Consider the following 72,089-nt stretch of genomic DNA (forward strand, 5'->3'; position numbering starts at 1 on the left):
CTGGGCATGGTGCTTTCCTGAAAATACAATTTACCATTTGTGAAGCACTTGTGAAGGTTAACCCCTCAGACTGCGAGGCGAGGCACACGCTGTATGGCAATCTCAGTGTGTGCGACGGAAAAAATGGAGAGACATCTGATCCCGAAGGAAAACGCTGCAGGCACTGACAGATAGTCGTAAATAAATGCAATGAAGTCAAAGCAACGTTGTAGAAAAGATGTACTTCCTGCCACCATGTGTGGAGAAAACAGATGATAATGCACAAATTTGGTTTTTAACTTCTTTGTTTAGGCTTTGGCATGAGCTGCACCCTGTGTCTCCAGCTTTCCTAATTTCTAAACAACAATGCAGTTTTAGTTTAATTTTCTGGGCTTGAGCGTGCCGGCTTTGCCGTAGCACTTGGATATGCACATAAAAATGCACCCAACTTGTAATCTCCCTCAGGACCTCTGTAGTGATGTGACCCTAACAATGCAATATCTTTGACTTTGAAAATCAAATTACATATGCCTTTCACATGAATATACATTCACATCAGTGGCAGTTTGAGAGGAAAAGAAATGGGTCGTTTACATTTTCTCTATTGATTCTCCCAAAAGTGCCCTGGCAGCAAATCAACTTCCAGTGCTCTTAGTTGTTTCTGCGCTGTGTCAAGAAAGAAGTGGACTGTTTTTCACTCCTGCTTTTATTTCATTTTGAATGCATCAGTTTTATCCAGTTGGGAAAAGAAATTTCAATAGTTCAGAAGTCATTCTGGGAAGTCAGCCATCTCCCAATCCTCCTTCCTTCCTTCTTCTCTCTTTCTCTCTGACTCCTTCCTGGCAGTAATTGTGTCCATGGCTAATAGGTGCTTACATTACCACGTTTATGCATTATTCATGCATCTTTTTACAATGCACTGTACACAGTCCTATTAACTTAACATAACATATACCTCTCGCTTGCACCTGTGTTTGATTAACAGATTGCTAGCTCCAGGTATGGCTTTAAAGAACATATCCTTCTTGTGGCTGGCAAGAAATAAATAATCAACTAATTAAATAGAAAATAATTTAGTTGGTACACAGCTGATGTAAGATCGCCAACGAAGCCACCCACTAGACCTGCTCGACAGTCTGAGCTCCAAGCACAGGTCCGTGAGTGTATTTACATTAGCACATTCATCTGTACTCCAACCATTTGTGCAGGATCCCTGTTCAGGCCTGTTCATTTGGTATGACACGTCTGACCTTGGTGTCCTCTCCACTTGGCACTGAGATGAGAACCCTGTCTAATCACACTGAGCCATGCTTCAGCTCCTGCAGGATTTGGCTCGCCACCACCCTGACAATTTTTGACTCCACATGGCCCTTCTGTGGCCCGACAGCTAAATACCAACACATGCTGCTATCAATAGCATTAAATGCCAATTACATGCTCTCCCCCAGACTTTACTGGCAATTAATGGCATTGGAGCAAAGCTGTCCTGTTACAAGTTTAATTGATGTATGCTCTGTCCTGTTGTTGGTGTTGTTTGTAACCTTGTGGCAGTTGAGTGCAGTCAAAATTAAAGATTCAACTAACAAAGTAAGGTACTGGGCAAAAATGACATGATTTAGACATCTTCATTTACGAAGTTCAACTTTGATGAGTGTAAAAAGGTTTACAGAATATCGTACTACAGAAATACAACTGTACAAAAGTCATAGTTGTTGCAACACTTTTTTACACCCCAGTACATCACATAGGAAAGATGGAAAAGATGTGGCATGAGCAAAAGGTTAAAAACCTTCAGCTGCTCTCGCTGAAAGGAAAAGAAGAAAATTGTATTCCACCCGTAATCATTTTTACATACCCCCTAAATAATGCCTGTTATCATTTAGAGAATAGTACTGACATCTAGTTTCCAGTGTAAAACTCATTCAGGGCTCCATATTATTCTAAACTAATAGGCCTGTTGGTATTCAAATGAAATTAAAAACATTTCCCTGATACAGCGTGTCCTCAGAACCAACCCCTCTAGTGCACCCAAGAGGGATAAAATGCAAGGGGATGCTTTTGTTTCACTCCAAAACCAAACAATCATTCAGAGATTGATCTCATGCTAGAATAAGTGCTGGCACAGCAAACGGATGACGGCTTATTTCCCCACTTCATCACTCTCCATGGTCAGTAAAGATTGCATCAGACCAACACTGTCCTACTGAGGATATGTTAGTCTAACCGGTGATTGGTTGTCTCAATTGAATTCTACTGAAGATGCTTCCTTAGGTTAAGATCAGACTAATGTGAGTACGTAGGAAGGCAGTGGGTGGAATAGAGCTGACCCAGCTCTTGGAGCTAATACAGTGGTAAGAAAAGTGCAGGTAAGACAACATTGCTGGATTACAAATACAGTACGTGAAGCGGTGCATTTTAACTATGCTTCACTGGCCAATAGAGTAGAGCATGATGGTAAATTAAACAAAGCTGAAAGGCACCGACAAATTCACCTGGAAGTGTTTTCTCAGCACTCACAGAGTCATAAATGTATTACAAAATATATTTTACCCATGCATGATTCAACAATGCATTGATTCGTATGCACCTACCTTTCAACTGTGTAATCTGGCAAAGTGACCAAAGCTGAGCGGAGCCTTGATTCAACCCGTACAGCCTGTTATTCAGTCGGAACTGGCTTGATCCACACATTCACATAACAATGCCTAACGCAGTATGGTGAGGGAAAAGAGAGAGAGACGGAGACAGCTTGGAGAGAGCTGATGAAAAATATGGAAAGTAATAAGGAACAATAACAAATGCTGGAAGGTGGTGCAGACTACACCGTCAGCCAACCTCCACTATTTGCTCTGGGGCCAGACTGGTCTTCATGCCAATATCTTTTTCTGTCTGTGTTTGGGAGAGAATATCGTGTCAAACTATCTGCCAGGATTTGATGCTTTAATGCGTCCTCAGTTAGCAGAAAATACGGTTACTTTGTTAAAAAAGCACCGTTGTTTGACCTTTGATCTCATACAAAAAGGGGGAGAGGAGAACAGCATGTGTTGTCAGAGATAATTCATTAAATTTTTTTATCTTCAGTTGCCCACAACAAAGAAACAAGACTGAATCTGTGGTCGCGCTAGCAGCTCTGTGAGGCTGCACAGCAGTGCCTTGAGCTAAAAGCAAGCACGAGCGTGCTAACACGCTCACACGTTGATGTTTAGCAAGGTCTGTTTAAGATGTTCACCATCTAAGTCTAAACATATCTAAAAAAATAATCACTGTGTTCAGATCTAGATCCAGCCTGCAGTCTCCTCTAGTTTGCGGTACTGCCACGCGGTTGGACCGTAATGTGGACTCAGCAGAGCCGTTGTAAAACTGGGAGTAACTTTTTTCTTTTTGTGACACGGTGTTATTGTCCTCCAGACAAAGTGTTAGTAATAGCTGGAACGATGTGGAGCTCAGCATTTACAGAAAGTACAGTGTTTTTCTGCACGGCACTTTCTGCAGGAGGTTGTTTGTGATTGTCTGGAATTGCAGTTCCATTTTCATCACACGAGTCTCCCCAAAACAGCGGTGTCATTTGTCTTATTAACACGTGTGTGAGATGGGTCTGGACGGAGAACCCACTCAGCAAGAAAATAATAGGGATTGCTGGCTGTCCTGTGTGATGTTAGACAGGCGTTGCAAATGCAAATGCTGTACAGTTGCAGTGTGTCGTTCCTAAAAAAACGAGTGCACAAAAAAGATTATATAAAAGAAAAAAAACTAACAAACTGCATGCTATTAGAGCATCACCCACATCCCTAATTCATGAATTTGACCTACAATGCAAATTTGCCAATCAAAACTAACCCATTTACAGCTACACACTCACAGACACAAGTCATATTTGTTCTTAGGACAACAATGACGTGAGGGGAACAAGATAAGGAGAGGGAGTTAGGAAGGCGAATCCGGATTGTGCTTTTCCACTTGGTGAGGGTAAATTATGGAAAATCAGCTTACAGTAATCCCGGCACTCGATGAAGGGGGGGATCATCCCAGGCGACTTGACACCATTGTGCACTTCTGAAAATGATGTGCTTGTTAGCGAGGAGGCATGAAACCCACTCGGGTTCACATTTGCAGTATCACAACCATTCGTGGAGCCTTTTTATTGCCTTTTCTGCATCAGCGATGTTCATTGTGAACTTGCACTCGTGTGATGCGGCTTTGTCACGTGAGTGCGTTTGGCACTCAGTGTGGATGAAAAACAAGTTACTGTTAACAGCAGTGATTGTTTGCGCTAGCTGACATCATGCCTGAATCCAGCAAACATCTGAATTCATTAGCGTTTGTTGCAATAAATGGACGATCTGAGTAAAGATGGCTGCCTACTGTGCTACCAGTGTTTCCCAGAGCCCCTAACATCTTCCACCAGATGTTGCGACTTGCTTTGCTACGGGAGGCATGTCACAATGTCACTTTAGAGCGCCACCATATGTCTACACCTAGGGCAGATACTCGCCTATTGTGTTTATGCCATTCGAAGCATCTGAGTCGATTGTGGTTTCCTTCATTTACAGCAGCTCAAACTATGCTTTTCAAGATAGCAATTGCAGAAAATGACTTGAAAAGCCTGGAAATTGGAGCCTCTTTCAAACAAAGTGCAATGCAGTTTATTTGGAATGAGAGCATCATTTTACCAACAACAAAAACCAAGCAAACTAGGGTTTAGTTGCATGCTGTGGCTAGTTGTTAAGCTTTTGATGTGGTAGCAAAGGGGACTAAACACAAACATGAGTTCAAATTGTTACTGATGTATGTGTTAGCAAAGCAAGTGTTCAACATTTGGGAAACACACTTTCTTTCCTTTCTGACTGAAGCAGTGTTGGAAAGTAACTACATTCACTCAAATACTTTACTTAAGAAAAATATAAGGTAGGTAAACTTAACTGGGTATTTCTATTATTTAGATTTTTTTACTATTTATTTTATTATATGTTTGAAAGCTTTAAAATAAACTAATGATTGGTGGTGTATCATTATGGATTACCTATTTCACAGTACATAAAGTAGGTGCTCCACCTACCAAAAAGCAAATTATTGGTACAATGCAAGAAAACAAAGTTATAATATGCTATTTTGTGACCTTTGAAAGGAGATAATATTGTATTTTGTTACTTTTGGATAACCAGGCTAGCCGTTCCCCCTGTTTCCAGTCTTTCTGCTAAGCTAAGCTAATCAGCTACTGTTTGTCTTACAGCATCTAACTCATAAAATCAAATAAATGTACAGTATTTCCTAAAATGTTATGCAGCAGTGCAGACAAAATGTGTATCCTAAGCAGTGTTATACAGGCTGATTGTATAGAAAGGCAAGAAAAAACTTTCCATTTAAATTAGGGGCAAATTACACTGATTATTCTAATGTGGAAAAACAGAGAAGTTGGTGCATAAGTAGTGCTGAGTCTGTCTGTTGTTACTTACCATGTATCACCTTTAAAGTTTTACACTGTGATTTACACTTATTAGATTTACTTTCATTGTAATCAAGAAACCTAATGTTGTGGTTAACAGCATGATAGTAAAAAGACAGTATAAGAACAAATCATTAAAACAATGTATATATTACCTATTAAAAGGCACTGTGGCATTTACTGAATTAAATATGCTATAACAGCAGTATGCTATTGCTGTCACTGTTCATTCTCAGCATTTTGACTTATTTAATGGGTGATTAGGTGGGTATTATATTTATGTTGCACTAATTCTTGTGCTTCGATATACAGATATCTACATGCAAGTGTAATCTATCTGGAAATCAGCCTCTTAATCGTTTAAGTGCATGCTTGATTTCTCCTGCACCTGTCTAATGCATGCTCACGCTGCACATTTCTGCAAGCTCTGGTCTCACTTTCCTTATGTGATAAAAGCCGTACAGCATCAGCATTAGCACACAGGCAGCCTTTTCCTCCAGGCTGTTTAATCTACCTGCAGAGTTTGTAGATAAGGGAAGCCATTTCAAACCACTACATTCATGCCAAGAAATGCTCTTAAACAAATTGCTGTTGTTGTTAATTTAGGCTTTGTAACTACCTACTGTATGTTCATAATATTCCACATCTGTATTCTCGTGATACATCTTTTTTATCAGTGGCAGTGCAGACTTCAATTTAAAAACAGGAACAGATTCCCATTGATTTCAGAGGCAAAATGAGCTATTAAACACTTATCCTTAAAAAAAAAGTTAACTAAGCTGTTAGTAATTTTCTTTTTGCCTCTTTTGCTTCCAAGACAGGGTTTTAATCAAGAAAATGTCTCTAAGTAATTATGGCCAAAAACACAACCAAAGAAAAACAAGAGGACTATATGAGTGGGTTAATAAGCCACTTTCTGCTGAAAGGTGGCAAGTGTCGCCTGTCCAATTACAAGAGAGAAATGGCTCAGTAAAACCACTTCCATGCACTTAAAACAAGATATTATTTTAAAAAAACAAGACAAAAGTAAAGACAAGACTTCAATCAACCAAAACAGACACACTGGATTACATCCTGCCATGTGGGGCCATTTCAATCAACTCCAGGAATTACAGGAACTTACTGTAACAGCATACTGTAAAGAGAGGTAATTACAGAATGTAAATACATTTAAAGACTCTACTGGAAAGTAATCTTAACCATAAAAACTATCAAAGAGTGTGAACAACTCCAAAATCATTCATCATTTTTGCTTCACTCTTTGAATCACGAGGAAGCTTCTGTTTGTCTTTCTGCCTCTCCCCAACAGGGTGTTTGTTGCCGCTCACTGAAAACTGTAGATTTAGATTTTTTTTTTCCTTCTTTTTTTAATTAAGCTAATTAAAAATGGAACAGATTCCTAGAATGCTTCTTGGGAATAGGGGACCAGCGAGTGAGGGCTTTGGCTGGTTGGGAATAGGAAGAGGGATTTCCAGCGGGTGTGCAGTCTGTTCTCCTGTAGCCCCAAAATGCACAATTGACATTGAGGTTTTGACCTTCGTCGAGATGTTGTGGAGTTATTGCCGATGAACTGCTAGTACTATGAATTGTGGTGGAGTTTTGATGATGATGGTTCATGCTAATCATGAATATCCAAGTGTTAATGATAATTAAAGATAATAATGTGTGTGATGATGATAATTGTAATTATGACATACCTTTTAATAATGGAGTCTGTTGAGCTGAAGATACAAACACAGAGGATATTTGTTTAAAAGAATAGTTAGCTGTTACAATTGTTATCATCTCATTAAATGGCAGTTAGTAGGTGTTATCACCTATATAATTACAGTTCACAAAAAGCAAACTGAACCCAGAAGGTGCATTCGATCGATATATGTTACCATTAGGTGACCTCTAGAGTGTGTAAGTAAGTTAACTTAACATAACCACAGTTAGTTGGGTAAACAAGTAATTCAGGAGTATTTCAGAGGTACTGGTCAGCACTCTTTTGGCTGTTGCCCTTGTTTACTGGTCCTGTGCTAAGCTAAACAATATTCTGATATTATGTAAACAAAATATTCAATATCTGAGTGCCATTTTGATGTGATATCATGCACTGTATTGACCATCAAGTACATCGACGAGCAAATTTAGATCTGGACCCATGCCATTAATCACTATGTGTGGTGACACCATGGGAATAACGTTTCAGCCAGCATTTGCGTAACAGCCACCCAGACAGCAGAGGATTTGACATTTAGATGCTACTGCATCTTAGATAGAGTACTATAACTGGCAGAGTTACAGAGCCATTTGTTTTCCCTTGGTGCGATTGGCTCACTGTCAGATAGATTATACAGTAGCCAGCAGGGATAAACAACAAGCAAAAGCCAAAGTATAGGCTAACTGAGGTAGTGAAATGTTAATACCTCAAAAAGTTACAGGTATGGTTACTTTGATGTATGTCAACCACCAAAGACACGCTTTATCAGTATCTGGCACCTGACAGGTGGTAATGTCAGCCTGGCTTGTTGGTGGCAGATGGGTGGGCTTCTACTTTGTCATATGTCCACATCCTGTGCCTCTGTATGGCTTAGCGAGGCGCTTTGTGTTATCCCCTCACTTTCCTTCCTCTCCCTGTCTGATCTCCTCTCTCCTCTTTATCCTCCCGCTGTACTTTTCTCTCTCTCTCTCTCTCTCTCTTCAGCTCCTATTTCCAGGCCCAGATCTGCGTGTGCACGGGTCAAGCCAGTCAGTATGGAAAGCAAAATCTGACAAATAGCTTGAGTGAAGTTAGTGAGGAGGGATTAGCTCCTAGATGCCTGTCAAACACGCTGTTTTGGAGACAATTATGCAATGTGCATCACTTCCACTAGGGGCTGCCAGAGCAGGTGTGTGGATAGATGTGCAGGAAGTGTGTGAGTCTTACTCAGCCACTCAAGGTTTCCTTAGAAAGTCAAACGAAGAAAGTCAGTAAGCTTCAGTTTCCTTGTTTCCTTCTTTGTGTTCTATTCCCTTTAACCCTTAACTCTTTCCATATTATTTCCACATCACACAGGGATTTGTGATTGTGCAACTTCTCAGCCCATTAACACCCAAGCGTGTAAAAACGTATTTCTGTATTTATCAATACAATTTACAGCATCTGTTCAGCACAAACAATTTAGCATCACGCCTTTTGTTTTTGATGGGAACATGTGGGAGAAGGATTTCTGTTTCATGCAAGACACAGTGCTCCTTTTTCAAGTCACACTGAAAACCATTTCTTTAGCCGTGTCCGGTGCAGTTTGATTTTCCAAAACAGTAAAATAATTTCCACGAGAAAGTTACATAAAGGTATTTGATGCACATGGCTTATTCCCACACAGGGGCCTCCTAATGCCTCACGAATTGCTGATGCATTGCAGGTTTAACAGACCAGCTCCAGTTCTTCCAGTTATAATGCCTCTCAAATGCTGATCCAGGATGCCCTTGCCACAATAGAACCGGCAAAGTCGAGAAAGCCTCGGGACAGAGTGGGCTGCATAAGACACTAACAGAGAGCAGAGAGGAGAGCAAAGCTCTATTGGATAACTGCCTGGCTTTTTCCACAGCACTTGACCCTGGCACATACGCCTCCCCCCTCCTTCCCCTCCACCTCCTTCTCCTCCTCAGCACCGACAAATGAAGTGTCCCCGCTCTCGGCTCTGATCCTGAGAACCTATGACAGCCAAAGCCTTCCTGCTCTCTGAAGTAAGTCCTGGCAGCGATAGGCTAGTTTACTATTCCCCACTCCAGCCCATGCTGCAAGGCATGAACACGGGCGAGACAAAGCCTGTGTGACTGAAGTGAATAAAAAGACTGAGGGAAATAAGAGGAAAGGAAAAACGGTGCTTGACCTTACCTGTCAGAGTGTAACTTTAAGTGTACTTTAGGTGAGAAATGCTGCTCTGTCATGCTGGGATTCAAAAAAGGAAGGGCAGAAAAAGTCCAAGTAACTTTTAGTTTGCTGTTTTCACAATTCAGGGATTTTATTTTCTATCACTATCTGATAAGTCATACTTTATGAGGGGTTTATACTATGTGACTACTGGTAATAATGTGGGCAGTGAATATAGATGGCAATGTATAATTAAATTTATGGATAGCAGTGTGTAATTTCTAAGTGATATACATGATCATATGTTACGTGTCACATACACATTGTAAAAAATCTGTTATTAATCTTGATGTCTTACTATAAATAAATCGACATTTAATTAATTTAATTTATATTAATTTAATGTTTAATGCCAATTAGAATATATTGCCAGAGAAAAAAAATCATATTAATAAATAATAGATAAATGCCGGGCTACTGCTGTTACTTAACACTTTTTGGATCTGTTGGGTTTTCCTGCAACTTGGCAAAATAAGAACAGTCTTTCTATAGGATTATTATTGAACTATATTCAATTAATTCAATTAATGATAAGGTACCATTGTACCCCTTGGTACCTTATTACGAAGTAGTATCAAATACTTAGCTATATTTTTAAATGTGCTACACTCCATCCACTGGCTTGCTTTGGTCCAGACCAGAGCTCGGAGCCTCCGCCCATTACAGCCTGTACAAGGCCTCTTACAAACAGATTATCATCAATCCACAGCGGTAAGGCAATCATGTCTCCCTAAGACAGACTGCTCTGTTAAGGTGCTCCATAATTTAATATCCTTGTCATTCTTTATCTCCCTCCTTTTTCTCCGTCCCTCTCTCCATCAGCCTGGCAAAGTCATGCTGAGTTTCTTAAAATGTATTAAATTATGACGTGTCATGAAAGTAATTCTCTCCTCGGCGTATGAATCACATGACGGATCCCTCTCCGACCTTACCTTTGACACAGTGTATGCACATAGCAGGGTAATAGATTAAAATTAGCATCAAGTTCCTTAAATTATTGACCCTGGCCCCGTTTTTTTTGCCTCCTGTCAGCAATCAGTTTACAGGACAGTGTGTGTGCTAATGCTAAATGGAGGGAGGACAGAGGTGGGGGAGCTTTACTTCACCTTGCTGTCAAAGTTCCCGATAGTCTTCCGCCAAGACTTTTAGGAAATTAATGCATGAGGGGTACGTGGGACTTAAGTTTCAGCATTTCAACACTACATCATGAAATGGCTTGTTGGTGCACTCTTAATAATGTATCTTTAAAAATTCATGGATGAAATTTGAATTAATTCAATTTTTAATACCCACCATTTATTATTAAGCCGTTTCCAATGAATATTTCACATTCTAATCTTATTAACAGAATAGAGTGTTAAGACTTTCTTTGCCACACAACAGATTTCCCTTAACTTGTGTTTACTCATCATAAATCCATGCTGCAGCAGTCTCCAGTGTAATTCAGTTGGATAAAATGAAGAGATTGGCATGCACGGTACTCATTTATTTAAAGAGAAAGAAGGACATTCGTGCAATTGCTCATTTGTTTGCTTTATTAGGTCTGAATATACAGGCCCAGTTGGAATTTCAAGTCAGCGTGCGCTATGCAATAGCAAGTTATTATCACATCCTTGACCTTCAATGCAGCATGCATTTGTATGCCAGAAGATATATTTGTAGCCTGAGAGTTATTTGGCTTCCATCTATTTGGATCTGAATGTCTTTTCAGCCACATATACTGTACTCATGGCATTCCAATACTTGTGGGCTACACTCAATTTATTATTATTATTTATAAGTGCAACTTTTTTATTAAACAACCTGGAGCAGAAAGATTAAAGCAGTGTTTTCTCATTTTAATTTTCTACTATTTACTTAGACACCCAGCCTCTTATGTTTTTTTAGATCTCTGATCTTTTTCTCACAATGTCTTTGTTTACGTGGTGACAGAGGGTCAGATCACCTGTGTTTGTGTACACAGGTCAGATCCATGGGGAGCTGTCACCGGCTCTCAGCGTCTCTAATGAACTCCAGCTGGATGACTGACAGACAGGTTATAGGCTGGGAGTAAACTGCTGAGCGACGTGCCGAGCTGCTCAGTGTGTGTGTGTGTGTGTGTGACTGATTGGATTCACGCTTAATGAACAGTTTACAGCTATTTATGCATCTGTCAGCTCCTTGTGTTGTCTGTAAAGGGTTTTTGCAGCGTGTGTCCTAAACATTACTGTCACAGCTATTTGGCCTTAATGTTGTATAAAAATCATCGGGACCCTAGATCTTCACAGTGTACATGTTTTACAGCCTGAACTTTGTCCTCCCTTTTAAATGCGTCGCGGATGGAGCGTTTCGACACAGAGGACTGCCCTTGAAAAACCATCACTCATATTCTTCATCAAAACAAGTCTTTTGGCAGCCGACTCAGGGGAATCCAAGGCAATATAAGAGAAAATAGTCAACATCTCATACTGTCGCTGTCCTTCTGCGATGCCTTTTTTGGTTTGTTTTTCATTTTTCTTCCTTAATGACGAATACTTGAACCTCAGGTGTGTAGTACCTCGATCTGCTTGGCTTTGTTGTCTTGTCAGTGTCACGACTTTGAAGTCATATTTTACATTGCACAAAGCTCATTTCCTTTCTTTCTTTCTTTCTTTTTTTTTCTTTTTACATTTATTTATTTATTTGCCCATGGCAGTCCAATATCATTATTTTTCCCCCTGAAAGAAAAAGAATGAAATGAAGATGATAAAAGAAGAAAAAGAAAGACAGAAATCCTGCCAACTTTTTCACCACTTCTTGACTCGTCTCAAAAACTCAGTTACTCTTTCAATTATTCTAAACTAGAAAGATCTCTCCAAAGAGGTGACAACACTGACAAAGCTAGTGTAACATCTATCAGCTTGGAAATAATTTGATGTCAGTCACTTTTTATTTGTTGCATATCGGGGATAGTGGTGCTGGAATTGATTTACAATGACAGGTTTTTCGAGGAGGGGGGGGACAAAGAGCGGAAATGAGAAAGGGTTGTGATTTACCATGCAGCGATCCCTTTATTCTGTCCCTCAACTTAATTGGAATAGCCCAGACATTGCCTTACACAGACCATCAGACTCTAGCAATGATAATAGATTGTCCATGTTGTTGTTTCATGAGGAAATTTATATGTATTCATGCGTTGTCCCTCAAATCAATATCACTAAAAGGCAGCAGGTGTGCACAGCCACTCAAGGTTTTGGGTACAACTGACAGCGATCCAGAGTATGCGACATCGCAGCAGATTTGTTAACAGCGAGCTCCCAGTTTGATTTGATGTAATCCTCTCCCAGTTCATTGTGGGGATGTGAAGCTAGAGCGGAGACGGAGCCGGAGAGCTTATCTTTGTGTCTGTGTGATGCAGGCTGACTAGGCACTAAAAATCTGGGGAGTGATATTCAGCGCTAGCCACTGAACTAGAGATCACTTCTGCCCCTCCACAAAGCAAACTACAAAGGCGCACATGCACGCTAACACTGCAGGTTTTCCAGCTGTGGCCTTGTGTGCACACGCTGCCCATCCAACGCAGAATATTCCTCGCCCTAATGACTGTTCGCCTGTGCCACTCTGACTGCGGCTAATGCTGCTACCGCTGTGTTAACAGCAGATAAATGGCACCGCACTGTCTACATTACATTACATTATATCTCCAATCAAGAGGTAATGGGAGTTGCCATGGCAACCACATCCAACAGGAAGGGGAGAATGAGGGAGGGTGGGGTAAGGTTGATCTGTCAGGAAATATACTTTAAATAGGGCACAAGCACAATAAGCACAAACGCATGGTGAGCTGTATTACTGTCTCCACCGTCCAGGTGAGGTTTGGCTGAAACTATTAACTCTTAACAGACTCACATTTAATTTATTAGATCCACAGAGCACAATGTAAAACATCGTTCCTTTGTGGCTAAAGTTGCAGATCAAGAGAAATAAACTAAATATCGTGAACGGAGATCTCCAAAATATTAAACCATGTCTGTAAAATCTTATTTACATTTCTACATTTTGCGAATTGGGAATGTATAGCGCACAAGCACACAGATTCCTGTGTCCGGAGCAGGGCGTTGTGATTCTGATTTCATGCTTTTTAATACCTTTGACAAACTTTACCACCCCTCTGGATGCACTTCACTGACAAATAAAACCCCTCTGAATACCTCCTTTCAGGAGGAGCTTGCACTAACCCTCACAAAGTGACTCCAGGACAAAGATCCAACACACATGAAAAGGCTCGATAATGTTCGCCTAAGAAGACACTGATACGTGTTATTGCATTGCTTGGTTTCACATGACCTGATGTAGTGTGACAGGATGTAAGAAACAAGACGTGTTTGTAATGCAAATGAGACGTCTTTCTGTACCAAGCCAAGTTAGATTTGAAAAATGCATCATAAATACAAATAAACAGATAGTTCATGATTATAGTCCATTCGACTGATGCGACACTTGTGCTTCGTTCCTGCTGTAATTATGGTCTGTCTGCATATTTTATGTGTTACTTTATTTGCTGTTCGCTAGCAGTAAATGTATTACTGACACATTTAAAGACATTTCGTTCTTCCTCTTGTTCATACGTACACTATCAGTGGGATAAATCTGCTAACTCTAGAGTCATTTTGGAAAACTAGAGTCGAAGCCATGTTAAGTTAGTTGACTATTAGCAAGAGTCAGCTAGGTTAGTTAGCTTGTTTTGTTTTAGCGAGCTTGTTCTTCTCAGCTTAACTGCATTTAGCTGCTACAAAAATCAATACGCAAACTTAGCTTTGGCTCTAGCTAAGGTTAGCTCGTCTCACACCTTATCTTACTCATACTTTTACTGTTATCAAGCAAGAAACCTTGCTAGCATTAGTGCTCCCTGTGTCTACAAATTACTGAGTATGATTAAAGGAAAACATCCATTTGATCCACCTGTATAACCTTTAACCCATCATGTTATTAAAATGTACCTCATATAAACTGCATCCGCTTCACTGGTGAGTCCTAACACTGACACATTTTCTTGCTGTCTGATGAAATCAGAAACGGTATATATTGATCGTCCCCATCTGAAGCTTTTACGCCTCCAGAGCTTTTCGTCTCCTTATGTATGATCAAGATGGCAAATGAGGTAGACTCAGACACCTTCATCTGTGCGTTTGCATTATTTCAAAAGGTGTTTTTACTTTTTGCTTTGAGGATTGAAGGGTTGGTTTCTTCGCTGAACGCCATTTTCAGACCGTCGGAAACCTTGACGTTCTTCGACTTTCACCCAACAAAAACCTGGAAACCTCGAGGCTGCGATTTGCAGGGCTGCCACTGACATCTGACTTGTCAAACTGAACTCCGCTGCAGCGCTGAATTTTTCATAATTTCGTTTGCTGGCAAGCGACAACAATGTGCTTACATCTTCTGCCTTTCTTCGTAACCCCTCCCACACCGTTTCACTTCCCTTGTTGTCTTCTTCCAGCACAGTTGTGAGGAAAATATCTCCTCGGGTCTCACCTTTCAAATGTTGAGAAATGCTCACAGCCTTGACAGAAACTCTAAACGTTTTGCCCCCCTGTAAATATTAGGCTTTGTTTGAGAGAGAAATTTTTTGAGGCAGCCGGCACAGAGCCGGAGGGCAAACATGCAAACCTTGATTAACTTGTGTAGTGTTTAGTTTCTCCCAAGGAATAGAACGAGCTCTGCTGGCTCATACTGTAGATTTCTATACATGGCATCTTGCTTGATCTGCTTTATTTGTTTTTGCAGTCTAAGAACTGCGAGACACTTGCAAAAGAACTGGGAGAAGAGCCTGCAAAATGAAAAAGGGGGGAGGTAAGAATAAATATGGCAACATTCCTATAAGCATGATTGAAACCTTATCTGGCTCAATGTCATGGGGAAGTTTATAGTGTTCCTAATATACTGTCAGATAGATAATGGAATATGATTTCAAAGGGTTTCAAATGCACTCCAACATACCACAGTCATTCACAGTCACCAGACGAGAATGTTATTGGTAAAAATATACTTTATCCAATATCTTCACTCAGGCAGCAGAGAGCATAAAATAAACCTTTAATCACTGAAGAGTGAACACAATGTCCACAGAGCTGCTAAGCTGTCCAGATAAAGAGGCATGGCGTGTGTGTGTGTGTGTGCTTTTGCCAGTGGTAGCTTTCATGCATTCTTTTGATTGTGTTTCTTAGTGTATTATGTGTTATACTGGATGTGATTTCACAATAGTAAACTGCGTATGTATTCTGAAATACTGATTGAATATTGGTCGCTGGATCTATGGGACCAAAACGGCAGCAGAGTGAGGATCATGCAGGTCAGTTTTAAGGCTGAAATCTGGAAGAATGAGGATTATTCTCAGCGTACATACGTGTAACTGAGCAATATATATATATAGAAATGAATGGGCACAGTGGTTTTTCATTATCCATTTTAGCTTCAAGTAAATAGCCCTGATGCTGCCATCATGTGAAAACTGAGCTGGTCAGATTAGTTCTCATTTTAATGCTGAAGATAAAAATGTAGTTTGGATTGACACAACTGTCTCCTGTTACAGTAATACACAGGGATCAGATGTTTCTGCGCCACTTGTTCAGGTCACAAGTGGAAATAGGATCTTGTATTGCAGCCGTACCACTACACTACATACATCTGCTCTTTGGAGAAACAGAGAAAACTGGGGTCACTGACACTGTGACAGGCCGATGCTGCCTAGTTAACCCCAGTGCACCACCTCTGGGCTTTAATTTTCTGCCACTGTCCACGGTGCAAACACACAATCGCACAATAGTACGTCAGGGGAAGCTATAATTGCACAATTACAAGCGCACACCTCCCCACAACACACATGTTCACTTGCCACCCAGCTTATCTATTGTGACATGAACAGAGAGTTCATAATGAAATACCTGCCCAACTATTCCTACGGAAATATGCTTTCATAATGAGAAAGTTTCACAATTGATGCCCAGCCTCTTTGTCCCCATGGGAGGGAATAATACCTACCTTCATTAATTATGACTTAATGAAATACAAAATTGTCCCAGGTGCTGCTTGACTGACAGGTAGTCTTACAACAGAGGAAAGGCCCCATAAATGTATATAGGCCTCACGGTACAATGTTAGCCTCTAATTGGCAATTTACCACCTGCTCAATAGTCACGATTGCATTTCCAGTGTCTGTGGAGGTATAAGCAATAGTTTTTTCAGCATACAGATTAATTTCTTAAAAGCCTGCCTCTAAAAAAAAAAGTGTCAGGCCTGCAAATAGAGGGATGTGATTTAACGGGGGAAAGTGCTCGTCTTGAAAGTATTGTGAAAGGGCTCCAAGGAAATGACAGAAAGACAGAGAGAGGGGAAGATAGCAAAACAGAAAGAGAGAGACCAGGAGTATTAAATTTGAGTGAAATAAATTTGCTTAGCAGGTACTTCTGTCAGAGTCGCCTCCGCCGAAAGAGGGGATCTGTCTTGCCGCTTTCTTCGCTGCCGTTTCATCTAATCCATCTCTCTGTTTTTTCATGAGCTTGGGAATCTGTCATTCACAGGCCACTCATTTTTAACACACCTACTATTAATAGACTCCGGTAGTCTTATGTATATGGTTCGTATGTGACTATACGGCATGGGGTCAAATAAATTAGCAACAATTTTGTATTATATGTGGTAAATCTTTTAAAGTAGGTTTTTAAACAATAATGCCAATAATATATTGGCTGCTGCCTCACTCAGTCTACCTGACAGCTCGTCTTCTGCTCATTTGGATCACTTTCCAGTAGGAGGAAGAAATACAAGTCATGACTTCACTTAGGTGTGAACGACAAATTATTGGTGACTCACCTATAAGAATATAATTCTTTGAGGATTTCAAAAGCCCCACACCCACTATTAACTAGAAATATCAATCATGTGAAGAATCCCTCTCAGATAATAAGTATATTTTGTTCTCATTAATAGTGGTCTTTTTAGAGAACCCAAAATCAAACATCACTTTTTTTTTAAAATCTGAGTCTACTTACTCAGGTTTAAATACTAAATAGCATTTTACCTTTCTCAAATACTTCATCATCTTTAGAAGACCATTTAGTAAACTAAGACAAATAGAAAGTTCCCATATGCCAGAAGTTATATATGTAGTTGCCTTTATGTTATTGTCTATCTGTTAAATGTATGTCTTTTATGTCCGGTGCAATTTTTTTCGTGTTATTTTATGAATATTAAATGGGCGAGGTTGTTTGTTTTCAGTGCTTTGCTGTTATCTACTGTGATGGAGGACTGATCTATAGTCTTGTCCTTTGGAGTCAATAAAGGTAGGACCGGATTTGATTTTAATCCCTGAGTAATAGTACTTTAAATGTGGGAAGCCGGTGAGGGATCATTCCTTCAAAAACGTATGAGTAAAAAGAGTTAAAAATGAATTGAGCATGGCACGGCACGGAGAAAGTGGACCATCCAGTGGTTAGCTTAGTAGAACAACTCCGAATAGCAGATTTACATTTTATTGTTTGCTGAATATTAAGGAATTTGCTTAATTAATGATTATGTCTTTAGTTCTTCAAAGTTTGGATTCACATGGAAAACCAAAATCCTAATTCCTCATTATATTATTATTACTTTTGCTTTTTATTCAGCCTGTGGACATATACAGCACATGATGTGCTGGAGCTGGTTATTGATAGAAGACAGCATCATGCCTGTGGCAAGGGCTGTTTTATTTGAGTATGCAAGAAACTATTTATTTAAATAGTATTAAAAATTATTATATTATACAAATGGAATTAAAAAAATAATGATGTCCTGATTGTTTTTTTGAAAATGGGCCACACATTTGTGTATATCTGTACATACAGGTGTTAAAAGTTTAAAAATCACATGGCCCTGCAGTAAAAATGTGATCCGAAATGACTCCAGCCATTTCTCCTTCTTTGTTCGTTGTTAGTTAGTGGTGGCAAAACTTTTTAAATGTGTGATAATTAAAGGGATGGGGGAAGATGTTGAACTGGCAGTGGAAGTACACTGCAATATCCCCACTAAAGTCTCCGTAATGGTGAGGTGAGTCAGTTGCCTTAATTAGTTTAGTCTTTCTTCTACCTCTCTCTGGTGGAGTCATTAATGTCGACATGAACATTTTTCTCTCATTTGAATGGGTAAATAATGAAAGCAGAGTGACAGTTGGAGGGTGAGCTAGTCACAACTTCCTAAAGCAGCAGGAAGGCAGCAATTAACAGGATCTGACAACCCAGAGGGACACACAAACATGTACATCAAGCCTCACACACAACACATACACATATATATTCAGTATATACTAACATACAGGCCTGGCAAAACATTAAACTAGCATATTATTTCAGTGGTTGTAGAAATGAATGTGTAGTATGTCATATCTGATTCATCTTTGTCAGGCAAGTGTATATTAAAAAATCCAAATCACACTTGCACAAAATCCTTCTGATGTTCCTCAGCATGTCATTGAAACCTTGTGTGGACTTTTTGTCAAGGTGAGAAACCTCGCCACAAAACAGTGTCCATCCCATCAGAGAGATAGATGGACTATTGTTCAATTAGCAAGTGAAAGCTGTAATTGTTTGGATGCTGCTCTCCTCCGTAAATTTAGCGGTGATAATTAATTGTAGCGAGTAAACCAGTCATCAGGGAGATGAACCATTGGAGAGTTAGGTAAACAAACCCTTATCTAATGGGTGAGTGGCTGATAAGGATTGATGAGAAAAGTTCTTTAAACTTTAAGATTTTCACACACAAAAAAAGCAAATATACAATGGCTAAAACTTTTTTCACACTTGATTCAACTGAGACACAACGGTCCCTGGGTTGAAATATGAAGGAGTCATCATAATCCAGATTTAATAAAACAGTTTGCAGACAATGGGAAAGAAAGTACTGGTTCTATTACCTTAAAGAACCAGATAAGTGCAATTTTCAGGCACTAAATTAAAGCTGCAATCTATTTATGGCTGACCACTCAGTGTATTTGAAGTGAATTTATGTTCAAATGTAATCACCTCTTCCTTTTTGGGGATGTGGTTGTTTTGTTCGACTCACATGAAACGGCATGTGCCACTTGTGCCAACCACATACAACAAAACATGAAACATCGCACGAATCCTGGGACTTGCAAACAGAGAAAGGTAAACAGCCGTTTTCCTGTTGATGTCGGCCTTGAACAACTCTGTAATTCTAACATGTTCTCTCACAATAATGAAATAATAATGAAATACTTCAGTCCCAGCCACTCTGAATTAGCCCCTAGCTGAAAGCCGGCCGGCTGGCAGCCCATTCCCAGGCAGAGCCCAGCCAGCTTCCAGACGTCCTGTCTACTCTTTCCTAATAAGACATGTCTAAATTTCACACTCAAACACACCCATTCAATTTCAGGATGCTACCATTAGATGGATCTTCACAAAAAAACATTTCACATGCAGTGATTCAACAGTACTGTAAGCAGAGTTGCGTGTCTTTGTTGGGGCTGTGGTTTACACAGTATGCTTCCCAGACTTACAGTAATTGCTGGAACTAACTAAGTCATAATTATGAGAAGCTGTACAGCTTTCGAAAGGTAGTAGTGTTGACTTCAGCAGGTTCTCTGGAATTATGGCTGTGTAACTATAAAATGACGGTGGCAAAATTTAGCTTTTCTGCTCAGCGGTCCAGCCATGATGAGCAATTAGCACATGCAGTGTTATTCTTGTTTTCATTGTCTACCGTGCATTTAAATCTGAGTAAAGTTTACTTTACTTTAACACTGAGTTGATATATAGGTAGAAACTTTAGCAGCAAAGCAACACTTGCCATTCTCCTCCCACTCCCTTAAGCTAATTTTATGTCAAGGTATGAAATGAACTCGAGCTCATTAGTCTCAACATAATATATGATGGTGAAACTTAAATAGTCGAGCCGCTCAGAGTGACGCACCTCAGCAAAGTATGTCACACTACTGGGAAAGAAAGTTGAGTGAGCGAGTGATGGGTGGCGGAGCCAGAGGGAGGACAAAACAGAGCAGCGAGGGAGGAAAAATGGAGGAGTAGATGGAGACTGCCTGATTGGAAAATGGATCGGTGACAAAAAGCCACAGCTTGGAGCTAAGATTAGGAATCCATCTGTCTTGAATGAAAAATTCAAATATACGCTGGCGAGGAGAAGCATATTACTAAAAGGATGGATGTGGAGAATATGTAAAACAATGACAGGCTCTTTACATCCAGAAGGGTCAGCGCTCACCCAGAATGTTATTTAGCTTGGAGTAGGAGAGCTTCTATGATCCTGAAGCATATGTGCTGTTGCATTTGTGAAGAGACCGATAGGAACAAATTAATATGTTCAAAGCAGTGTTTCTACAAACAGAATGACACAGTGAACAGTTGATTATACATAGATCACTTAGAGTGAGTCCTGTACTTTGTATCTGGCAATTACCGGGCGTTCTGACCGAAAACAGCGGTGCGTTTTTTAAAATATGCAAGAGGTGTGTTGTTTCAAAATCCTAGTGAGACAATTAAAAATCATCCAGGAGAAACAAAACAAAAAGAAAGAATCACTATTCAAAAAGCTATAAAAAAAAATGTAAAGGGATTCTAATGCCACAAGGGGTGTTTATTACTACAATATAAAGAAGGATTTTATAACTCTGCAACGTTAATATGATCTATTTTACCTTGGAAAGTAGTTTTAAGTTTTGAAATAATAGAAAGTTACCACGTTTTTCCACAGCTGTCTTTCTGCAACCCGATCAATTGATGAGGATCTAAATAAAAAGATAAAAGTTAATTTAACCTAAAGAGTTACTTTGACTTCTCAATTAAATGGACATTACATTTACATCAATAGACACACATATGCTCTCATTTTACTTTTTTCTCGTATAAAAATAAAAATCAGTTTAGTTCCAGCTCCAACCGTTTCTATAAAAAGTTCATTGAATGAGTTGAGTGACCTCTCAGCAGTCAACTTATCCTTTCACATAAAAGTTAAATAAAAAAATACTTCCCGTTGTTTTACTTTCTGTAATATTATGGCAGCTAAGCTCAGGGAAAGATCATAGTTATGACAGGTAAGTTTAACTACAGGTAGTTGTGATTAGGTTTGGTAGGCAACATAAAATACTTGGTTAAAGCTGCACCATGTAACTTTTTTGCAATATTTCTTTAGTAGAAATAAGCACCAAAACATATCTGTTGTGATTTGATTTATTGTATTTTCATAGCAACACATACCTGAAGGATGGGCCTGGGTGTTAAAAAAGACTGGCAGGCTTCATCATAGCTTTTAGTCAGATGTCGTAGTACAGTAGCTTCAGAAATCTGGAATAAGGCATCACTTTCTTCAAACATTTCTATGAGTGCCTGAAACCTGTAATGAAACATTCAAACACACACTGTGTGGTGATTGGCCTGCTGAACAGAGGTGAGACAGATAGCAGTGTTTGAATTCTGTAGCTGCCTTGATTGATGATTTTAAAGTAAAAACAGGAACTCCGGGTTCTTTTGGATCCTAATTTGCTTGGTGAAGCTAGATAAGTCTGTTGAATGTGTAAATTCTCACTAATAAAAAAGCACTAGAGGCTTTATAATCCCTGATATGAAGCAGGAGTAAAAAAAGAAAGACATACAGTGGCAAGAAAAGGTATGTGAACCTTCTGGAATTTCATAGTTTTCTGCATGAATTTGTCATAAAATAATGTGATCTGATCTTCATCTAAGTCTAGAGTATTAACAAATATAATGTGCCTAAAACAATTCTGACATTTCAGGTCTTTATTGAGAAAAAACATAAAAACCTCATAGTGCTAGTGAAAAAAGTATGTGAATCCTTGACAACCCCAAATCTGTAAAAAGCTGATGAACACAAGTCTAAAATTATTAAATGACTGCTGCTTAGTAATCAGTGGCCTGTCGCATCACCCATGACCTCTGTGGTTTGTAGAAATGACGGAAAGAGCCAAAGTAATAAAAGTCTTTTCAAGACATGTATTAGTGCCATCAAGTGTCACTCTACACATCACTACCACCATCTAAGAAGCCGTTCAGTAGCATGTGGAGAGGGAGAGAGGAGGGTTAGTTGCGTGGCTGCTCAACACGAAAATATCCTGTAACGTTCACTCCAGTTGTACTTGTACATGTCTGGCTGCTTCTTCTGCTCCGTCCCACTCGTCAAGCGTTAAAGGTGGACGGCGGTCATTCTGATTTTCATGCTTTAAAGTAATTTAGGAGTGACCTTCAAAGAGAAAGCAAAGAGTGCAACACAAATAAGGCAACCAAAATGTCAGGACTGTTACGGGAGATGGGATGTCATTAGGAAATGCACCATAGCAGATCCCCCTTAATTCCAGAGAATGGGAATCTATCAAAGCGACGATGAGCTTCATTACAAAGCAATCATATGAGATGCATCCACATATTTCCAAAAAGATGACACTGTATGCAGAAAAAAAGCTTTGCTGATATTTTAAATGTCATAACATTACTATTGCCCAGATAAGGAGTTTGTATGAGGTTGACAACTGAGTATTATTGAGGAAGATTATCTTTTGAAATTACATTTATTTTGTGCTGTATGTACCCTGGAAAGAACAGACCACTCTGGAAGAATGAGCTGGAAAAAGTTCAACTTGGATTCCTCTGAAATTAATTTTGTCACTGAAATCACGACTTTCACAAACTTAAAAATGTGGTCATTTTGAAAATGGAAAAGATAAATGTGCAGTTATCAGTGTTTTAGTTATAGCACCAGTGGCTCAAATCAGCCCGTGTAGTGTGAACCAACAGAGAATCATCAATTATCTGACAGGAGTGTGTCACGGCAGCTGTTTCCTGTGAAAAAGCTCTAATAAACCCACTTTACACCACCTTTCCAGCCTTAAACAGCATGTAGTCAAACAACCAGAAACACAGACAGCTATCAACTACTTGTTGAACACAGTGGAGCATTTAGCATCTAGACTCAGATGGTATTTGGTCATAAACCAAGGAGTCAGACTGACAGAAACGTCATTAGGGCACATGACACCTCAGTGTCTGTCATATTTAACGTGCCCAGTGCCATAACATTATGCTGTTCACACTGTTTCACAGATCGGGCACGAATGTCTTTCCATAAAGAAGACACTGGATGGATATAGAAGAATAATTAATGCAGAGAAGACAGATGTAAGAACACAGACAGGTCCGAGCCTCACCCTGACCTCTTCATGACAATCGACAACTGCTTCAAAGAAAACAACATACAAACAAATATAATGATACGAATTAATCAAAATCTGGTAAATATGTCTGACTGAGTTTCAGAGTGTCGGCTAATGTACCAGAAGGGAAAATAAATGGGTCATCTAATTGCAATCTCATTAGGAGTAGGAGTTCGGCCTGTTCTGTTACCACGATAGAGTCTCCTGAGTAGCAATGGCCGCGCCACAGGAAAGGAGGACATTTACACCCTAATGCAGCCTGCGACACACCCAATATGGCGGCCTGGAGTCTCACGTGACCCAGTGATATGGGTGAGAAACTGACTGTTATACTATTTTTTGATAGAAATGTCTGTTGACTGCTCTGGAAAACCAATTAACTAACACTTCTAAATGGTTCATTTAAATTGTTTCACTTCAGTCCAGTAGCTTGAAAAGTTCCAGCCTTCTGTTATTGTCCTTGTTTTCTTTCTGTTTGAAAGTGAGCTTTTTTTTCCTCCTCCCGTTCTACTTGGTAGAACCGATTAGACCAATCTGCAGTAATAGATCACACATAGTTGAATTATGTCAAGAAGAACAATTATCATTTTGAGATGAATAAATTAGAAGAATGTAATTAACAGCCCATATTGAGTAGATGCCAGCCCAAACTCTGGCATTTCAGAGATGGAGATTTAATCATGGCTTGGGTGGTTTGAGAGACCATCGCTTGCATTGGTTGTGACAACTGTGGGAGCCGGCAGGGGAAGGAGGGTGGAGCTAGGGGCGAAGCGGAGCGGAGCGACAATAGAAGTCGCGGAGCCGAGTCTCGGTGTCAATCTGCAGGTTCCTGAAATAGCCCAGACAGCAATCACTCACATTTGTCCTGACCAAGGTGAGATAAAGCCGGGCTGGAGCCAGCACCAGGGAGGAGTGTACGGCGGGAAGGGGAACTTCCATTACAGCTTGTATCACCTGTGAGATAGAAGATTCAGATAAGAGAGCTACATTTTCTTTTGTAATTGTTTTGGTTTCCTTGTACTTCCGCGCTGGCATTTAAACATTTCTTATGCTGACAAATTTGATCTTTTCTTCACAACCTTCTTTCTACTGCACACCTTGCTCTGGGCGTTTGTACCTGTAATGTCTGACAACAGCAAGTAAACAATCCCAGTTCTTTTCATTAATGTCTCTTTAAAGTTTCTTCTATTTCTAATGGGATGCTTTCTTCGCACTCCTCAGAACGTGGCTCTCTAATGTGAAAAGATGCTGATGTCGGTGCCACAAAACAAACAAGCTGATGCTTAATTTGAGCAAACTTTTTTTTTGAGGGGGGGCTGAATCTGTCTAATTAACGTAGCTTTTCAACACTATTTTGGTTCAAATGGAGGAATCTGTGTCATTCAGCAGCTCTATAGTTCTTTTTCTTTGCATAATGCAAAATTTAGCAAACGGAGAATTGAACATAGTACTTGGGATAAGACATCTTGTTCAAACGAATGTCTCTTGATTGCCTCCGTAATGTTTTCTCTGAAGCAAACAGACACTAAATTGTAAGTGCAGGGTGTTAACAAAGCATTAAATGAAGCAAATATGATTCTTTCTGCTGAGTTTATTTAAATATTTACATATGAGTAAATAACCGTAGGTGGAACAAGGGTCTAAATATAAACAGTAGTTGTGGGGCTATAGCCACACCCTCCAACAAAGTCTCTGAATCTACTGGGGCACAACCTTCAAACACCACATTTTACAAACCCACGATTATTTAAAACGTGCTGCATGTGTAATGTAAAGGCGACTGTTTCTCACTCTTGTGTTGCAGTATGTCACTAATTTGTTTAATTTGCTTCCAACTGCTTTTGGACCTGTTGTGAAAAGTCCCAATCAATCCCTCAAAGATCCTTACGCCCCAGGAAGGTTCCCGATCTTGAGTTCCTGTGAAAGAAAGCCAGTGGAGACAGGTACTTGACTATGTATGTAGATCTATCTAACAATAGGGGGAAAGTAACTACATACTTTTGGTACATTTTAAGGTATTTCTTACTACTTTTACTTCACTATTTACATTTTCTACTACTTCATACACCAACTTCCCTTTTAGTCCATCACAATTATTTAATAGCTACTTACCTTTAGAAATATGATTAATTATACAAGGCACCTAGTAGTGGATGAAGTTATCAAAGTTTTAATTATTAGATTCAAAACATTAGATCATCAAAACAGTACAGAAAATATCAGTATATCAGTCACTGACTGGCTCATTCATTAAAATAGGCTATTCTGCACAAAAAATGCTTTTACTCTTGGCTTGCGAACATTTTGAATGTTTAACTTGTAGCAATATCTACACTGTGATATTAAATAGTAATAAATTACATCAGTACTTCTTGCACAACTGTTTTTTCAGCACTTGAGTAAGGACAGAGGAGAAAGCTGAAGGCTTGGGACAGAATTATTTGACTTTGTCCATGTTGAAAATGCTATGTACAATACAAAGGATGTGAAAACAACACAAGAAATTAAAAACAAAGCCTAAAAGTATCTCAACGGTCCCTCCAGGCCTGGTGGAGCGCCCCCCACATGCCCATAAACCTAAATCCAGATCTGGGCTCTGCAGCATATAGTAGCTCTGTGTTTGCAGCTATCACATGATTCTTCCCCTTCTTCCTCTTTCCAATTTTCTTTTTTACCTACACTGTACCTGTTGGAGGAAGCAAAATACGTCCTACATATCAGCAAGGGAGGAGGGAGAGGATCCGCTAGGAGGCCAAGTCACCGCCAACTCAAAGGATGTTGATCACTTGTGTCTTATCGCAGGCAGAGCCAGGCCACCCCTTGTGAATTAAAGGAGAAATAGTATCTTGCTCCCTCATTTTTCACTGCCCAGAGATGTTCGTTTGCTCCCTTTCTTCCAGCTTCTGTGCCAGAGAGATAATCCAGGCCCATTCCAAACAGCAGTATCCATCTTTATCGGGTTGTTGGACCAGTAGTCCTTGGCTCCTCTGGGGTCATCGGTGCCCAGACTAAACTGAAGTGTTCCCAAACACAACTCTTTCTTTTAATTTTTGGGTCATTTCTGTTTTAATTTTCACTTTGCCAAAAGGAGAAACAAGAACACAATGCTGCATATTTTATTTTAAGGCCCTAAATAATAGGTTGTAAAGGGTCTCTTGTCTTGCATGTATGCCTCTCTACTTTTTGCCAACTATCGTGTTCTTCTCCTAAAGACATCGCACACCTACACACAAACCATTTTGGTAATTACTATACTTTAGAAATCACTTGTAGACCACATTAATTTTATACTCAGTGAAAATCATCTTCATTGGAAATGCAGCCATCCTACTTCTTCTGCAAATCTTTAAAACCACACTGACATTAAAAAGCATTTTATGCTATTTGCTGTCGACCATCTGGTGGTGGTGGGTTAACCATTGCTCATTTCCATCTGTGATGTGAGCACTCCCTATATTATGATCATGACTCCCAGCATTACTTAGTCCATGTCATGATTCTAAACATAGAGTGAGTTCTGTTACAGGGCTACTTGTTTCTATAGGTTTTAACAGACTAGTGATTTTCCATCAATACAATACCCAAGGATGGCACAGGTCCAGAGGCCCTTGGACCAGAATCTCTGTATAAAATGTTAATATTCAGCTACAGAAAACTGCAAATAGACACAAACCCAGTGCAAAGACATACAAAACAACCACAAAGGCAAATAAAAGAAGACATACTAAAAACCTTATAGACAGAAAACATGCAAAATTATACTTGCATTTTCACAAGGAGATGCAAAATAACTAAAGAGAGGCACAAAACAGCCACATGGAGAGACAAAACAACAGAATTTAAAGACTCAATAAGTCACAAGAGATTCAAAGCTACCACAAATAAAGCTGAAACAACAACAATACATACAAAGTCACTGAAAACAGATGCACAACAGTCTTTATCGATCTATAGACTTGCTGTTATGTTGTAGGGATGGGGAGCCTTGTACATGTCTGTGCTCAGGGGGCTGTTGTTTCATAATCTGTCCATGAAGGAACCCATGAAAGAAAGAAAAGCATCAAATGTAGTATGGGTTATAGGTTAATAGTATGGCTTAAAATACCTACTTCAATAGAAGATGATTATGGCTGCCATAATATCCACGTTACATTTTCTGACCGCTACTGAAAAAACAGTCTTTCATTTGAAAGTGCTTAAAAAAACAGTAATCTCCTGTTATTTCAATATAAACATGTCATTTTGCTCATTATAGCTGTACATATGCTTTTATACTTTTCTTTTTCTTTCTCAACATTATGGCCTTAGAAACTGTTTCATCTCCAGTATAGGTGACTAATTGTTTGTGGAAATACATATTCTCTAATTCAATCAGTGATTTCTACTTTTCCCTTCCTGTCATTCGAGGTCAAAATCAGCTGACATTACTGTAGTCAGTGTTTTGTCAGGCGAGAATGTAGGGTTTTCTACTTCAAAGGCTCCCATAACCAGCTTCAATCGATTGAAGGAAGAAAAGGTCCCTTCACTTCCTCTGAAATTACCATACCACTTTGGGAACACCTGGACTAAAGGCACCTCAGCAGTGATCTCGGCTGACCTGCACTCATTATGAATATGGCTTTTTTTTTCCCCTCATACCTAGAGAATGTACTTTGGCAGGTACCCACTGTGTGATTGGAATAGAGCACATTTTTATTCCTCAGCATGGATCTCTGGCTTGTTACAACCCATGCTGGTTCATTCCTTCACTCATTTTGCTTGTTATTTATATATATATATGGGGTCAATTATGAGGCCACATGTTGTTTCTCCTCACACTTTGTGTTTTCTCTCTTAGCATGTATGCATTTCTTCTTTTTCTATATGGTCTTGTGCATCTGACCTGTTGCTTCCTGTTATAGAACAGTGAAACACCAATTGGTCTAGGGTTTTTTTTATTAATCTGCTGTTGCTCTAGTGTACAAAGGTTTGTTTGTGAATGATATATAGCAAAACCACCAGATTGGCTGGATATTGCTGTATGACTAGCTAAGCCTCGTCCTTGCCTTCTCTGACAGCAAATAAAAAAAAAAAAAGCCAGACATCCTAGAATCCTGGATATCAGCACCTATGAAGCAGATGAAAACTGCCAGGATTGTGTGGGCGAGGGGAAAGAAGTAAATAAATAGTAGCTCGAAAAAGATATTTTCTTCTAAGATTTTCTGCGTCTCAGAGAGGCGACACACTTTCTTTGTAAGGGGAATATTGGTGTGACTTGACAGGAGTTTAAAAGATTTATGAAACACACAGCGAGCGGTTGTGTGTTCCTGTATGTGTACACTCCTGTAGAGGGCAAAGAAATCTCTTTCTCTCTCTCTCTCTTCTCACTCTATATTCAAACTATGATGCAAGACTGGAAATGTGCAGCTGTAGATGCTCAAACACGCAGGTACGCAATGTGATGCAGATCTCTTCAAACTTCTGTCTGCATGTGTTTTGCCACTTTCTATGCTTGGCTTCAGATGAGTTCTTCCAGGCCACTAATTGGACAGCAGACTGTGCATGTTGAATGGCATATGCTTCTGCCTCTAATGACCGTCCTGTAGTAGCTCAGTGACAGGACAGGGAGAGAAGAGGAGCCGCCATCTGACCTGTAAACATGCCAAAATCCCACCTCTTTGCAGGCCTTTGATCCAGCATTTTGTAGTCCAAATGCTGCCACAATGCCACCCAATGCAGAACTGCATGTGGAGTGTCACATGGAAATGTAGATCGTGTTTGAGTATATAACAATACATACTCATTAGCCAGGCATAATAAATGATACTTGACAAAATAAGGTTTCCAGCATGCATCTCCACTCAAGACTTTGGCCATAAATAAAGAAGACATTCATTGTGAGAGTTGGAACCTCCTGCAGTGATTTAAATTTTAAGTGTTGATACATTACTGAAGGTCAAGAGAGCTACCACAGCGAGCAGTCCGAAAGAATAAGACAGAGGGAGAGGGAGAGAATAAAGATCTCCAGGATCTGAAGAGGGTTTCCATCTTTCAGCTTTCAGGCTGGCTCAAGGATAAGGACGGCCAGTTCTTTAATTGGTGCTCCACATTTTTTGAAGATTTTTCCATTAGAGCAGTCAAAGACACTTCATAAGATTAGCTCAGCCTAAAAAGACAGTGAATGACTGGAGGGATGATTATAAATGGTGCTAACAAAGCGAGCACTTTTTAAAGTTCCCATCACAAAGTGTAAGTCTTCTTTTGGATTTTCTGCAGAACACAGAGTTCACTTTAACTCAGATTTAATAGGCCAAGAGCTCAACTTTGAATAATAAACACAAGCAGCATCATATGGCAGAACAGTCATAAAGCAATAAGTAATAACTCAGCTCAAGCACAAGCGTCACACTGCAACAACAACACCATACATATACAGCACCGTCTAGCCTATCTGAAGTATCAGCAAGCAAAACAGCATGTTCCAACAAACTGCTCATGCATCATATGTAATCTTGCACAGGGACATATCTTGCTGTCAGTCAGTTGCTGCGATGGTGGAGTCGTGTTGGTGATTTGCTCTGGGGGTTTTCCCCGCTGACAGAACTGTGTTGTTTCCCGAAATCAGAAGTCGCAGACTCAGATAACACAAGCAGTTGCGGCGAGGGAGAGAAGAACCTGATGGGAAAGAGAAACAGGCAGCAGTCAGACACGCTGTGGTAGAGAATCCCTGATGTATTCGTGTGTCAATTTAAATACCAACACATGTACAAATAATATTCATGTACTACTACATGTTCCTTTAATAGGATTAATGTAAATGCCTCCTACTTTATGCCGTATAAAAATAACACATAGCTGCTTCCACACAGTGTTTCATTTGAAATTAATTTCTGTCATGTCACACACTCTAGATACTTTTCTTGTGTGTATATTTACATGTATTGTCTGACCGGGACAGGAAGTACACCAATTCATTGCAGTGGAAGGTGAAAGATGGACAACACACTGGTGCTGCCTTGTGGTCTTTGTACCAATATTATGATCCAGTGATGTAGTTCTGCATGTAAACCAACCATCGAACCAACAATACCACAGCCTGCACTTCAAAAGATTCATACACACTGCCGTATAGGCGACTACACTTGAAGGTCAAAGGACATGGCTGTCATGTTCCTCGAGTGCGTGCTGTGATTGACAGCCAGAGACCAAGTGGCCAGTAATCCATTTGTCACTGTACCATGCAATCAAGTCTTTACCTGGTATCAGTGAAGTGCTACTGCGCTTACTGGAAGTAGGATATTGCAAAAAATAAAAATAATCCTTGACAGTTTCTTCTGTACCTTTTTCTTCCTCCTATCGTCACCCAAATAAGCAGCAGAGGGTTAGCTGGTGGTGACCAGCTAACCCTCTGCTGCTTATTTATTTATTTATTTTCACGACTTTTTAATTTCAGAACTGCCTCACATTGCAAGCATGAAAAAAATAACCTGCACATTCATCATCTTTCAATTTAGAGTCTTGAGATTCACCCTCCAAGATGCACTAATACCCCAATAGGGAGACAGATATTTGCATTTTGATTAGTGGGGGCCAAAGTCACGCAACGCTCCCGTCGCCAATTCCACCCGGCAATGCTGACGACAGCCTAGCTGCAACTCTACAGATTGAAACCACACAATTAAATAATGAATCAAATGGGCAGGGTAGGGGCTCTGTAGACCTCTTTGAATGCCATGTCTGATGATTACTTTGGAGGAGTGTTTCTCTGTCACTTGGTGTCAGGAGAGCCTGGAAATCTCTCATGCACTAGCTGATCCTCTCACTTGGTTTGGAAGACACCTTGTATTGTTCAGTTGAGACGGGACTTTTTTTTTTTTTTTTTTTTTTGGTGTCTTGTGTCAGTCATAAAATAACACTATAGATCAGGGGTATTCAACTAAATTTTAAAGAGGTCCGGTTACACACATTTTTTGGAAGCAAAGGTCCAGAGGATTATAATGTAACTATTTACTGCAATATATTATTAAGTAACCTGCATGTAATCAATACTTGACTATCAAATCAAATTAATTCAGTACAATTTAAAAACCTTTTGACAAATTTATTGTATTGTAATGTCAAACTGAGCATATATTTACAATGTTATCTAATTTATGAAATAAAAGCAGGAATGCTTATCAAAATAAGCAAGAATACAAATTTTCAAATAAAGTGCCTAACTTTGAAAAAATAAAATAAAGGAAGGAAAGGCATAAAAAACTTCTCTTTTACATCTTGACTCAAAAGTCTCAACCAATTTAACAGGTAAAAAATCTGAACATATCCCAACAATTGAACAGTTTTAGAGGCTCATATTTTTCCCCTCATATATTTAACTCCCCCACTTTGTTGCTCAGTGAGAAAATTGAGCTCTAGCTTGTCCTGCTAGAATTTTAAACCTGGGCTTGAATGGAGTTAGGGCCATTCTCATACACACGTGGAGGTGTTCATTGGTTAACCTGGAACGATATTTCGTCTTGATTATGTTCATTGTAGAGAAAGCTGCCTCGCAGTTGTGTGTGGAGCCAAACATGGTCAAGATGTACAGAGCTACTTTCCTTAGATCTGGGAAAGCTGTCTCAGGGATAATTTGAAGCCAGAAAGTGAAAGGTTCAGTTCCCACAATCTGCTCTTTCAGGGCCAGATCTGCTTGGAGATCAATCAGTTGTATTTGGAGAGGCCCAGCATTTGCCCATTTAAAGTGCTGTGTGACTTCCTTTGAGAACCCCCTGACATCTGTGATAAGAAATGGGTTCTGAATGAACATGGTGAGCTGCTGTCCAAAGCTGAAACTGTCAAAGCGGTTGCTGAAGTTTATAATCATGTTATCAATAAAGTCAACAAAAGAAGACACATCTCTCTGTCCCTGAACTTGCTCCTGCACTGCTGGAAAGTGTTCACAGTCTGCCTGCAGGTCTTCCTTGAACACCTCAAGTTTCCTCTGAAAGGAGCGGATAGCTCTCAGTAGCTCACAGATTGAATTGTCCTTGCCTTGTAGCCTCAAATTCAGTTCATTCAGATGGGAAGTTATATCAACCAAAAAGGCCACATTGTCCATTTGTTTCTCATCTTCTAAAAAGACAGAAAACTGTGCTGCCTTCTGATTTTTGAGCTGTGCCAAAAAAGATGCTACTTCCCTCCTAATGGACCAAAAACGTGCCAACACCCTGCCTTTGCTGAGCCATCTTACATTGTTGTGCAGCAGAAGATCATCTGCATTGGCATCAACTTCCCTAAGGAATTCCCTAAGCATGCGATGCTGGTACGAAGAGGATGCCCTGAGAAAATTGATCATTTTCATCATTGTAATCATCACCTGGGCATGCTCGTCTGACAGGGAGGCACACAGGACAGATTGATGAATGATGCAATGGTAGGCTATGAGCTCAGGATTGTCCTCTTTCAGTCTTGCTACAGCTCCCTTCTCTCTACCTATCATAGCAGGGGCTCCATCTGTGGTTATTGAAACCACTTTTTTTGGCTCTACTCCTCTCTTTGCTAACATCTCTTTAATGGCCACGTAGATGTCTTCTCCTCTAGTACTTGTCTTAAGGGGAGTCACACCCAACAGGTCTTCACAGAATGCTTTCTGGTCAGTGTTGAAAAACCTGACATACACTAACAGCTGAGCATTGTCACACATGTCAGTGGACTCATCCACAGCCAAGCCTACACATGGTGCCTTTAGCATGGCTTCATCTAGCTGGGTTAACACATCATATGCCAGAATTTCACTTTTCTTTGTAGCAGATGATGCTGACATGGGTATTTGTTTTATTTTATCACATAGCTCCTGTTGATTCTTTCCTTCAAGTAACGTTTCAGCTACTGCACTCATGCATTCTTGGATAACCCCTCCATCAGTAAATGGCTTTTTGTGTTTACCCAAAATCCAAGCGACTCTGAGGGAACATTCGTGAGCACGTTGTTGTGCAGTGAATGTGTGGCTCAAGATCCTGGTGGACTGGTCGTATTGGGATCTGAGACTTTCAACTTTCTTTGATCGCACTTCTGATTTCAGTGGGTACATGTGTTCAAAACCTTTGTGTTTTGTTTCATAATGCCGTTTGACATTGGCACTTTTAATAAGAGCCACACTTTCTGAACATATCAGACAGACAGGTTTAGTGCTCCCAGTAGGTAATATGAACAGAAAGGAGTCTGTCCATTCCGGATTGAAAACTCTATTTTCACTGTCCACTTTTCGCTTTTTTGACATTTTTATATTTAACTCTTCCTTTTTCAGTCTCACCGTCCCTTTATCAACTGTCTCCTCTCTGTTGTCTGTATCTCTCCTCTCTGTCGTCTGTATCTCTCTCCTCTCTGTCGTCTGTCTCTCTCTCCTCTCTGTTGTCTGTCTCTCTCCTCTCTGTCGTCTGTCTCTCTCCTCTCTGTCGTCTGTCTCTCTCTCCTCTCTGTTGTCTGTCTCTCTCCTCTCTGTCGTCTGTCTCTCTCTCCTCTCTGTTGTCTGTCTCTCTCCTCTCTGTCGTCTGTCTCTCTCCTCTCTGTCGTCTGTCTCTCTCTCCTCTCTGTTGTCTGTCTCTCTCCTCTCTGTCGTCTGTCTCTCTCCTCTCTGTCGTCTGTCTCTCTCCTCTCTGTTGTCTGTCTCTCTCCTCTCTGTCGTCTCTCTCCTCTCTGTCGTCTGTCTCTCTCTCTCTGTCGTCTGTCTCTCTCTCCTCTCTGTTGTCTGTCTCTCTCCTCTCTGTTGTCTGTATCTCTCCTCTCTGTCGTCTGTCTCTCTCCTCTCTGTCGTCTGTGTCTCTCTCCTCTCTGTGTCTGTCTCTCTCCTCTCTGTCGTCTGTCTCTCCTCTCTCTGTCTGTATCTCTCTCCTCTCTGTTGTCTGTATCTCTCCTCTCTGTCGTCTGTCTCTCTCCTCTCTGTCGTCTGTATCTCTCCTCTCTGTCGTCTGTATCTCTCCTCTCTGTCGTCTGTCTCTCTCCTCTCTGTCGTCTGTCTCTCTCTCCTCTCTGTCGTCTGTCTCTCTCCTCTCTGTTGTCTGTATCTCTCCTCTCTGTCGTCTGTCTCTCTCCTCTCTGTCGTCTGTATCTCCCCTCTCTGTCGTCTGTATCTCTCCTCTCTGTCGTCTGTCTCTCTCCTCTCTGTCGTCTGTCTCTCTCCTCTCTGTCGTCTGTCTCTCTCCTCTCTGTCTGTATCTCTCCTCTCTGTCTGTCTCTCTCCTCTCTGTTGTCTGTATCTCTCCTCTCTGTCTGTCTCTCTCCTCTCTGTTGTCAGTATCTCCCCTCTCTGTCGTCTGTATCTCTCCTCTCTGTCGTCTGTATCTCTCCTCTCTGTTGTCAGTATCTCCCCTCTCTGTCGTCTGTATCTCTCCTCTCTGTCGTCTGTCTCTCTCCTCTCTGTCGTCTGTCTCTCTCTCCTCTCTGTTGTCTGTCTCTCTCCCTCTCTGTCGTCTGTCTCTCTCTCCTCTCTGTCGTCTGTATCTCTCCTCTCTGTCGTCTGTCTCTCTCCTCTCTGTCGTCTGTCTCTCTCTCCTCTCTGTTGTCTGTCTCTCTCCTCTCTGTCGTCTGTCTCTCTCCTCTCTGTTGTCTGTCTCTCTCCTCTCTGTTGTCAGTATCTCCCCTCTCTGTCGTCTGTATCTCTCCTCTCTGTCGTCTGTCTCTCTCCTCTCTGTCGTCTGTCTCTCTCCTCTCTGTCGTCTGTCTCTCTCCTCTCTGTCGTCTGTCTCTCCTCTCTGTTGTCTGTATCTCTCCTCTCTGTCGTCTGTCTCTCTCCTCTCTGTTGTCTGTATCTCTCCTCTCTGTCTGTCTCTCTCCTCTCTGTTGTCTGTATCTCTCCTCTCTGTCTGTCTCTCTCCTCTCTGTTGTCTGTATCTCTCCTCTCTGTCTGTCTCTCTCCTCTCTGTTGTCTGTCTCTCTCCTCTCTGTCTGTTATCACCGTCTTTCTTTATTAATTCCTTTACAACCTCGAACTTTCTCTCATCTACTGTTGAATCGCTAAATTTACCGCCTGTGATCCACAGAATCGATTGGCCAAGTGAAGTCACGTGGGATGGCTTAACTCGCATTTAATTGGCCAATGCGTATTCGCGTCCAGTAAATATCTACCGTAACGATCGCAATAGCTGCGCCGTCTAAATTTAACGTGTCCCGCTAGATTTGGAATCAAAACGTTCGGTTTGGTCTGTAGCTCCGGGTCCGTATGGGACAGCTTCTGGGTCCGGATCCGGACCGCGGTCCGCCAGTTAGTGACCCCTGCTATAGATGAAAAATGGCTAAATTCAAACCAAACCTGGTGGGAGTAGTTTATTGCTTGTATTAGTAAGAGCTCGCCTTTGATGTTCCATCTCCTTCAAGGACTTGGATAGGGAGGAAGGAAAACAGTGAATGAAACAAAACAAAAGTTTTTATATCCCTGATGTCTTGCCATAATTCACTGTGCCAGTGGATCTGTGCTCCGTCTCCAAATGTTTGTTTGTGTTGCATTCATTTCACAGGGAGCCTTGTGTAGAACGGAGAAGAGAGAGAGGAGGGGAAAAAAACATCTCCTTCCAACCAAATCTCCTTGACAAATCGGTTTGTTTGTGTGTGTGTGTGTGTGTGTGTGTGCGTACTCAAGTTTCTCTCAGCCCAAGTTGTAGGAACTAATAAGAACCTCATTAAGTGAATAAAAGGCTGACCCATCCTACGCAAGGTCGCCTTGGAACTTCATAAATTAGACTGACAGATGTCAATCAAAACTCCCATGCGGACATCCTGTAATCAAGGCAAGTATGGTTATGTATCAATAGATGGAGATTGAAGTAATACATTACCATATGTTTGCATAACCTTGGGGCTTAGTAACCTTGAAAAAGACAGCTGTTTCTCAGCTTGGGTGTTCAGTCATCGTGAGATAAGATTTCAGTTTAAGTAACAGGACGTGTAAGTGTTGAATGAATTTCAGAGGATTTTCCTCCAGTTCTCTCACTTCCTGTCTGCTTATATTAACTATACTCATCTAAACTGTGTTTTTACGCTATTAATTCCATTTATTTTGAATGTATGACCAAAAGAGAGTTCAGGATGAACTCAGCACCAGCTTTTGCTCTCTTTGTCCTCCTCCCTCGCCCTCTTTTTCCCTCCCTAAGGCCTTTCCGGTTCCAGTTGCTGTTTGTCTTGGGGCATTGTTTTATTACCTTCAAATCTCTACTGGGAAAATCTTAAGACAGCGGTTGCCTAGCAACAAGGACCTGACGGTTCCGCCACAGGAGTGGAGTGAAGAGCGGCCTGGAGCGAAAGGATGGCAGGGAGGAGAGGAGGGACGGAGGCAGCGATGGAGGGAGGGGAAGAGGCAACACTCAGACTGGAACAGCAGCAATATCGTCACAGCTGGAGCCGCGGGTTAGGACCTAGTGAAGCAGCAATAGCATGTTCACCTGTCCCCTTTGAATCGCCAGCAGAGGCAGCGAGAGGCGATAACATGAATGCGAATCGGTTTATCTGAAGTTATTGTCTCTTTATCAAAGGGCAGGAACTTAAAATCAGCCATGTTCCTGCTACGTTTACAGTCAAGTAAGGCAGCCACTATCTAACTAACTATTTTCATCATTATTCATCTACTTTCTTGCTGAGAGTTTGACAAGAGGATTGATACCACTCCAGCGTTTCTAAGGCACGGTAATCAGTGCATTGAAAGCTAAGCATTTATTATTTCTCACTTGTTTCTGTGATGGACTGGAGATCTGGGATCTGCTCTAGCCGCCCCACACAGTCTTTAACAGGATAAGCAGTTACAATAATGGATCGATGGATCTCATTTGTTCAATCAGTTGCCCGGCTAAACTGGAAGTCACGGTGTCTGGTCAAGAACCAGATCAACACATAGCCCCCAGTAAAACCACAAATGGCAATAATTCTTATGTATTTCAGACAAAAGATTCATTTGGAATAATTTGGTGAAGTTGAAACTTGATTCATGAGTTTGTGTCCTATTGGCGTGAGGACTGTGTAGGTGCAGACCCCACACCAAAAACTGATGTGCAAGAAAAAACTCACCACAGCTCAGAAGAAATCACACCGCCTGACTTTTCGGTGGTGTTACTGCATAACGACACAGATGAGTAACAGTCAGAGTATAGAGTATACAGTATAAAAGCACATACTGATGTAGGTCACTTGTGTAGCCCACACTATCTAAGGTTTAACACAGAAGCAAGCTTTAAGGGTGCTGGTGGGTAGATTTTGTTTTTACTTTTTAAGTTAGCTAAGGCTGCAAAAGAATTTTATTGAGTTAGTTGATCCCCAAAGAAGTAAACAACAATTTTGAACCATTTTAATCTTTTTTTTTTCCCAAGATGAAATGTTGGTTCCAATTTCTCAAATTTGAGGAAAGGGAAAAAAATAATAATAGTAATAATAAATGATTTGGTTAAATGTCAAAGGGGTCATGGAAAATTAAAACTCTGAGCCAGTTAATTGCGAATAACAGTTGGAGGTATAATGAATAACAAAAAAGATTGCTAGTGTTTAGTCTGAGCTCAGCTAAGCTAACTTGCTACAGGCTTGAATCTTTTTCTTAATAGACAGATATTAAAGTGATATAAATTATTTTTTGATATTATTATTATTTGATAATATAATAAAACAAATATTTTAAAAACATTATTCCAAAACCAAAAGATGACAGCACAAGATCACGTATTCTTATTTACAAATTACTATTATCAAACCTGTCAGTAATAGATTTCAGCATTTTCAAAAATTACTTTTCTGTTGAAAAATAATTCAATGATTAAAGAAACATGCAGATTTTTCAGTTCAGGTCTCAAATGTTCTGCTTTTCAAGGTGTATTTATCAAACCAAGTGCTCTCTTCAACTCTCAATAGAATCTGCATGTGTGCCCTTCTTCTTCTTCTTCTGTCTTAATCCACTTCTGTCTAATCACTCTCTTGGTTCGGGGAGGTTTGATAAGCACTGGCCTACAGGCAAACATAAATCAGAGGGTGCAAATTGAGGTCAGTGTAGAGATAGAGTTTGCGTTTTATCTGTGTTTACATACATAAAAACAAGATATTCCTGCATTCGCTTCAATGCGCCGCCTTGAAACCAATACCATGACTCCCTCTTGATGCTCGCACTGTGAGAAGTGAGGATCCACAAGCTGCAGTGGAGTGCTTTGCTGGCAACACACCAGATATTTAATCATAATTAGCCAAACAATTACTGGGCTAATTGTCATTGGTGAGATATTGGAACACAAAGAGAAGAAATGTCACGAGTTATTGGCAAGGGATCCGCATCCTGTGGCGCGTCTTCACCTCTTCCGATTGACGTAGCATCACAAACAATGCAAACACTAACTCCGCTCCGAGGTATCTCCCCAAAAGACGAAGAACACTCAGCTGTATGTCGTCGGCACTCGGTCGAGCTTATTTGTGACTGTCCTCCAAAGGGAAGAAGAAAAAGGAGTGAAAGGCCACTTAAAGGCCAGCGTGAATGGCGAGGCCTTTTGAGTGTCAGCATTGTGTTTTGCAGAAAAGGGGTCAGGCTCGAAACTGTGAGACTGATAAGTGCGGATGTTTCAGAAGGATCTCACAGTGCTCGGTGAAGCGAGGCCTTTCCTTTGGCTATTGATAGCTTCACCAATACACCTCATGCAGGGTGGAAATCGATGTTATCTGGTGACTGTGAAGCGTGTTTGTGCTCTTATACGTCCGGCTCCTCCAGAGGCCTCGCAGAGTTGATTCAGCAAAAGCAGTGAGAGCATTTTGTTTTTATTTATTGCAGCTTCTTCACTTTGGAAGTTAAATAAAATAAGATCTTTTATGTAATTCCTACGGTGCATTTTCGGCGTTCCTAGAAAAACAGATGCTGCTCCGGCTTTGTTCAAAGAAATTTAACAGTCCACAGTTGACACAATGAATCAGTTTTCTGCACAACAGAAGACATGAAACAGAAACTCTCTATTGTTCCATCATATTTGCATTGTTTTTTTTTTTCCCCTCATAAATTCTGCTGAGCCCTTGCAGTTTGCAGGCGCTTTGATTCTGCCTCCATCTGCCATTCCCATGAAACCCATAATTGTTCATCTATTCATTTTGTCAGCAGTCTCTTTAAAAATCATCTTTGTGAAATGATTAGCTCAAGCGGGGAATCATAAGAGATTTAAAACATATTATTAATTCATTCCTTGTTTTGTTGAATGGAAGATGACAAGGGTGTCAGATGACAATTTATTAGGTATATTTCCGTTTTCCTTTCAAATTACAATCTCGTTGCCATTAGCCTTTGGTAAGCTTGTTATTAGTCTGAAAGCTTCACACCAAAAACAGACGATTTGCATCTAAGATGAGAGAGAGATGCAAGTGGGTAAAACGAGCTGATGGAGGCTAAATGCTGATATAAGTCTGAGATGTGTGGTTTAATCTTGATTATAAGTTAATACACCATATGCTTCTTGCAATTAGCTGTCTGCGGATGACCCTTTTCTAATTTGTTAAGGGTTCAATGCAGCATAAAATCTGGGGCAGGTCATTCCCAAGTGTTTAATCTGTTCCTGAGTAAGGGGAGAAAAATAGTGGCACCAGCCACAAAGGGTAATTACCACTTCAGATCATGGATGAGAGGCCAATGGTAACACCTTGAACTCTCCTACAGCATTCAGGCTCCTATAGCGAGCCGAGCAAGAACAGAGCGCGCGCGGTGTTGGGAAAGGGAGAAGAAAAGTGAAAGAAGCAAGAGAGCACGAGGGGCGAGAGAACACGAGGAGACAGAAAGACGATTTGCAATAGAAGATGAGACATTCTCAGAAGACCAAAGGAGCTTTGCAGCCTTTCAGGAGAAACCATGTGAAGTCCATTCCAGTGTATATCACAACCCCAAATGTTACCGTTTTGATCCTGGCTATCAGATGAGTTGTATCAGAGTCCATCTGTAAATCACAGCTGTGTGATTAGCGGTTACATTTCACTATTAGGTAATCATTTGCTTTATGGCCAGTATTTGCCTGCATGTATCTGCACAGCCTTCCTTCTGAAGTCCTGTGAAATTAGTGTCATGGAAGGTCGCCATAATTCTCCTATCGCTTCCACCTGCTCAATTGATTCCAGCAATTACCCACAACAGTACACCACACTTAACTTTTGCTGACCTCGCCGAGGCCTCCGATGACTAAAATTACCAAAGAACACGCGGAAATCTGCAGCTCTCACACTCTCCAACCTGTCCTAAGTGTGTGACACCGGCAGCTGAGCCCCCTCCTCCTCCTCCTCACACACACACACACACACACACACACACACACACCCTTAATCAAGGTTGGAAGATGCATTTGGTGAATTCAGAATTTCAAGCACCTCTCTACTCCGCCAGTGTCTCGACTTTTCCTGATTAAAATGATAGAGGGGCTGGAGAATGTTTGATCTCCAAATCAATTTACATTTAAGATTCAATTTTGCACCTGCAAGACTTTGATTTTGCAACTTTATGCCTTCCCTAGTCTTGCAAGGATGGAGATTAATCCACACCAGCTGTTCAAGGAAATATTGTTGATTTTTTTTTTCCTTCACTTCGTCCTTTACTCCCAAATAAATTCAAATAAATTCTCACAGATGTATCACGCCGTGTGATATTTGAAAGTATTTTTTTTTAAACGATTAAGATCACGGCTTGTGAAATCTGTTTGGCTGAGGTGAATATTAACACCATGTGCTATCTAAGACGATATCTGCTGTTTGCAGCTAATATGCATGGTGACGCACATTGATTGGAACATGAAAACACTCTCACACACACACATTCGCAAAGCACAAAGAACAAAGAGGAAATCTATGTCCTTTGAAGCATGGAGGGAGTTTGTTATTTGAAGAAAAAAATATATATCCAAAGCGGTGGGAGGAAAATCGATGTTGAAAGGTGAGGAGAGAGGAACTCTGGGTGCAAATAACAACAGGACCTCAACACTAAATCACAGCTTACAATCTTAATGTACACCTCCGGGGGGAAATATCTGTTTTAGAACATTCCCAATGACTTATTGATCCGGGAATTGAATTACGCAAGCCCTTTCCCCTTTATTCTAGCCTACGACATTAAGACATGTTTGATGTTTGCATGCTTTTTAATTAAAACAGTTCTCCGGGGGACGCGTGAAGCACTCTGTTTGTTACAATGTCCATTTTTAATCAAGCTTCACTCCATTTCCTGATGTTTGGAAATAATTAATAAATAAATAATAAAAGCAGATAAAGGTGATATGGTTTCCAGTCACCCATTTGAATCACTAAAGGGCAAAATGTGCCATTTTAAATAAATTGCAAAATCCTCTTTGCTTGCTAATAAATGTACGCTCTATTCATGGGAATCAAAAAGAACACGAGACAAAGTAACAGCTGTGAATTTTAGTTAACCATAATGGGGTTATGTCCCAAGTGTAATTAAACCTCTTTATAAATCCCTGCAACCAAACACATGGTATCATCTTCTCATTTGATTATCTGCTCCTTACCTGAGGAGCTAATAACATTTCCAGCCAAAAATGGTTCATTTCAAATTTTCCCGAGAGTGGAAAGTAAGAGCAAAGATGCATTTTGAAACAGGGGCCGGTAGGATACGCAGCTGAATACTGTGGACTAATTCAATCCTCTTAGAGTTCTATTTTAGACATATGAGGTGTGTTGTGGACAGCATTTATTGATTTTCTTTAAATTCATGTCAAGGATGTTTCTAATTGATTTTTACATTTCCTGCCATCAGATTGGAAAAATATAAATTCAAAGACTGCTCCTCTGGAGTAATTATTCTTGTCAGCTTGATTTGACATGTATCCGATTTGCACTTTCACTGGGAAATGTTGGTGAATTTCAAATATTTTTTAAAACATATCATTAACATTTCCAGTTGCTTTATTCTAGGGGCTCTGTAAAGCATAGTGGTGCTTTGAGCGATATGTGTACATCAGCGTGGTAACTCTGGCAGATGTGGGCAATCTTGTGCACGTGCAGTTGACTTCTTACTACAGAGGCTGTAAAGTTAGATCTGCTCTGAGCCTTCGGGATAAAATTTTTAAATAGAAATATATGGTTCACATCTTTTGTGATGATGAAATGTCTCACCCAGTGGAGCAAGGTGTCTTGTTGATGTGCTTTTAATAGTTTTAATGGGACAACAACTACAGCACTAGCCAAATAATATAATACAGGCTGAAGAGTGACAGACATTAACCTGTGAGTATTTGTTGTAGTAATGGTATTAGTAGACTGAAAACAGGCAGGCTAGCAACTTTAGCTTAATCATTATAGAGTGCTGGCCTACATCTCTCTGCATTAGAGCTGAGATTGGTAATGTAAGCAGGTACCAGCCTGCTGGTGCCCCTTAGAAGCAAGGTCAGACTATCATCAAGTATACATCCTTTTTATGCATATCCTCATCAATTCATCCAACCAACCGAGATTCCACGATTGGACGTGCTACTGAAAATGTAAAACGTGAAAGCAGTTTCAGTGTGTGGTCTCTGAAAAGGACAGATGTGGGAATAAAGGTTCCAAACTGGCCTTGTGTAAATCGATATGGGATAAAAACAAATTGATGTGTTACTGAACTGTGGGAAGCAGGACTTTAGCAGTTCTTCAAAAGGGAAGCCACTGTCAAAACTGCCTGCCAACTAATAGCCAACAAGAAAGCACTCAACAGAGCTCAGACCTCCACCAAGCCCTAATAATCTCCCCAGTTAGCCATTACGTTCACAGACAAGCACTGCACTGGTTAGATGAGAGAATGGCTATGGTGACCAAAGAGTGCAGTAAATATTGAGCGGTCATGACTAGGGAACACAGAGTCTCCGATTTCAAACTGTTTCTTCCTTTTTAGAGCATGAATGTGGAAAGAAAATGTCATGTCCTACGAGGACTGGAAGTTACACTTAGTGTGGGAAGGTGGCAGCACTGGCAGGGCGGCTATAATCAATAGTGTTGTTTTCCCACTTGTGGCTTGCCGAAGTGACCACTATTTTTTTATGTAGAAAACAAAGTTTGTCTGAACCAAACACATTTTTAAGATATTTCTTTTTATCAAAAATACTTTGTTTGTGTTTCAGACTGAGAAGCTGAGATTACAGAGGTAATATTTTACTTCTGTTATATACTATTTATATAGTTCGTGACCCAAAGAGGAAATTTTGTCTGAGCTGAGCTTTATACCTACTATGGCATCATATGAACATTAAGATTACAAACAACATCCCATGCTGAATGTGAAATCATAAATAATTTAAGAATTTAAAATGTGCTTTTGGTCCTGGCCTGTTCTGCTTCTTTGTAACGATGAAATGTCTGAGTGCTTTGCTTTAATTCTTTTTTTTATTTGCAAGTATAAGAATGTTATCATGACTTTCATGAATTTCATAATCTAACTACAGAGTGTTAGTAAGTTACTGTAGAAACACTTTAACACACAATTATTTTGACATCTTTAGACCACCCGGTTTATGTGATGCTATTGTTGCTATGATTTGAAATCCTCTAAACATAGATTCTGACAGATATAGTGTCAGTGTACTTTAACTGTGCAGGAACAAATGATAGAAAATAGCAGTTTCAGTGCAAATTATTTGTCTTATTATGAAGATATAATATGTACAGTAGGGTTGCTAGTCAGATCATGTTATTAGCAGCTGGTGTAGAGCTGAGTGTATATACATACACTTTATTTATGCATAATATACTCTATGCATAATGTGGGTTTACATACTGTATGGCATGCTTTACCACCACCACCAATTTTGAATTTGAGAATCAGCCAGGTGAAAATTTTCAATGAATTTTATAAACCAAAAGTCAGTGTCTTTCTTCAGCACATTATTTAGCAATTTTATTTGTCAGCAGCAGGACATATGGCAAATTCCCCCTGCCTTTTTGAGCAATCATTCCCAAATTGATGCCCAGTATATCTGAAAGCCTAGCGGGATAAGTGGCAATCAAATGATCAGCCTGGAGGGTATTATTGTGACAATTATTTTTAAACTATCAGCCAATTTGTCAGACAGTCCTGCACAGAGAAAGGCAGGGAGGGCAGGGGAAATGAGTATAAAGAATGCAATGCAACAAAGGACACGAGTCAGACTTAAACGTAAAATGCATCTAGGCATCTTGGGACCCTTTAAGAGTATTAAGGGTTCCCTTAAGTATTCCATAAGTGTTTTTACTCTATTAGTCACTGGATAAAACCCCCAGTCCTGTGCTCCTGCCGCCAACTGGGAAAATACAAATCCTTCCTGGCATTTTGTAAATGGGTTGACACTTAGCAACACGGCAAAAATTGCATCACTCACAATCAGACCGACATCTCCCAGTCGCGAGAGCGAAGTCACGGTGAACAATGGCAGCTTTTAATTAATCGGGTGAAAATGTCTATACAGAGGATGTTAGCAACGATTGTATGAATGAATGGAACGAATGGAAGGCTAAGTGCTGGGGTGTCAACGTTCAGTCAAACGCCGACATTTTGACCTCAGACTGGGGCTGCTGACATCCTAATGGAGTGGAAAATGGTTCATCATGCACATACTCATACTCAGTGTAATTTACTTTCAAAATTTGAGAGCCTGGCACAAGAAGAGAGAGCAGGGAGACATGTAAATCTGCGTTATATTCTGTGAACTATAAATAACCGTAGCACTTCTTTTTATTCTTACTCTAAATAATGTCGGCCTGCAAAGAAGACTGATAATACTCTCATGTTAGCATAACCTGAAGACTGAACATAACTGAAGTCATTTAGCCTGGCTCTGTCTAATTCCTAGAAATAAAGAAAAAGTAAAACCAATGCATTAACCATGGAAGACATAACATAAAGACTGCACATAAATACAGGTTGGGTCTGTTCAGTGTCCACAAAATTAAGCTCACAAATATATTCTGCAGCCTTGCTGGTGACAAACTGTGTCTTTCTGCATCCAGGACTTATGCTAAGCTAAAGTAAAGCACCTCCCGGCTGCAGCTCTGCAGTGGTTGGTGTCAACAATAAGCATATTTTCCCAAATGTCTTACCATACCCGTTGACAGGAAACTAATAAATATAAGTAACTTACTACTTTGTTCAACTTTATACCAACAAAGTATATCATGTGACCCCAGGAGGAGTTGACTCATCATCAACCCAAAGGCATGTTTTCCTCTCTTTCTGCTGACATTAGCAAAACGTGGATTTCAGTAGGGAGGGAAAAAGAGACTGTCAAGGATGAGAGGGAGTGTCAGTCTGCCAAGATCAATAGGTGAATCAAACCCACTGCTGATGTTTCACTCTTCACTTTCCCTCTTTCATGTATTCACCTTCTTCTTTCTCCATCAAGTCTTTCTTCATCTGACGCTGCCAGAAAGCCAAAAAACATGCTGACAAACAGTTGTCTGGGCGATTCCAGCATCTTTATTTGCACTGCATCCAAGAAAGAAAAAAAAAAATCTGCAACCTCTAGCAGCCCTACACCTCCACTTAAACACTTTGTCTCTCCCACACTCTTGCTAAGCTTCGCTCTGTGGGTGATCGAATCTTTAATGTTGCCGACCCTGAGCTGAGGAACTCGCTGGCCCGGGTCCTCGTTGCCATCAATTCCCTTACTTTACTTTAGTCTAATCTCCAAACTTTCTATTTCCAACTAGCCTTCTCCTTGTCCTCCTACCCTGAGCTCACGGCTTTGATTGTTGTTTGCTTGTCTTTTGTTTCTTTCAGTTTAATTTTGTGCATGCACCATATTTTTTATTGTGATTCTTATTATAAAAAAAGACTCTTGCTTTTGTTCTGTGGAAATACAAACGAAGAAACATACAAGGTCTTGTACATATTTCATGTGAGTCACATATGTTAACAATAGGCAATTTATTGTCACTTGTCTTAGAGATACGACCCACACCTACTGAGCAACAAAGTACAATGGCATAAATATAGACTCGGGCTATTGTGGCTGTGTCCTTCGTTGTCACTACAGTTTGAAAAAATTAATACTTAGCTAAACCCAAGGTGTGTGTGGGAGACATTAACAATGCCAGTGTGATTTTCTTCGGGGAAACAAGCATAAGCTACATGCCAGAGCCTCCCCCACTGGACTATTCAGACTAATGCTGATGTTTTGACAAATGTGCAATAACAGTGAGTCTGCTTTTCAAATTGAAATTGAATTTGTATAGAGATGAGTGGAACAGGGGTGTCGGCCCAGCACAAATAACTTAACTCTGCCAGTTGCTCTTGGCAAGGCTGAATTCATTTGAATCTATTAGAGGAGAGTGGAGAAGAAGAGTGGCAGGAGGACCTACACCCTGTTTGAGACTCATTGGGAACTTTTACAGTAGTCGATGTGTGATGTTGTAGATCATCGTAAAAAAAATATAAATGTCATTATTTTTACAGTCATCATGAATCTGTGACGTACTGTAGAAATGCCAACAAAACCAACAAAGTGGTGACATTCTCAGGCGACGAGGAGAGATTATGTTTTGTATCTCTAAAGTTGTTCTAATGGTTCTGAAGCCTATATTTTTATTTTATTAATTTTTTTTTTCAGTCTTCCTGATGGCACGCTCTGTTTTTTCTCATTACCTTTTCATGTCCATTAAATTTCCATTTCAGAGGGAGAGCAGACCATCGTATCTCTCACGTCTGTTCCAATATTACATCTTTTCTGTTTTACCCTAAAGAGGAAATTAAATGCTTGGTTTGCTTTTAGCCACAGTGTAGATATTCTGTTTTCTCTATAAATGGAAATGGTATTAGCATCTATTAGAATCGATTCCAGCTACATAGACCACATGGTTAAAATAGAAAAAAAAAAATTTAAAATAATAAACGTGTGTAAAATAAGCCACTGGTTTAAGTGAAATGGATTTACAATTAGTGGAAGGTGAACTTTAAATTTAACACACAGCCACCTTCTCACGCAGATGGTTTATCACAAAGCTGTAGCATCGTAATCCAATGAATGGATTATAGCGATTAAGTTCCCAATTGTGGAGCTAAAAACAGACTGCACAATTTCTCTTGACAAAACTGTGTACTCCTGTGAGGCAGAGCAAAAAATCTGTGCCCCAGTTTTAGATTCCTATGAAATCTAGACACCCCTCGCCACATCAAGCTTTACTTATCGCTTTGAGAGCTCCGCTTCCCTCTATCCACACGATACGCAGGTGGATTTCCTCTTTTAACCTTGTCACCAGTTCACACATGACCTGCACTGGCCTGTTCTGTCAGCACAAGCGTCGTCTGTCCCAATCACAGATGTTTTCGTTGACAGGTGGACCTCCAAGAGCCATGGTTGTGATGAATCTGCCAGTATGTTACTGTGGATCATGGATGCCATATTTGGTGCAGGATGAAACAATGCAATCTGGCTCCTGTCATAAAAACTATCAGATCCCTTTGTTCCAGGGTGAGAGGGCTACCAAAACTCCTAGCTGTGCCAACCACTTTGCTTCTGTCTTTGGGACACAGAGATCCATGTGTTCTCGAAGCTGTCAGTTTGACGGGGCCCTGAGCACTGTGCGGGACCTGGGATAGTCACACAGTTGTCACTCTGTCAGAAAAATGTACCACAGAGTCCTCATGAATGATACCTTGCACGATATAACCATGTTATTCATCAGATACGGTTCAAGTCCCACGGTTTGTGGAATATGTCCAGTGGAATGCATGAGCTGTTGTTAGGGTCAAAGGTCTTGATGACAGTCACTGCAGCTCACGTTGATCTGTGAGCACTGGCTGAATATGGTTGTCTAAGAACTGACTTTATTAGTATTTCAGGACAACAACTCCATCTCAGCAGTGTTATTCTATCATTGTGTTTTGATTGTGGCATCCATAAAGGAGATGAGCTGGTCAACTAAAGAATGCAAAGTGAAACAAACTCTAACATCACAAATACTATAGTTGGATATAGAAAAAGAGAAGATATAGTGAGGGGGGAAAAAAACTGAATAAAAAACCCATAAAGGAAAATGTTCCCACCTCTGGGTGCTGCAGTGTGTACCGTCAGATTCTTCACCCGGGGACTGTGGAGCACTTAACTCCGTGCTGTCGTGATTTCTCCAATTACAGGTGACAGCTTCCAATCCGCGTGGGAGGTGGATCACCCCTGGAAGTGCCAGGCAGAATACGAAGCGCACCACAACATTAATAATTCACCTGAGGTACATTCATATTCAGTCTAAGCGCTGCAGTTTGGGGCCCATTAGTGATAAAGGCGAGCAGACGCTCCCTTATACCTTTCAGCTTGATGTTCAATTGCAGGTATAAAGCCCACATGTTTGATTTTTACGAGCTAAAATGCTTTTATTTCATTGCCTTGCACCGGGGCAATCATGAGAACAAACTTCATGAATGTTCATAATATTCCACACTAGTGAGGTACTTTGTGGTACTGCTCAGAAGTTTGGTATAGTCTTAAATTTCATGTTAGCAGATAAGGAAATCCAGGGAAAACCTATTCAGTACCCACTGATTCTACTTGCCCCTTGCTTAATTCTTTATAGCGCATATAGCTGAGTGAACAAAGACATATAGAAAAAGTGACAAGGAAGTAAAAAAGTTTGAAAGACTCCATGAAGCAAAACAGCCGTTGTTAGTGATAACCGCTAGCATCCGTGCCAGAAGGAAGCAGTGCTCAGCAAGTAAGCATGGTGTACCCGACCGAGTGCCAGGGCTCAGCAGGCTGCAGCACACACTGCTCTTCCATGAAGAAGAAAAAAAAACCTATTGCAGATGAGCAAAATAATCTGGACTGAAACAATACCCAGCCAGCATGAAAAAGCGATTGTACATGGTAGCATGGCAAAGGAAAATTTGGAACGATGAAGGTCATAAGTCAGTTTAGACAGGTTTTTAAAAGCTGTGAGGTGCAAATATTGTAGCGCTGCAAAAGTCTATTATGTGTTAGAAATAGTATATTTCAAGACATTAAGGGCCTCCACTCGATGTGAATAATAAATTCTATTCTAATATATCATGTGCAAAGATAATAGGTATAATAGTAGGTATGATTTATACTTCACAAATTCAAAATATTGTAGTAACTTTCTTTATCCTCTAAAATGCCTCAGTATAGCTTTGCCATAGTTTAAAGCTCCTAATTTCATTCAGCCTATTAAATTCAGTTTTACTGCGTGGTCTGTTTTAAGTCCTTAGCTGCAACTAATATTTAAGTTTGGAAAATAACCCTGACAATCTGTGGGTTAGTAATGCATCCTGTATTGTGTCTAATCACTAGCACGTTAGCTTTTTATAGGTTGAACAGCTGACATGTACTTTTGGTAACATGGCAGCGTCTTTGTTTCATTTCAGCTGCTCTAGAAGCTTCTGGAAGTGAAACAATTCATTCCTCCTAACATCAGGCGTAATCCAACAATACACTCAAATGCAACACTTGGACGGCAATCGCAAGGCCTAGCTTGTTCTTAATATATATATTTTGTTACCCATTACTGAATGTGTACACACAAAGATCGTTTTTAGAAATTGATATAAGTTAAATTATTGCTAATTGAAAACTTCAACTATCTATGTAGTTCAACTGACGTTCAAATAACAACACCAGAGGCAATCAAGTAGTATTTTAATAATAATAAGAAGAATAACCTTGGTGCCTGTTCATGTGATGCCCTGCCCTTTAGTCAGAGGTCCAATTAAATTTTTTAATTAAAGAGCAAATGTGCAGAATTAAATGTAATGTATCCTCATCCACCTCACATTATAAGTGAATTCCAGCAACTCATTTGAGTGCTTCAAAAGTGTCTTCCAGAGCAGAGTGCGAATCCCAGGGCCAATAAACCACAAAGCTCCCTCACAACTGCCTTTCATGACATGAGCTCATAGTTCCTTTATCCGAGAAACTGCTGAAGAACAAACATCCGCTGTGATATCAATCATCAGACCAGAGAAAGACAACACTTGAGCACCCCTGAGTCACAGATAAGTAAATTTTGAAACCTTTTGTGCTGCGAACAAGCAGAATAAGTCATCTAATCTGCTCTAGTTTCATCTCGGTGGAACCAGGATTAGTTTTTTTTATGTCAAATGCAACTCAACTGTGGGAATTTTAACATGGTTGGAAAGAGAAATATTTGACACCACTTGCTAAATTAGTTTTTACTCCATGCAAGTGCCTCTTTCCACCTACCATGTATTTTTTGAATAAAAAGAAAAAGTCATCTTCTTTTTCGAAGACGTCAACCTGAAATATTCAAAAACGAAACAGAACAAGAGCTTTTTTTTTTTAAGTCATGCAGGCTTTTTGGCTCTAGGCATGGCAACAGAGTGCACACACACATTTATTTAGGCAAACCATTTCACATTGTGAAGGCTGTGAAGTATAGATTAACTCAAAGCCACAATCAAGATAGAGAAAATATTGTATCTCTGATGCTTTTGGTACTTGATTGTGGTGAACGTATTGCATTTCGTGTAGCATTACATTGTATAGCACAGTTTGCGTGTTGTGTGAGAATATATGCAGAAAATATCAGCACACGGAGATGTTTCAGTGCATGTAGACTTGTAAAAAGAATCATTACTAAGTTTAAAGGAAAGTGATGACATTCGCCTGTCAGCAGGTGAGTGCGAGCTCCATGAAAGCCATATGACCTTTCTGCACAAAGCCTGCTCTCCACTTAGGAGGAAGTGAAAAGGGTGAAGAAATTGCAAGAAGAAGAAATATATTTCATTTAAGGTTATGAACTTCATATCAATGGTGGCTGCATAGTGACATCTGATTCTTAATAATATGATTTCTTCAAAGGTATTCAGCAAATCGCTGCACATTTACATTTCAAAAGGAGAAAAATTGCTTTCATTTTAGTCACTCTGTATTTCCCCCTCTCTAAAGGTGACTTTTATTTCTGAAAGTGTGTTTTTAAGAGTTTATCTTTAAGTGGGTTTGTCACCGAGTGATGTCACATCAGCATATGTTTTGGACTGTCTGGAAATGTCCTTGGGAATCATTGCAAAGTACTGACACGAATGGGTGCTTTTTTTGCATAAATGAGCATTGGTTCAAATATTTTTTGCAGGAGATTAAAAGAGAGGCATGACTACACATTTTCATATGCAAGGGCAGCACAGTTCAGTGATATTTTTAAGATTTCATAGCATTTAATGTTTCTTTTTGATGAGAATTTTTTAATGGTGCCGGCTTGATCTTGAAAGACTGTTCAGCTTTACATTATGCAGCCAGCTCCTGCATACATCATTGCCTCACCTCGTTGCAAGGGTTTGACTTCAGTACATTTGTACTGATTACATGTGGGCTCCCCTTACTTGTGCCAGCCAGCACACTTGAATTCACAAACACTGTCAAATAAGTCGCCTCACGGTTTTTGCACACGTCTCCAGTGATTACTTGTGGTTGAAGGAGGTGTAAAAAAAAAAAAGGGAGAATACATTTAAAAGAGTAATTAATCACCTTAATCACATGGATGCAATCCTCCACTTTAGTATTTGCCTCAAACACCGCAAGCTGTTCATCAAAGCCATCCATGTAGGTAATAACTTCCTCAGCGCTTTCACACCCTTCACGAATTTGCATTTTGATCACACGATGATCCCAAACAAGCTCTTCATAATGTCCATCTAGGTATGCTGTATACCATGTCGCATGGGTGCACTGCATGATACAATAATAAGTATTTAAATGGCGATTGATTTGTGCTGTCGTTCGCTAGCTCCACCTCGTGCAAAATGAGAGGTCCTGTTGAGCCAGTATGGATGTGCAACTTAGCTGGTGATACAATAAGTCCCTGTTTAAATGTCACCAAGACTATTTCCAGTGGTTTTATTGATCTTTATAAATAAACTTAATCTGATTTTGACCAAGTGAATGTGTAGACAGACTGAACAAAACAGAGCAAGAGTAAATCTGGAAGAATGCAAAGCTTGAGTGAATGAGAAGAGCTGGTAAGTGGATGTACGCAGATGGGTGAGAGCGAATGATAGAGAAAAAAAAAACACTTTTATGAAATAAATAATGACATGTTCACCATAAAGAGAAGCAAGCAGCTGCTTAGAGCAAGCAGTCGACAGGGAAATCACCACTTTTAATTTCATCTCCGCCAGTTATACACATGTGCCTCACTCCTTCTTTTCTCCTTGTGCTCACACGGATGCACGCTGGGGATCCTACACTGTTGTAGGTCGTTCCATAAGGTCACAGTCATGGGCCTGTGCCAGCTTAAAGATTGTACTGGGATGTTGTGTGAAAATAATCAGAGGTGTTACTGTTGCTGCTGCGTATTATTGGATGGTTTCTTTGGTTTAGAATGTGTATTGTGCAGCTAGTTCTGCAAGGTTAATTTTATAAATAGGAGCAATTTTTGATTTTAAAAGCATTTAATTTTAGTTGAATTTTAGTTTTTGGACGTACTTCATGTAAAAAGCCTCGCGTCTTGTAATTATCTCATCTTGACACCAAAATCTATTTGGGATCATCAGGATTTTCTAATCCCATTACTCGATAATGTAATGCAATCTTTCCTGTTTAAATGACAATTAAAAAATCTGTTTACTTAAGTTATCCGATCGTTACCTAGTTACTCAAGTGCATGTAAACACACTGATGGTTTCCCTATGTGATGGTTGATGCTGTTAGCTGTTAATTCTTGCTTCAAGTTAACCCGATGCCTTGATGAATTCAAGTTGCCATGAATTTGAAAAACTCTTACTGTTTACATTATGAAAAGCTTTAGGAACGACTAGCCTTTGATTGGCGATGCCAGCCAAACTCCATTATGTTATTTTAGTACAGTCTTTCTTTGCTGCTGTATTTCAGATGTGAGAATATTATTTCCTCGATAGATTGCGTGAACATTCACTGCAGTTCAGCTTTTGCATTTGATAGTATTGCGACAAGATGTGAAAACCAATCTTGTTCCTGTTGAGGCTGAGTCACTGTGGTCCTCAATGTGATTTAGCCACTCCATTTGCATAGGTTAATTTCAAACAGCACCTCAAATTAGGCTTGAAAGGATAATTACTTAATCTTCCCGCTCCTCTCCCCTTCGCACCCCCCCCCCCCCCCCCCTTTCTACCTCACTGCTGTATCTTTTATCCACCCAGGTTATGTAAATGTATCTTCCAACATCTACTTTCTCAGGCATCTGTTTTCACGCATAGGCCAATCCTGTCTCTATCTCTCTTGTCTCTCCCTCATAATATTGGTTGGACATTTCTTTAATTCACTCCCACTCATGTACTCTAGAGCAAATTGCCTACACAAACCAGATAATTTCCACAATATACCTAGAGCCATCGACTGCAGTTTGATGGCATCAGGGCAACTTCATTTCCATTCAGTCATGAACATGATGAATACGCACACCTGCAAGGCCAACGGGCATGTCAACTTAGTCGCGGTCAGTGACAGTAATTATCTTTCTTTGAGCAACAGTCATGTAACGTTCAGATACTATTTTCTTTTGAGGAAACCCTACACACGGTATGTGAAATGACAAGCAATGCAGTCCTTCATGTTCAAACAACAAAGAATAAATGAAAAGTGAAAATACAGAAATATAGAGATATAAAGAGATTATTGATGTGTTCACTTTACTTCCTACATGACACTAGTGCGCTTTTGATCTCGCCTTGATGCTAACAAGCTTGTATGTACCACATATACACCACTGCCCGAAAGTCTTAAAGCTGACACAAGTTCATAGTGTTGGCAAGAAACTGATTTGAACTTTGAGGATTCTCCTGCAACCACTGTGCAAAGCTAAGATGACTTTTGACTTTAGATTCAAGGGCTAAAATAAATGCCAAGGCAAAAGATCATGAACTTCTAACTAACAGGTCTTCTCACATATGGTATGGTGCTTCCTACTTCTTTTTCCTGTAAAGCAAATAAGTATGTGACATGCAGTGTTATTTATAGATGACACATTTATTCTTTCCCACGTCAGGCACAGTAAGATTTAAATCAAGAATTGTCACCTGGAAGTTTCTTCTCATTAAATTATTTCTTTTTTTCATAAGAATTATTAAACCTTTGATTGCTTTCATGTGCCTCCCACACTGCCTATCCAGTCCCGTGCTGGTGCCATATTCTGTGTTGAAATTCATAAGGATTGATCTTTATCAGTCGGGTCAAAGACCCACAACCTCTTAACAGTAACAGCATGCAGTTACATTGAGTTACACTGAGTCTGGTTCTTCAGTCTTTATCTACAGTCCAATGCAATATTCAACTTAGCTAGGTGTGTGTGTGTGTAGGTAACAATTAATAGAAGTAATTTAAGAAAAACCAACAAGATTTTTAAGTAAGATGCTATTAACCAGTTTGTACGCAGATTGTTAGTTTATGCCTGACAAAGTCTCCCGGCCAAGTGAGCTGTGGAGAGTTTAATGTTACTAAAAAACATTCTTTGGTTTAGATATTACTAAGCAAGGATATATTTGGTTGCTTATCCAGAGTTGGGTTGCATGGTAGCAGGCTAATCAGGATACTCCAGACATCTGTTTCCATAGCAATATTTTCCAACTTCGCATGTAGGATACCGAGGTGCTCCCAGGTTGGGGAAGATATATACAGTATATATGATCTATTCACTGTGATCTTGGACTATCTGCAGTTGGGTCCTTCCAGCACGACGGAGCAGTGATTTCACTCTCAGCTGTCACTGGATTTCCAAACTGTTTTCTAGCAAAGAACTCAGACTAGATGGGTGCTAACTTTCATTTACGGCATGAGCAGCTGCAAATTGGCCCAGTGTAGATCAGACTCATAAAGCCACCAGAACCGAAACTCCTTCACAGAGCAGAGTATGTCTACAGTAACCATGTGGTGCAGCATGACTCACTTCAGTGTGTATGGAGTTAAAATGACATTTTTATTCATTAGGATCCCAGTGTTTTTTTGTGCCTAGAGTTCAAGCAGCCCCATGTGTAGTGATTAGGTGAAGGTAATTTGTTTTTGAGAAGCCTGTTTAGCTTATTAGTAAACTTTTTTTTAGTTAGTTTTTTTTTAGTTTGCCCTGGTTCACAGAGTTTTCACAAACATAACTACTGGGTAAGACGGCGGAAGGATGTGTTGTACAAATGTATGTCTCCGGTTAGGCTGCTTTTTCATTCTATTAGCCAGCTCTTTTATCATTTCTGTCATCATTTATTCACCCTCAGGTCAATCGAAAGTCCACTTTTTATGTAAAATCAATATCAATGTCACCAAAACAAATGAGCAGACCTGTTCTTAGTTCTTTAGTGTTCTATCTTCAAAATATAGAAAAAAGGAAAAGGGAGTGACAGTGAGATTCAAAGAGAGAAAGAGAGACAGAAACAACAATAGTACCTCCCACTCACCAGTAGATAACTATTGTCTCTTTTAACCCAGGACCATAAGTCAGCAGTTTAGCGGGCAAACATCACGATGAGCCACCTGCAGCTCTCCCAGCTAATACTATCATTACTGGATTGATACACACTTTATCACTCACCACCCCCACAGACACCATCTGTCCCAACACACATAAACACACACACAGTCTTCCAAAGGCAAGCATTCCCTGCATCGCTTTGGTCAGAAATTAAGGCTTAATCACAGCGTTTCAAAGAAAAACACTTAAAAAGAAAGATAAAAAAAATGTGTCTTGATGTTTCACCATTAGAAACATTTAATCGCTTTCTTGTTAAGCACCCTGTGCTTTAGTCTCCCTAGTTTGTTTGCTTCTCTCTATCCTCCAACGAGCCAATCTTTTGAGTCATGGCTGAGTCCACAGTCTGGGTGGACAGCCAGATCCACAGGATGTGTTGCGTGTTAAAGTGCCACTTAGCCCCAGCAGGGTGCCGCTTCCCTGGCTGTGTGTGTGCTCCATCCACCTTGCAATCAGAGTTTTGCTCATCCAGACCCTGAGCACAGGTGGTCCGTACAAAGCTCTTCATCAGGAGAATAGATGGAACCCAACTACTGAAAATAGCCAGGATGGGTTTGTATGCCCACAGAATTGCAACAGCCACTTCAACCTGGGGCATAATAACAGAGATGTAAATAATGAAGGGGAGGTTCAATGTCAAGCTAACACACATAGGTTCCAGGCATGAACAAACAAAGAAGATACAAAGAAATTCACTTACTTCATAAATTCATAAATACAGTATAAGTTACATCATTTGTCCCATCCACAAATCTTGAACGTCAAAGTAATACATAAAATTTATGTATGAACAGCAGTGCTGTTTATCTGAAACGATGTCTTTATATTTTCAGTATTTTAACAAAATTAACTTAAAGATAAATAATTCAAATAATATAAAAGCAAAATGTATATTGTGTTTGCCACATCTTCATGGCTTGAGGATTTTAATACATAGGTTTATATAATTTTCCTAATGGCAGTGCTAAATTTGTAAAATCAACAGCAACCCAAGCTCCACAGTTTAAAATGTGTTTTTACTTTTGTGTACCATTTTTGTAAAGGAAACTTCAGCAGTGTTAATACTCTAAAGCTGACGGTGAGCATCTGTTTCTCTAGTTTTTGCAGTGTGTCCGGTGCCATTGGCACTAATCGGGCCCCAAAGTTACATACAACCAGTCACTGGGTCTCAGGAGTGACTGCACTACTCTCATAAATTTTGTATTTTGTTCTCCACCAGCGCTACGGGCCAAAGTGACTGCCATCAAGTGATTGATGCATTTATGAGTTATTTGAGCCACTTTGCAGATTATGAATTTCATGTCAAACTATAGTTTGTGCATTACTCACATTCTTTCTGGCCCATGGTCAAGGTGAACTGCAGTTAAATCTTGGGACTGGAGTCAAGGAAGGCTAACAAAACAGAGAAGAAAATGGGAATAATGAAAAACGACTCCTTGAAAGAAATAAAAAATACCCTTTTTACAAATGGTGAAATGAGGAAGAAAAGAAAGGTAATTGCAGGTAATCAATACGTAGCGATTCAGAGTGCTAATTCAAATGCAAATATCAGCTCCAGATGTCATGGCTCAGCGCTTGTGCCCAGGAACCGAGGAGAAAAATAACCTGAGTGAGAGAGGGGAGACATAAAAATGTGGCATTGGAAAAACAAGTGGTCTGACCACCAGGGTAATTAGTCAAACACACCTCTCTCCTCATCAAAGAGGGCCAGCGGCCATGACTCTGCTGCCACATTATCAGCTTCCCCTTTGTCCCCAGAAGTAAACAAGCAAACTAAGGCTAGACAACATCAAAACTCAACTCCAGAAGTCTCTGCCTCTAACGAATGAGGGCAACAAGGTGGCGTTTCTCTATCAAGTATGCGAAAAGGTAAATTTAGACACAAAAACAAATGAAAGTGGATAAAACTGGCTGCTATGGTGACAGTACTTTCTGTTTGCAGTCAGTTCATTTAAATAGATCTGCTATCCTGCACAGAGATTGAACATTTTCCACACTTGATCCAAAGAGTGGAGATATGCTAAATCCATGTTACTGTAAATCGTGTTAGATTGCCAGTCAGAGGACAGTTTCAGTATCAATGGACCCAAGGAATAATAAAGGCACAGAAGGAGTGTTTATGATAAGACACTTCAGCACGTTGCATCCTTTCAAGGCTTACTTGATGCGGACCCCCTTTTTCCCCAGTTTAGCCGTCAACACTTCAAACACAAACCCCACTGAACGAACACTTCAGAGTTGGTGGCACCCTATGTACACCCTTGAAGGTCAAAAAGGTTTGTGCAGACTTGAGGTGAGATTTTCTCATTTACAGATGACAGTTGAGGTGGAAATCACACAGGGGAGTCTGAGATTTGTACCTTTGATTAGGGACCCCGATGGATCGACTCAAGGGGATCTCTGGCTGCTGTGACTCTGAGATACTGCGTCCTGTTTGTACCAGGTTCACATACTTCGAAAGCATGAACCTGAAAGGAAAAATATGCACGTACATTAAGTGCTAAAGAAATGAAGATTTATTAAAACTTACATGACAGAGAAGTCGAAGATTGATTCCATATCCCAATCTTTACACCATGTACTAGTATATTTTCATTTACAAAGCCAGTCTGGATAAATTCCCCAGATATCTTTGCAAATTGATCTCAAGGACCATGTCCCAGTATCACTATCTTAGATCACAAAACACATCTGCTATCAGTGTCTAGCATACAGGCGAAGGTGGGTGAGAAGACTCTCTCCTATTCTGCTCCAGACACTTGGAACAACCCGCAGAGGGAAATGAAATTAAGACCTCTGGTATCTCAATCGAACTTCAAGGCCATTGTGAACTTTTTTGGTGACTGGTTGCCTCTGTGCTTGTCTCAGTGCTTAAAGTTTTACTTGTATTGTGTAGTAATGTATTGCACCGTGTCATCGTGAAAATGATCTTGGTCAGGCCTCCCGTGGAAAAGAAAATCTTCAATAGGATCAATCTGATTAAATAAAATAAAGTCTCAATCAAGCACACCACTTGTTATTTACACCTTTTGTATGAATGAAACGACTGACATTTAATGTGTTAATCAGAGTTTTATAGGTGCTGGTGGGTTTTGTTACCTTTATGTAAACTAAGAGCCTTTGTGCTAAGCTAAATGGCTACCGGCGTTAGCATTAAATCAAGGCAAGTTAGATTAGAATGATGAATTTTCACTCGACCAACAGGTTAAGTTAACAGTAGAGCACTAATGCTTTGCAACACATGCCTTTTAATAAGCCTCAGCGTTTGCCCACTCCCTCATCATCATAATTAGTACTTCTGGGGTTGCTGGCTGCCAGCTTGTTTGCACACGTTGGTCATTTTAACACATTTTGCCGCGTCCTCGTGCTCTCAGTCGAGCACTTCAGCGAGGCTCTGTGTGTTCGTCGGAGCTGCTGGAGTCTACAGGGGCGTCTGTAAGCAGTGAGGGTGTACACACAGGATTAGCCCCAATAAGACACAAGATGGTACTGAGACTGGATAAGCAAGTGTGTGTGTGTATATTTGCTCTCGCTCTGTGCCACTCCAGCAATGCATGCCCCCCGAAGCAACTAGAAAATACCAGGGCATTTATTTTTGGTATTCTGCACGTGTTCAGCTCCGCTTTTTGTTTGCTTCTTTTTGTTCACAGACAGTGACAAGCCTGGGCTTTAGGATGCTCTAATCCTTCAGTGTAACACACAGACTAAATAAACAAGATGCAACTTGTTAATTATAAAACTTGGTGCTCGTAGGCTAATTCTAAATAAGTAGAACCCTGGACACCTACTCCCTTTTACTCCCACAAACATGTAAGTGACATCAATCTGCACAGAAAGAACATTTATTCTCCAAAAAGAGAACAGGATACTGCTTTTTAACATGGCAGTCACTTGCAGAAAAATTGCTCAGCTGCTGCACGAGTAAGAAACATTTTCTGCATCTGCAGTGAGCTGCATGTTCCCACTCGGCCCATAGACATCAAATTGTGGTGAGATAACAAAAAGAGAGCTTTACAAATTGCATGGTTGAAAGAGGGATACTTAACATTGAATGTATTTTGCGGTGTCCTAATTTACAGATGAGTCTGTAAAAGTCAAATGCTTTTTGGGCCACATGGGGAATTTTTTCTGTCTTTATTTTGGTTTCCATTTATTCAGCATCTGCTGGACCTGTCCCCAAACCTATTTCTGTTCTCTTTTTATCAAGCAGAAACTGTCTAGAAATTTTTTCGATTGGGATCTCGAAAGCTAAAGATCACAACTGATACAAAAATCGTAAAACTGTGAAGAATTTGTGATAGTTTGCAAAAATATTGGTACTGTCCTGAGAGGCTCTTGACTGTTACATATACCCACATGCATATAGCCAGTGACAAGTTTAGCATGTCAAGACCATGTGGCCACCAGAGGATGGAACCCAAGACCCCATTTCCATAAATTACCCAGATCATAAAGCGCGTAAGCAGGCTTGTTAAAATTGTAAATTAATTCATTAAATAAATTGAATAAAAATGAATTATATTAGGTAAAGATAGATGGGTGATGAGTATGGATAAGGTCCGCATATGATCTGTAGGTGAGGAGCACAAAGAAAAAGGGCTGGTAGCAGGATGTGAGGATGCTAGCAGTGGTTGGTTACACAGACATACCCATGTGGGTCTGTCCAGGGGATTGGGATCAGATACTTCATTTGAGCAAAGCCACGCTACATCAAAGACATTCAAATGAAGTAGTCTTCTATTGCAAATTAAGCTCCAGGGGTGTACGCGTGTGAGTGTGTGTATAACTGTGTGAATTTCTGTTTCTGCTTGAGAGGGTTAAGAAGACGACAAAGGAGAAAGAAGAAACATCAAGAGGTGGAAAGGTGTGTAGGCCTAAGCTCTTTATCCATATCTAAAATAGGCATCTATAGAAAAGGAACATGTGCACAAATGAGTGTGAGCTGTAGGATACTGAGCAACAGTCGGTGACGGCTGCATGTGTGAGGACATGCAACACTTTGATGGGGACTTCTCCGGAAAAAGCACGGAGATTTCACAGAGAAAATTTGAAAAGGACTGTTTCCTTTGATAGCTGACCACATCACCTTGATTATGTATTTTCACACGCCATCACAGTAACATACGCCATTAAGCATTTGCACGGCAGTAATGCCTCCTTGCTGATGTAATTGGATCGCCTATTAATTCCGAGTGTGTGTTTAATGTCGACGAGTTGGGGTTGAGAAAGGCTTTATGTGGCAAAGTAACTCCCACGTTCCCGCTGCTATCTTTCCTACCGCTTCCTTAACAGATCAATAAGCTTTTAATTGATCAGCTGTGACTCATGCGAGAGGCCTGTTCTGAGCTTTTTGCACAGAGAGCACGAGGACGACTATATACTCGTAAGTGTAGCGAGCCTAAAAGCTATTCATAAACTTTTATGTGCAACAGGGAGCAAATCTCGACATAAAAGGGTGAATTCTCACATCTTTTTTTTTTTTTTTTGTCCCAGAACAGTGCTGATGCTGGTCAGCAGAGGAGGGTGATAGGAATTGAGTGTTTTATTAGGATATTATAACATTCTCATCCAGGCAAATAGGCGATTTCATTATTAAGCACATTGTTCAATGTTCCCTGAGTATATTATCATATCCAAGGGAAGCCTTAAGCAGGGGCTAATCTGCTAAGGTGCTTTAACATTTTTGCTGAGTGTGTGATACAAAATATTCCTCTACTTTTTTTAAATATATTTTTTTATCTCCCTGTTCAAAGCAAAATGTCCACTAAATAGGCCAGTAATCAGTGTTTATGGGGTGTAGCTGCATGACAGAGAGAGAGGCTTAAATTCTTTTTGCTTTAAATGTTTATTTCCTGACAAAGATTAAAAGCGCATAAGAAAATACAACTGGGCGCGTTTTGACTGGCACCCACCTCGGCTAATTCACTCTAATCCCGTGACAGAACAGCGTCTTCCCGTCACATGTGACGACCGTCCAACCGGCCAAAACTTCCTGCGTAGTGATATCGTGTGCAGGTAATACTATCCTGTCACAGCTTTACACCTTCAAAGCACCAGAACTATCTTGTTTTGCCAGAGACAATCGCAGGATTTCAAAGGGAGCTGCTGGGACATTTACAGTAGACACACACGTGCATACACACATGTGGCAAATCCTTATATTCCTAATGGGAAGTTAGAGAGGAATTTTAGGTGCTTGAGGAATGCACCTCTGTGGTTTGGACCTGTAGATAAACCAGTGAAGGAACTAATCTTTTAGTAATTTACACAAAACCTTTTTACCGCCGGCGAGCATCTCCCGGCATGATTAGCAAAAGGATTTATTTTTATATTCAGCAGGCTGGGAATTAATATTTAAGTCCCCCTGGTACCAGCATTGTGTCATTTCAAAGCTGATAAGTGCACGGATGTGTCTGGGAGATTTCTCTCCACTTGCTAGTGACACGATAGAGGTAATCTTCCTGTGTCTCTAGTTCAGACACGTTTATGAGTTTTCTCATTTTTAAAGAACTATCAGGCTGAGGAATGTCTTCATTTTTTACTGACCTTTACACGTTTTACGGACACCGTTTTGCAGTAGGAGAGAGGTGCCTCGTTCCTCTGCAATCAGCTCAACATTACTTTATCAGCATCTCTTTAATGCACGCTTCATGCATTAACCCTTTCCACCCTCGCAAGCCCGGTAACAAGGTCGACAGCGTCTGTTGTGATTGTGCAAATCATGGCCAAACATTTCCGAAGGTCGCCCAACATATTTCCTTCTTTTGGAAAGGTCTGTTATTATTATTATAAGAGCTGAAACTGATGAAATTGGGGTTTATCTTTTCAGGCAGGCTTAAAAAAAAATAACCGAGGACTTAAAAGTAAACATGAGCCACACTGAAAATACTGATTAGATGGAAGGTCAAACACAGGTTAGACTACCCATGTTTACTAATGCAGCACCTCCCTATTTTCTCTCCCCCTCTGCTTGTGTCGATCTTTTCCATGGTGGAAACTCATTGATTGGTGAGTCCCAGTGACTGACGACTTAATTGTCTTTAAAGCACATTTTCCTACAACCCAAGAGAATTGTGGGAAAATGTGGTGGTGGAAATTTGCCTCAGGCCTGTTGCATTTATGTAGGTGTTGATGGTGATGATGGTGTGTGAATGTTTATGCATGTTTACTTGTCTGTATGTTGAGTGTGTCTTTATTGCAGTGTCTTTATTTTAGGTGTGTTAATGTGCATTTGCAGTCAGATTGGCTTACAATGAACACATTAATCTCCATGTAGTCGTACTGAAAGCATTCATTTCCACAACAAAATAGTTTTGTTACAAATATTTTGATGGTAGTTTTATTTTTTTTTAACATGTTGGCTGGGATGTAGGGTTGTCCTGTGTTATTTGGCTTCAGCACTTTGGGTAAGATCAGAGACAAATTGCAAAAGCATTTTAGCATATTGTGTGTGGACTCTTAGATTTTTCCGTTTAGGGTTGTACTGGTTGCAGTATTTATAATAGTTTGAATTGTCTTTAGCATCGTCACCACAATCCAAGGTCTAACAATAGAAAAGGGGGCCAAAAGATAATATTACTTAAAGGGACACTACACCAATTGTACATATACATGGATGTTAACTTATTATATAGAGTTTCTAGAGAAGGCAAAACAAAGTTGGGAGGTCCAGTAAGACTTAGAGGTAGAGAGGGTCCAGCAGAAGATCTACTGTAATAACAGTGTTAGAGGCCAATAACAAACATCATCTCTCAAGAGCACCAGACGTTGATGGGCTAAAGGTCGTGGCTATGAGGAAGAGTTGAGTCCGTGAGCGAGTTCAGAGATCACAGCGAGACATGTCTGTAATAACAGCAGGACAGTTTGGACCACAATGCAACGGTATAAGTTTTATTCCATAAGAGCTGTAGTTATACTGATGCTAAAAATGCTAAATAGTTCATCAACTTTGTTAAAATCGCTGCACTTTTAACTTCTTATACTACATCACTATATCGCTTGGTGATTTGTCTTGCAAACATGGAAGGTGCAGAGAAAAGATTACATTGAGATATTGAAGCTGATGAAACAAAGTCTAACCTGAATAAGATGTCACAACTCTTTGTGGAGTAAAAGTCAGGATATGTGTCTTCCACTGCTACTTTGTCTGCGATCATTCTTTTATTAGTCTATCACAGGCTTCCAACTTTATGTAAGACTCTATGGAATCTCTGGAGAACTCATTGAAGTTGTAATAAAATGAAATTATCCTTTAACTTTCCATTCATATTCACACTGCGACCTGACAATGGTACAAAGGACTGGAGGGAGAAGGACATAAACTACGCAGCACCAGCTTTTGTTGCTGTTATTCAAGTAGAATCTCATACCCCTCCGTGCCATGGGCAACTCATAAAGTGCTTTAAAATAATAAAGACATTTAAAGTGGCTATTAAAGTCAGTGTCGCTTCAGATTAACGCTTGCTTCTATGTGTGTGTGTGTGTGTGTGTTCATTAGAAATAGACACGATGCTTCATTTATTAAACAGTTACGGTGCTAGCTGATGTGGTGATTAAAAGTGTCAGCTAGATTCGGTTACATGCATGCACAGCAAAACAAGTCTTTTAATTTAGAAAAAAAAAAAGAGCATGTTCGCTCCTTTAAGCGTATTGTATTCACCTCCCTATTGCCAACATGGTGGGTGGATGATCGGATGATCAACTTCTTCATCAATCATCTTTTTAAATGCTTTTGTGCCTTGCCTTTCAATCTAAATCAGAACGTAACTGAATTGACATAAAATGAGGGATCGAGACGCAGGAAGTGCAGACAGGTTTCCACTTCGATACCAGGGGAGCGATTTCTACGCTGGACGCACTGTCTGATGGAATCTGAAGCAAAAGTGATGGAGTTAGACACAAATACGTTTGCTAAAACTGTCCTCAGTCTGCCTCCCTGTAGCAGATCTGTTGGTGCTCTGTGCCACAGCTCCCTCTCTCTGTTTTCCCTTCTTCTAACCTCCTCTATTGCTAGATCAACCTTTTTTAAAAAACTATTTTATATTAATAAGATTATACAAATGCGGATGCTTTAACTCAGTAGCACAGTAAACATTCACATCCTTCATTCTGTGTGATTTCCCTGCTCTTCCACAAGATTCCCTGAGTATATGTAGGTTGACACCTTACATATATCTTCTTTTGCTTTCCACATCTTTTCACTCACACTCTTTTCTCATATTCATTCAATCTCCTTCTTATGCCCTCATAGTCCTCATTCCAGGCTGTCCCTGACAGAGGGATCAATTATGTTTACTTGAATCTGACAAAGTAATGGGGATGTGCGGCTTCCTCCACAAATCATTGCACTCACTTCATGGAGTGACATGCAAGGTGGAGATAAACATGGCTGCATCTTTGACATGTATACAGTGTGAACTCACAAGGTAGAAACGTGAAAATGTTGTGTGTGTGTTTCTCTTTCCGTATCCATGTAACTGACAGACAAGTGACAGTAAATGTGCATTTGGAAACATAATCAGTGGATTTCCACATATGGCTCAGCACAGCAGGCATGCAAAATAAATAAATAAACAAGACAAACGCATATAAAGGACATAATGTATTTAGAAGACAAAAAAAGGCGACGAGGAGTAGTACAAAAGAAGACAGGGCAGATGGATGTATAGTGGGTGAGCGTTGATTACTTTTCCATATGTCTGTTTTGTCTGATTTCCTTTGACAAGAAACTACTTTAAGTGGATTTCAGGATGACGGGTCTTGTGAGCGAAGGATAAATTGAGAAAAGAGCAGAGTTTGACAAAGGATTATGCACATATAAATGAAGAAAACCATTTTGAAACATCTAAAGCACTCAAAGAGAGTGAGAGACAATAAATCGTGTATTTAAGGTGGTATCTTCTTTTTTATACATCGGTGGTATGTCATTGCTGTCAAATTGTCAAATTCAGCTTTATTGTAATCACTATACTGTAGTAGTGATATAAAGTATCCATAAAGGAGGTTTGTATGTGATTTTTTTGTTTGTTTGCTTGTTATTTTAGGCAATAAAACGTCTATTGCTGTTAGGTCAGGACTATACTTGCGGGTAATTATGTGGTTGCTTATCCAACATGTTGATTTGGACCATCAGTTGTGCAGGTCAAAGCAAACACGGTGGGCCAGCATCAGACAAACTCAGCACAACAATAGCAGTAAGTGTGGAAAACGACACGCTTTTCCACAACTGCCCACATCTACCTAGCATCCAGTTAATGTGGAGAAAAAGCTGTGATTAAACGACAGCTGGGGTTGGTGGGAGCCAACAGAGATCTGAAAGGAGAGTCTATATTGGCCAGAAACTCAACTCGCAATGAATACTAATGTTGTTCCATGTGTGCTGGACATGTGAGAGGGCAAACATTTGCTAACATGTTCGACACATGAACTTTAACAGATGAGAACATGCCAGTGTTGTGGATTGGAGTTTTTCTCTGCTGCCCCTAGTGGTGGATATAAAATTGCAGCTTCAATACATCATATATACTGAATGTAATCTAGTATTGCGCAATAAATACAACCATAAATGCATCTTTTTTTTTTTATTTTCTTGAATACCTAAAAGGTTACAAACAAGTCTAAGCGTATATAATCTATATATCTGTCCAAAAAAGAAAAGTTAAAATATAAATACCCCAGTTCTGCGGCTGACTACTCATAGCACAAGCAGCGTGGGCACCACAGCTCTCTGCCTCACATACAGTGGCTGCAGTCAATAAATGGGCCGTCACTGTGCCTGTGCTCGTTGTGTGCCCAATTTGACAAAAAAGCCTTATCAAACCCCTGCCCCTCTCTTCCAAAGGTCACAAGCACTTTAATGGGGAACCCCTATTCAGCCAGCAGTGGGGAGACAAGGGAAAGTAAATTCCAGCAAATCGGCTTCCTGCCTTTGCCTGTGCTGTACAAGCTGTAGTCAGAAGCTTCTCGGGAGGATATAACGATCTAAAAATCAAGCCTCACACATGAGTAATACCACCAGCTGAAAGCCCGCCTTTCTGTTTTTTCTTTTTTTTTTTTTTTTTGTATGAACAAAAAGTGTTTTGCTTTTCATCTCTTCTAACATTAGGGAATACAGAGAGTAGGGAGGTTGTGTAAGTAAAGCGCAGAGGGGGCATTAGGTAGATTTAGATTTAGGTGGAAGTACTTTTTCGTTCTCCTTCTTCGCTGCAGCGCCGACACACGTGTCATAGTGCACACGCGAGTGGGCGTCGGGTGATGGCTGCCTATATTTGGGCTTTAAATGAGCGTGAGATCAAAGCTATACCACATTCTTACTGTGTTTATTGTTCGTTGAGGTAAAGCTCATAGTAAACAATTAAAGTCAGTTGACTTGAATGTGATTTATGAGATAATAATAAACTTAAACCACCAAGTAGCACACAAACAAGTTCAGGCATCAGCAGACTCTCGAACTTTTCTATATGCTTCTCCCAGTTTTCACACAGTGTTCTTGTGGGCACTGCACAAATCCCACGCTGCATCATCACACTGTGTACTGCACACCCTCCTCGAGTGCATGTGTTCAGTCCTGTGTGTGAGAGGCTGTAGCCAGAGACTGGAACGGGAGACGCAGCCTTCTTGCTGATTGATCCACTCGCTTGGTCCAATACAGCAAGTGGCCTTGATCCAATACAGCGTGATGGAAAGAATTCATTAGCATGAATCGAATTACTGTAAATGCTGCTTTATTTACTTCTGCAGTCGAGCCTCTTGTGTTCATTTGTACTTTTTGAGGTTATTTGTCTGTAATATTTGTTAAATACATTCGTGGTTCTCTGTCATTAACTCTGCCTAATTGCAGCCCATTAGCTTCACAAGAACATTCTCTTTTATTTTGGAAAATTAAGGAGGCAGTTTTTGCAAAGCAGCGCTGCTCAGCATCTTAAGGTAAGCTAAAATTCGAAAGTTGCAAAACATAAATTAGGAAAATTAGCGTTTGAACAATTTTCAGGGTCACCCGTGCGCTCATTAACAACTGGAGAAAAGTCTTAACCTCAGCACTGAATTGTGCATTGAGCAGTTTAACAATTCCCAAACAGATATTTTTTTTTTTTCGAAGACATGCTGCAGGAGAGGCTTTCAGTGCAGGGTTGAGCAAGTTGCTCTGTGTTGCTGTGTGTCTGTGTCTGCACAAGTGTTAAATACACCCAACTACATCAGCGGACAATTTTCTGCTTCTGTATCTCTCAGTAACCCTCCCCACCCTCCTGTCACAAGATTGGACCGCACAAGCTTCACCAGCAGCGTTCGCCTGGTGTCACTCATTTTCTCACCCCACCCCCTGCATTTCCTCTCTCTCAATCTCTCTCGTCTTTCTTGTTTGTTTTGTTTGTGTCCCTCTCCTCTCTTCCGCCTCTTTTCCAATAAGAACAATAGGTTATGGAATGCATTTTCCTGCGGCATTACTCACAGGCACCAGCCGCCACATGCCATTAGGCTCAGCCGAGGGACAGGAGCGTTAGGTAGCAGCAGCAGCAGCAGCGCATAGCATGTCTGCCATCTAGTGGTGTGGAAACCAAACTTGACATGGAGATGTTGGTTCTCATGGGCTGGGTTGAACATGGCAAATCTGTTTAATTTGATAAAAGCAGCGTACAGCTGTTTCTTTTCTAGCTGAACAGGTACAATGTGCGATCTATGCCGTTACCATGTCAAGGTCTGCTCAGAAAGTCTGCAGTGCATCATGATTTTGCTTATGACCTATTACAGATAATAATAAGCCAGTCAGCACTAAAATTTGGTTTACTTGCTTTTCCCAAAATGAAAACACACCCAGGTACAGTAAGGGGCAAGCAGTATATAGCCTGTGGCAAGAAAAAGTATGTGAACCTTTTGGAAGTCAAGAGTATTAACCGTTGCAATGTGCCTAAAATAATAACACAAAAACTAATTCTGATCTTTCATCTGTCTTTATTGAGAACAACCATAAAAACCTCATAGTGCGAGTGGAAAAAGTATGTGAACCCTTGGAATTAATTACTGCTGCTGTGCCCTTTTATGCCATTAGTACAGTAGTGCTGTGTGTTCTTTTCTAAATAGTTCAATATGGAGTGTCACTGTGGTCTTTGGCAAACTTCAGATGTGCAGCAATGTTCTTTTTTGTAAGCAGCAGCTTCTTTTGTGGTGTCCTGCCACAGACAGCCTGCTTGTTCAAGTAGCTCTCGTCCACACCTCCAAACTAATTTTCTTAACTTATGCTAACACCTGACTCCAATTAGTTTTTTAAGGTCATTAAACCAAATGGGTTCACATACTTTTTCAGGTTTCTCCTATGATGGTTGTTGCACATCACATCTTTTAATACTCTGAGATCGGATCGGATCATAAAGCCACCTTTTCTTGCTACTGTATTTACAGTATATACAGAAATTTCAGTACAATTAAATGAAGCACGGTGATTTTCTACCGCAAAACTGCAAAGTTAATAATGCCTCATTGAGTTTAGTTTTTTTTTCCCACAAACTATAAAATATTATATGTTGACAGACAATATTGTTGATTCAAACACTGCTTTTCACATTTTTTCACCTTGAGTTACCTTCTGTATATGAAACAAAGTTATTTCACACTGGATGCACATTCCTATACAGGAAGCCGAAGCTATACGGAGAAGGAGGAAGAGGAGGATGGTAAAGGCTGAACCATGGAAGAGGCAGCATCAGCAGCGTGTTTACTGTAGTTTCCTGTTGATTATTAATAAAGGTCATGAAACATCATTAATTACTTTGTACCTCGTTAAGTTATTCTCTACCCTTGCATCCACGTTTGATATTTGCTGCTGTGTCTCTAGATACACAGTGGTGGGGTTTGATTTGTAAACTAACACTGATGCGTGGATACACTGAAACTTAAAGGGCATGTCGCACGTGTGGCCATTCACCAGTCAGTCAAGTACTTTATGTAATTAAATCTACTGCACATACTTGATATACATGCTGCTGTGAGACGTTTTACCCCAGACTTAATAGTTATTCTGATGTTTTCGGTGGTAAACACAAAGCCACATACCGCCATGCACTGGGAATCAAGCTAATTTTAGCATGAGACCAGAAATCAATCCACTCTGCTCCACCCGGCCCTTCATGTATTAGTCATTATGAAATGACCTGCCAGGCCGGTCAACGAGTTTGCACCACAGAAGCAACGGAAGTTCTTAAAGCATGATTTAAAATAATAAAATCAGAGAATTAGCCTGTCTTGATGGTGAAAATAGAGTACGTGACTGGGATGGCGGCATGAATTTGCAAGTAGGAAATAGTTATTAATATAACTCCAATATCATGAGTGCAGCCTTAGTGCCCATCAAGAGTCTATCGATTAATGACCATCGTAGCTTTTTTTGAATATTCTTGATATGCATTGCTGTATGCATTGAAAATATGAACTCACCAGACGGAGGACAGTCTTTCAAAGTTGGGATATCTTCCTCATTCTGCTCCACAGCAGTGTACTCAGTGCTCATACTGTTGGATGGAGGAATCAAAGGCCTGCACTAACGTACCAGGACGTTCATTTTATTTATTGTATGTACCCTACCTTCCATAGAGTGGATCTGTATTGTCGCTATTCCTCTCATAATGACTTCCCAAGTGCCTGAAATGTTTTCTCTGAATGCCATGAAGGACCAAGGCAAAAGTGCAACAGGCCCAATGCAGCAGCACAGCAGTGGCTCCTAATTGATTCTGGGTTGTCGTCCCTGATCTTCCTCACCATCGCTGGATTCAAATCACAACAATTAATGATTCTGTGTGTGTTAAATTTAAAAGGGAAAAGCTGGGTGGGGGAATGTGAGCGAGTGAGACAGAGGATGTCAGAAGATAAAGAAATACGCAGCGGAGCAGCCCGCAGAGGAAGAATTGGTGGTGTAGGGTGGGGTGGAAACACGGGGGAAGGAGGGGAGGAGGGGGCTAGACTTCTCAACCCTTTTTCTTGTTAATCTGATGGGGAGAACAATCCAGGAGTGAGCGGCGGCAGCAGCAGGCAGCCGGCAGACAGTGGGTGAGCTTTCTCTATCTTTCTCTTGTTTAGGCTCCCATATATCTTTCCTCTCCTCTCCTCTCCTCTCCTCTCCTCTCCTCTCCTCTCCTCTCCCCTCCCTCCATCTCCCCTCCTGCTCCTGCCGTCTCCTCTGATAAATCTCTCACCCACTGCTTTTCGCCTCCTCTGTCTCTCCCCATCTCTCTTCGTCTTTCTCCCCCTCTTGGCCGCTGCCGTCTATTCCCCCATATCTATTGCTTTATCTCCCACCCGCCTCCCCCTTTCTTCTGGTTTCATATTCTCCTCTCCCTCTCTCTCTCTCTCTCTCTCTCTTTCTTTCTTTTATTTTCCACATCTTCCCATGTGACATCCTAACTCCTTCGCTCACTTCCTCCTTTCCTCTCTTTCTCGCTCAGCCTCCGCCTGCAGGACTATTCAGTAGATTAAGTTCAGCGGTGGTGGCAGCGTTGCTGATTCAGCTGTATTCTTTCAAATGACCCAAATCCTCGCTCTGGAGAAACCTCATACGCACACTGATTGCATTTCTCTCTCTCTCTCTCTCTCTCTCTGTCTGTCTCCCCTTCTTTTCATGTGCACATACACAAACACACACTTCTTATTGATCTGTAAGAGTTAGCCTCTTCCCTTTTTTTGCACGACCCCTCATTTTTGTTTCTAAGCCTCACTGTATGTGTGTGCGTGAGTGTGTTTGTTCTCTCGACAGTAGCTGTATCAATATCTCTGGCAAACCTGCAGGCTTATTTCAGGACATTTTTCTTCTGTGTCTACAATCGTCTTTGTTTCTCCTGATCACAGTCGAGCTGGGTTGGCATGTTCATGAAGATAAGGCCTTATTTTTTCTCCTCTTCAGCTGCAACGTCAAAGCTTCTTGATAGAGAACGTCTTTACAGTCGTGTCTACAAATGAGCTTTGAAGACTGCACATTGAATGTCACTTGCAAATTGATGCCCTGACTACATACATTTTGGCTTTCTTTGATACGCCCAACATTTTCCTTTTGTTTTGTCAGGAACGTTGTACTTTTATTGGCACGACTTGAAAGAAAACAACAGACGAAATCAAAATTTGCATACGTTATTCCCATGATGTCCCATGTAGAATATAGGATCAAGCAAGTTTTACAGATAGTTAGAAAAGTTGTCATCAGCAAACTGGAATTTTGATTTACTCACTTTTTATGGAAAATAATT

Source organism: Anabas testudineus, chromosome 18 (assembly GCF_900324465.2).
Source record: "Anabas testudineus chromosome 18, fAnaTes1.2, whole genome shotgun sequence".
In the NCBI taxonomy this organism is placed as follows: domain Eukaryota; kingdom Metazoa; phylum Chordata; class Actinopteri; order Anabantiformes; family Anabantidae; genus Anabas; species Anabas testudineus.